General features: G+C 39.6%; 6 protein-coding genes and 1 long non-coding RNA gene across 7 annotated transcripts; 5 read left to right on the top strand and 2 right to left on the bottom strand.

Moving 5' to 3' along the window:
- The first annotated feature begins 29,138 nt into the window (after nt 1-29,138).
- Nucleotides 29,139-30,668, top strand: LOC102718030 (F-box/kelch-repeat protein At5g43190-like). Its single transcript, XM_006644170.3, has one exon. The coding sequence runs from the start codon at nt 29,226-29,228 to the stop codon at nt 30,237-30,239; it is 1,014 nt and encodes a 337-aa protein (XP_006644233.1). The 5' UTR covers nt 29,139-29,225; the 3' UTR covers nt 30,240-30,668.
- Nucleotides 30,669-34,878: 4,210 nt separating this feature from the next.
- On the top strand, nt 34,879-49,323 carry LOC102717841. Its single transcript, XM_015833344.1, has 5 exons — nt 34,879-35,223; nt 35,293-35,364; nt 35,570-35,669; nt 45,658-48,728; nt 48,940-49,323. Exons 3-5 carry the CDS (start codon nt 35,658-35,660, stop codon nt 48,941-48,943), a joined length of 3,087 nt encoding a protein of 1,028 aa, XP_015688830.1. The 5' UTR covers nt 34,879-35,223; nt 35,293-35,364; nt 35,570-35,657; the 3' UTR covers nt 48,944-49,323.
- Nucleotides 49,324-49,961: 638 nt separating this feature from the next.
- On the top strand, nt 49,962-58,472 carry LOC102705398. Its single transcript, XM_006645883.2, has 14 exons — nt 49,962-50,130; nt 51,406-51,553; nt 51,661-51,918; nt 52,702-52,876; nt 53,033-53,094; nt 53,170-53,333; nt 53,458-53,555; nt 54,413-54,471; nt 54,558-54,692; nt 54,767-55,020; nt 55,535-55,694; nt 56,456-56,534; nt 56,620-56,670; nt 57,972-58,472. Exons 1-14 carry the CDS (start codon nt 50,057-50,059, stop codon nt 58,187-58,189), a joined length of 1,935 nt encoding a protein of 644 aa, XP_006645946.1. The 5' UTR covers nt 49,962-50,056; the 3' UTR covers nt 58,190-58,472.
- A 135-nt stretch (nt 58,473-58,607) lies between these two features.
- Nucleotides 58,608-61,676, bottom strand: LOC107304850 (zinc finger BED domain-containing protein RICESLEEPER 4-like). Its single transcript, XM_015840646.2, has 2 exons — nt 61,604-61,676; nt 58,608-60,850 (listed from the first exon to the last, which is right to left on the bottom strand). The coding sequence occupies exon 2, from the start codon at nt 60,838-60,840 to the stop codon at nt 58,807-58,809; it is 2,034 nt and encodes a 677-aa protein (XP_015696132.2). The 5' UTR covers nt 60,841-60,850; nt 61,604-61,676; the 3' UTR covers nt 58,608-58,806.
- Nucleotides 61,677-65,523: 3,847 nt separating this feature from the next.
- LOC107305014 lies at nt 65,524-67,254 on the bottom strand. The gene is made up of 3 exons (XR_001551118.1): nt 67,002-67,254; nt 66,183-66,434; nt 65,524-65,952 (listed from the first exon to the last, which is right to left on the bottom strand). It is a non-coding gene; the product is annotated as an uncharacterized LOC107305014 (long non-coding RNA).
- A 447-nt stretch (nt 67,255-67,701) lies between these two features.
- LOC102704857 lies at nt 67,702-68,468 on the top strand. The gene is made up of 2 exons (XM_006645882.1): nt 67,702-68,131; nt 68,437-68,468. Exons 1-2 carry the CDS (start codon nt 67,702-67,704, stop codon nt 68,466-68,468), a joined length of 462 nt encoding a protein of 153 aa, XP_006645945.1.
- An 869-nt stretch (nt 68,469-69,337) lies between these two features.
- LOC121053305 lies at nt 69,338-70,159 on the top strand. The gene is made up of 2 exons (XM_040520087.1): nt 69,338-69,511; nt 69,610-70,159. The coding sequence occupies exons 1-2, from the start codon at nt 69,338-69,340 to the stop codon at nt 69,943-69,945; spliced, it is 510 nt and encodes a 169-aa protein (XP_040376021.1). The 3' UTR covers nt 69,946-70,159.
- Nucleotides 70,160-72,089: the final 1,930 nt, after the last annotated feature.

Raw genomic sequence — 72,089 nt, 5'->3', positions numbered from 1 at the left:
CACCACGCTGGACATCAGTTCTCCTTGCAATATATTTACCCCTAATTTTCTTATCGTGAAAACTATATTACTCTAGTGGAGGTCTTCATAGCCCCGGTACAATGGTTTCCAATTCGATTCAGGGGAGGAGTTGCTCGCGTGCTTATGCTGGGGTAGACACCGGAGGGGCAACCGGTGACCGGGTTCAGTGAGAGGACATTGTGATGGCAGGGGCCACCGGTGCTATGCATGTGTGCCCTGCGATGATGGAGAGCGCCCATCGTGGTATTCTCGAGCTAGCTTTGGGTATTGCCTCATGGTAAGTTAGAGCAAGTTCTCAACTATTAGCTCTAAATCAACTATAGTCAATCTAATATCTAATTCATACAGTAGCTATGTACAAAACATATACTACAATGTCTCATATGTTATATTCATATTATGTTTTGAAGTCTATGTTACAGCTGGCTATAAATCTATACCTCGTTTCTCCTCTCTCCTCTCTTATCTTCTTAAAATATGTTTATAGTTGGATTAGAGCAGTCCCAATGGTATATTAATGGTGGTTTCTATCGTCGTTAAATAGTTTGCCACATAAGCAAAATGATGACATGACAATGTAATTAATGAATAAAGAGAGTGAAAAACATATAAATGATTTCCTTACGAAGAAATCAAATATTCTCTTCACCCAATACATCAAGAAATCATGAATTCACTATTGGGGAAAAACTACTAATTTCTAGGAAAAATGTGTCACGCTCAACATTGGTGAAATAATATAGAGTTAGGAGAGAGAAAGAGAAAACAATTATTATTCGAAGACACCTTCATTATGAAAAATGATTTCAATAGATGGTTTGCTATACTATGGTAACCGTGCCAGTTTCATCCATTGAGATTGCCCTTATAGCCTGCTATTGTACTTGACTGCGGCCATATTCGTTACTCCTCACTAATAACTCAGATTCCCTTTTTTTTACGGGTACACATCCTGAGCTACTAAACGGCGTATTTTTTATAAAAATTTTCTATATGAAAGTTGTTTTAAAATTTCAGATTAATCTATTTTTTTAATTTTTATACTTAATAATTAATTAATTAATTAAGTATTAATCTATTACCGTGCTTTCCACACGCCGGTTAACAAACCGGCGAGCCGAACGCACCCTGCCTACCACTACTCTCAGATTTGATTTTCCGCTACGATCCCCTCTGTAGTCTGGAAGCAGGCCATACGAAGTACCGCATGTGATGGGCTCGACTCTCTGCAACCTATGGTTTCTCTCTCCAAAACAGGGTGGGAGGTTCAAAACTCAAATCTTTGGTTGAAAATGTTATACAAGGGTAGAAACATGTATTCATCATCAATATGTATCCTTTTTCTTAACACAATTTCTTGTGTATCTCTAAAAGTTTACTTAATTCCTTAGATGCACCTAAGTTTTCTTTAACCCGTTATATACTTCTAAATTTTAGTTTGGAATCCATCCATACCCTTTCTATAAGTCAATAGTTACTTGCCCGATAAATTCATATAAAAAAGTCCATTCTGCGTTTTTAGTATGGATAAATATATAAATATATCTCACAGAACAAACTCAAATAAAATAGTTTCATATAATAAATTTCTACACCTCATGCATTTATATGTTTGTTCATATCAAAGGGAAAAATGGACCTTTTGAGAAGAATTGAATGGTCAATTGACAATTGACTAATGGATATGTAAGGGATCTCCGAACTATAATTCAGGGAACAATATAATATAAAATAATTAGCAAAACTTAGGGGCATAGAATTGATTCGGTAAATTTTCTGATGTACGTAATAAAATTTATATTTTCTCAATTTCATGGGTCCGATTTGGAGAATTTAGTTGTGTTAATAGTGTAGGCGTATGAGATTTTTTTTTTATATTCCGGTAAGTATTTGGGGTTAAATATGCAGGCCCTCCGATTAACACAGGCGGTGGATGTGGGGAACAGCAAGATACGTTTTATCTGCCAAAAGCAGAGCACACGGCTCCATGGTTATTATATATAGTAGCTAATTACTCCTAACCAAATATAGAAATCAATAAATCAGTAAAACGCTTCACAAAATCCGGGAGGATAAACCACCAATTTGGACGAAGATAACTACCTGCGAAAAAATAAATGACAAATGTTAATTGTGAAAATCCGGGAGGATATTGTGTGCCATTACTTTCCACCAAGCAAGGATCATTAAGCTGCAGCTGTACGGTTGCTACATATCGAAACGATTCTGTGAAAAAGCACGAACAATTCCAACGAATATAATGGCGAAACACATACCGGTGGAAAACAAGGTGGTCCTGCTGGCCATGGTTCTCCTTGGATCTTTCGTGATTCCTTCCGATTGTAAGCGCTTCGATTACGATTAATCCTTTGTTGCTTAACCTATTGGACTAATTCTCTAACTTTTTTTGTTACTCTAAACTTTTTGCTTGCTGAATTTACACGCAGCTCGAATGATTGACCAGATGGATGACAGCAGGATCCTAGTGTGTATCTGCGCGCGGAGTGAAAACTGCAACAGCAAGTGCTACTGCTGTACGGAGAGGCCTGCTACGACACACACGAGCAATGTAAACAGTCCTGCTGCTATAGCCTTCCTCCTCTGGCGTCTGCGTTGCCATGAGAACCATTTGCACTTCATCTACGACGGAAGTAATAAAACGACGAATTATTACGAGTAGTATTGACAAAATCCTTCAGAGTTCAGATGCCACCAATATTTGTCACAATCTCTTGTGTGAGAATACAATCTCCCGTGTTTCTTCTAGCAGGTTTATAGATTCTTCTACTTCGACTCCTGCTATTTCATGTTATGTCTAAAACGTAATAGGTACTGCTTGGTAAGGGGATGCTGATTTTGTAACAACACCCTGCATGAGACACTAATGTCTATTTTCATGGGCGCTGGTTGACTGACACCTAAACTATTTACATATAAGGTGATGTCACAACCGACACCTATAAGTGCTATAGGTGTCAGGCATTATGAACTAGCATCTTATTAATGGTGGAATTTTCATATATTCGGGAGATAGGTAGAAAACGGATGCTGATGTGTTTTCAACAAGGTTTCTATAAAGCGAAACTGATAGCTCTCTAACGTATTAGGTGAAAGTTTGGAAGCCTATTCATGTGAGCTCTCTAACATATTAGGTGAAAGTTTGGAAGCCTATTCATGTGAGCTCTCTAACGTATTAGGTGAAAGTTTGGAAGCCTATTCATGTGCAGGAAGTTATTGATGGAAACTGGATGTCCGATCTTCCATTGGGAGAAGACAACTAGCGATTTGGCGGAAACTTGATACACAATCTGGCTTTCGATCAACATGATCTGAACTATGCAATCATAGCACTCGATTGACCTCACAGAGAGGGATAATCCCTATATGCAAATCAAAGAATACAACCAAGAACAGAAAGACAATAACTCAATTGTAGATGAATGATTAATGAGGAACACAAAGTTAGGGTTTCACAAACCAATCTATCAGCGAAACTGTAATGGCAGGCTAATGCAAGCAAAACTCAAAAACCCAACATGAGGGATGTCAACTAAATATAGTGTTTGGTACACGGTGCCATCTAGACGCACCCTCTAATGAGCTCTAAGACATTACACGGGCCAATGGCCCAAAAGACGGCGTCGTCGCAACACTTTGGCAGATTCTAAACGCTGAATTGTTTCAACGATTCCCATTGACTCCAACGTGATTATATTTCAAACTAAATCTATAGCATATATTATAAAATTATCTTTCCGTACATATATGGATCATCAAAAACAGAGTCCATAGGTATCCTAGGCATCCATTTAGCGCATGCTGGTCCTGGGGCCCAAGAACAACTTGAAGTCGAGTTGGATTAGGCCTATTGCTTTACTTGCATGTCCTTGATAGTCTTCTCCAACTATAGATCTCTCTCCAAGTACTTAATGGTACTCTCCAATCTTTCTAAGCATGATAACATTATTAGGTAGCAATATATTCTCAACATTATGAAAAGAAGTACTTTGAAACGAGCTCACATGTAAACCTGTAAATTCAATTGGTGGGTGTGAGCTTTAGTGATTGGACATTGCATAATAACCCAAAGATTATTGCGTATTTCCAAAGTAGTGATGTCCTTATCATCCTCTCCCTCTTGAAGAGGAGTCGTCCTCGACTCAAGCTCATCATCTTCTCCCAAATATGACTTCAAATCTGAAATATTAAATGTGGAACTAATAATCAAGTAGAACATGAGGCAGTGCTCAAAGGATTGGAACTATTCAACGAGATTGGAGCTAGAGCCACTAAGATCATTGTTGATTCATTCTTGATAATCAAACAATTGTCGACTGAATATGATTGCCGAGATGATGTGTTGAGAATATATCATGAAGATTGCCAACAATCATTTTATGATTCTATAAGCGTGTTAATAAAATAAGTTCCTAGAAGACAAAATATGTAGGCCAATAACTTAGCTCAAAATGCTTCTGGTTATCTGCTAACAAATCAATGTGTGGAAGTTGAAATATTGGTTGGTGAAGTTAATGATCGGAGGACATCAATTATTGATTGTTCAAAGAATCCTTTGCAACCCGTATCTAGAAAATTACATTTTAAAGCTATCAAATATGTACTATTAGACGACTAATAGGGGTTTTATTAAAATGCCTAAATTGGATGAAGCAAAATTGTAATGTGTGAAGTTCATGAGGCCATAGTGGAACTTCTCTTTTGGCCCATAAGATGAGATGTTTGTTGAAAAGAGTTGGGTATGGCCGTATATGCTGGAGGATAGGATTGGCAATTTCCCCCGCGGGATTTTGGACTCGTCAGGATTTGGGGCTGGGCCCTAGTCTAGGTCGGGGGCGGGGGTAAAGGATAGTGTATAACTGTGGGTCACCCACGGAACCTGGGAGTTATATTAGACTTTAGAACTATAGTATATTTTTGGCCCAAAAGCATAAATCTAACCCTAGCCGTAGGCCCATATATAAGTGGAGCTTACTCCTTCTAGCCTCATTGTGGCAGATTGCTACGGGGCGGCGCCGGGCGATGGCACGGCGCTAGGCGGTGGGACCAAACGACGGTAGGGCAGCGGTGCACTGGCTCCACTCCACTCTACAGTTCTTCGAGGTTGTGGTCGGCGGTCGGGGCCCTGGCGGGGACGGGGAGATGGGATGATTCCCCCTCGTTCTCTGCTTCGGGGTTGGGGCTGCGGCTGTTGTGGTCCAACTTAGACCTCGACCTACCCCGTTGACAACCCTACTGGAGGATTGTTTTCGCTATTATAATGGTAGCCAAGATTGGCAAAAATTTGGGACTATTCAGTGAGCTCTAGCATCGGCTATAAATCCTATTATTAAGCCTTAGTTGTCGAGGGGATGGGACATTGATATGATTGGCCAAATTAATCCACCATCTAGCAAGGGGCATAAATTCATATTGGTTATGATAGATTATTTCACTAAGTGGGTGGAAGTTATTCCGCTGGAGAAAGTTACATCCCAGTATGCTATTAATTTTGTCATGGAGCATATAGTTTGTAAAAAAGAATTGCATGTAACTAGACATGTAAAGGGCTAGAACTGTTAACTTTCAATCATATGTCAAGGGAAAAATTAAAAATACCTGAAAGATGTAACGAAACATTGGTTTTCATTATTTACCAATGGGATGACAAATGGAGATACTGCAGCACTGATCTGCAAATATCCAAATGCTTTAATTAATAACTGAATCATATAAACTAGTAGCTTAGTAATGTGTAGAGATCATATATATATATATATATATATATATATATATATATACACACCTATATAGGAAAATTAGATACTAATACCATGTGTAGTTACTCTCCTCCACTAAACATGATTGATCAACACTGAAATTTCAAATTTTGTATTCCTCCGGCTAGAAAACAGAAAAAATTATTGTTGTTCTTCCGGATTAGAAACAGAAATTAGTATTACCTTTCGAAATTTGTATTCCTCCGGCTAGAAAACAGAAAATGTTGCTGCTCATCCGGATTAAAAACCGAAATTAGAAAACGGAAAATATTGTTCCTGCTCTTCCGGATTAAAAATAGAAATTAGTAAACCATATTTCAAATCGTTTCTGCTTCTCCGGGGAGGAAACCGAAAAGATCGTAGTTGTATTCCTCCAGCTAGAAACAGAAAACACCGTTGCTGCTTATCCGGATTAAAAACAGAAATCAGAAAACATGATGCTCACCCGGATTAAAAAGAGAAATTAGTAAACCTTATTTCAGATCGTTTCTGCTTTCTGTTTTTAAAAAAGAAAGGATCGTAGATCGTTTCTGCTTTCCGTTTTTAGAAAAGAGAAAATATTGTTGTTGCTTATTCGGATTAAAAACAGAAATTAGAAAACAAAAAATATTGTTGCTGCTTATCCGGATTAAACACAGAAATTAGAAAACAGAAATTAAGATCGTAGATCGTTTCTGCTTTCTGTTTTTAGAAAACAGAAAATATTGTTGTTGCTTATCCGGATTAAAAACAGAAATCAGAACGTTTTTGCTTCTCCGGCTAGGAAAGAGAAAAGATCGTTGTTGTATTCCTCCAGCTAGAAAACAGAAAAGGTCGATGCTGCTCTTTCGGATTAAAAACAGAAATTAGTATTACGTTGCTGCTTCTCCGCCCAAAAAGATCAGTATGTTATTTTTCCACTCCTTAGATGTTTAGTGTAGAAGTAGTTACTCCTGGTAGTAGTATATAGGCTTATATATATATATATATATAAACACGGAGTGCAATATGTAAGAAGAGCAGTCCTCACCGCAATGATAAAAGGATCATATGCTCCATGGGCAAGGTACGCTAATGTCCGGAGGACGGAACGAGAAACTTTTGTCCATTTACATTAATGCTCTCTAGATTCAAGGTGTAACCATACCTGTAAATCATTTGAAATTTTAAGATAACTACACTTGTTACCTGCAATGGTTTCTTCATAATCAAGAACTACCATGTGAGCTGTCACAACTTATAGTTAGACTACTATATGGAAACCAGAACAAATAGAATGACATAGTATATTGAAGGGAAAGAATGCACTTTTAGGTTAATCATAATATCTGAACGAAAAGTTTCAATCGGTACGTGGTACGTGTAATTCTTGCTTACAATGTAAATAATCAATAGTACCCTTCCCCACTAATGTTTCATGGCAAATACTCAAACAACAAGGAGCAAGAAAGGTATATCGGGAGAAACAGAATAGCTCATGTGAAGTGTATACATTGGGCTGGAATAAAGGTATCTGGACATAAGATAGATGTGGGTAAAATGGCATGTAGAATTGGCAAAGCTTCTTCAAAGAGAAGATGGTGGTCATCTTCCGGAAATGACAGCAGAATGCCAAATTCGAGAGTTTTTGTATCTGATCAACAAGTGAATGCAGAACATTTTAGGAGGTTGTCAATTGGTGGGGAAAGTAAATATGATATGCCAATTTGTGCAATGGATTTTATACATGATTAACTATTATTCCTCATATAGGGAGTCCAAAGTTCACAATACACGAATACAGCTTCGTTAAAGTAAATCTATGTTTTAAATAAAATTACTTTAATGGAAGAAGCGGAGCATAAACTAATTCCGACTCCACAATTTCTCCTAGAACAAGAATACCATCACCTTTGTCTCAACTCTTTAGGCAGTGAGAGAGTACTTTAGGAGTTAAACCACAAAAACTTAACTGTGAGTAAACAGAAATCCAGTAAGGTCCCAGCCCAAAGATACCATCGATCACCAGTGGCGGATCTAAAAAAATATTAGCAAGGGCTGGACGAAAGAGAACTAACGACCCGTGAACGTTGATGTCTACTTCTAGCTCTTCCTTCTCTCTAATCGGGTTATTTTTGAGGGGGGGCTGAAGCCCCCCAGCTCCGGTGGTAAGTCCGTCTTCATTAGGGCCCCTGACATTTCATTGGTACATCTGTTCCAAAAGAATTAGTATATCCATAAGCTCAATGGAAAATTATTACTAACATGTGAGCATCAATTGATGGTAACAAACAATCACAGCAATATGGACATGACATTAACAATTAGTTACTATTATATCAAGGAATTGTACTAACACAACCAATAAAAAGATTGAAAACAATTCATCCAATTGTGAACATATGAATGGTTGATATTATTAATGAGTTAGTAAATACTTGGGCCTCTCTACGAAAATAAGTTATTATGTAGCAGGAAATTTAAAAGAAAAATATGGGAACTCACCCAAAAATAACAGTGGTTGAAAAGGTAGATCTTCTCTTACTTTTGTTCAGACTTCCTATATAACTGTCTAAATATATTTTGTTTGAAACATAATATCCTATTGCTCCAGAAGATCCACTGCCGTATGATTCATTATAACTACATGATTCACTTGGCTTGTCCACATTATCACAAGATGCAAGTTCATTTTCTATCAAAGAATTGCACCACTCATCTATGCATTTTACACTTGATGATAAATGGGGACCAAAAAACCTCAATGGGAGCTGGAAAACGAATATTTTTCCACTAATTAATTATTCTAAATAGAAAGTAACTATTTTATTCAAAATATAAACATTAACTCACATCAAGTCCACTTGAGGTTGGGCACCTAGAGCAAGGGCTACACGCTACCCACAAAATTTCGCTTCCGGTATCAACAAGGTCCGTAGATTCTTGCGGTGGGTTTCTTAATTTTATACGAGTCAAACATGGCCTGCAAATTCATAGTAAACAAGGCCGTGTTCGGTAGTTGGTGGTGGTGGGTTAGTTATCCGGCACAGAAAATATAGTAATAGATTAGTACATGATTAATTAATTATTAATTATTAAAAATTATATAATAGATTAATATGATTTTTTTGAAGTAACTTTCCTATAGTTCACAAAAAATACATCGTTTAGCAGTTCGAGAAGCGTGCGCGCGGAAACGAGGGGTGTTAGATAACTAGTCGGGGGTGCCGAATGCGGCCTGAGATACTTCCTCTACTACAAACATGATGCATATTAGGTATGTTCCTAGTTATTGCATTACAAGCTGCATAAATGCATTTTTAAGTGATAGTTAGTTCCCTATAGAATATCAAATTAAATTAAAAATAGTCTGCTTCACGGAGCAGTTTAAGATTTTTGAGTTAAATGCCAAAAGTGTGCTAAGTGATATACTCACTTTATTTTTTTTATTTGACGTCATTGACTTTTAAATCTATATTTCATCGTTCGTCTTATTCTAAATTTTTGTGCGATTATGAAAAATTATAAGTCATCTTAATATATTACTTTTGAATATGTTGAATAGTCAAACATAGACAAAAAGACATATATGGGTTTTACACATCTACGGTTTAATAGGGTCAATCCATGCTAAGCTCATTATGTGGATAGGTTATGCATGGATAACAAATGTGTAACTCAGGAAGAGAAAAGACATATGCAAGTCTCACACGTAGAAAATGGATCAAAATTTATACAAAGTTGCTTTTCTACATAATAAACCATCAAATCAAATTTGATAAATTTTTGTAGCATGATTGCGAGATTAAAAAAAATTGTTCTAAATTTGTACATACTAAATGGGTATAAACAAAGTTAGTAAAATGGGTACAACAACAAGAAGGATGGATCCATGAATCCTACATTCCTAAGGTTAGAACCACTTGATCTATTTAAATTCTAGGGACAACACACATACTACGGATAGATTTAAGTGGATAAATGGATTGAACAACACACATACTATGGATAGATTTAAGTGGATAAATGGATTGAACGTAAACATTCCCACCCTAACACGCCGCAGCCTAACACACCGCACCTAACCGGTCTGTTGCCCTGGGCCATGCCACGCCTCCCTCGCTGCTGCCGCTCACCTGCCATCGCGCGCCGCCGCAGCCACGCCCGTCACCCTTGGCAAGGCATACACCCCTCTCTGTTATATCTCTCCTTTATCTTCCCTTTTATTTTTCAACCACTCTATGACATCTGGGCCCCTACAGTTGACTTTAGTCAAAATCAATTTTGATTATAAGAAAAATTATTTTTAAAAGTTTAAGGGTGTGTATTAGTCCCTAATTATTACAAAAAAATGTTTAAACATGTTGGAGCACATTATCATGAATTGGATCGTAGAGGGAACCGAAATTCACTGTGTATCTGGCATTGTTGTATTGAGCCTTAGAGGCTAAATAATAATTGGCTTAATTAACTCAGAAAAAATCTCTCTAAAGAAAGTAATTTAATTAAATCGAAGTTTGCAAATCGATTAACTGGATTTAAACTCGAATTGAAGAAGTATAAAATTTTACCAAACAAATTAATTTAAAATTCGGCAAAATTGGGCTTTCCTTTTTCCCTCATTTTTCTTTCTTTTTTCCCTCCTTCCTAAATTGGGCCGAAGTCCAATTTTCCTCCCCTCTCCCTTTTTCTTCTTTTTTCTTTTTCCTTTTTCCTCTCCTCCTCCTCGGGGTGGCCCAGCCAGCCAGCTACCCCAGCCGAGCCGACACGCTTCCCCCTTCCTCCCCGCGCGCCCTCCGCTCCCCGCCTGGGCCGCCATGGCCAGCGCGCCTCGCCCGTCCGCGCCGCGCCTGAAATCCGGCCTTCCTCCCTTCCCCGGGCGGACCCACGTCGCCACCGTGTCCGAGCCGGACACCGCTGCCGCCGCAACCGCCGCTGCGCCTGCGTGCGCGACCCGGTCTCAATGACCGTCCCGCCCTAGCCAGCGCCACCTCCCCCTATAAATTCCCCTCTCGCGCGCCGCCTCGCCGCCTTTCGCCCGTTGCCCAAGTCACCGCCGCACCCGATCTCCTCCGCCGCCGCACGCGTGCGCGCCTTGGACCTCGCCGTCGCCCTTCCCCTCGCCGTCACCATCGCCTCGCCGTCGCCGAAGTGGCCCCGCCGTCGCCGCCTTGTCCTCGAGCCGGCGCCGTCCTCTGCCGCACTCCTCTTGGTGTGGCCGCCATCTTCGTCATCGTCACCACCCGTCGTGCCGTCGCTGCCGTGCCCGTCGTGTCGTCGCCGCCACTTGGCCATGCCGTCGCCGCCTTCCGCCGGTCACCGCCCTCCGTGCCTGAGCACCGCCGCCTTCCTTCGCCTGGACGAGGCAGCCTCCCTCTCCTCCTCTGCTCTGGGCCGCTAACGAGCGGGTCCCACTCGTCAGCCGATGCCACCCCGTCCTCTCTCTCCCTGACCGACGGGCCCCACTTCGGCCTCCCACCCCTTTTCCCCCTCTCTCTCTGTCACGTGGGTCCCGTGCGTCAGCCGGCCCCCTTCCTCTCTCCTCCCGGGCCCGCCTCTCAGCCCCTCATCCTCCCCTCTCTCCCCGACAAGTGGCCCCCACCTATCAGCGCGCCTCCTCTCTCCTCGCTGACGTCAGCAGCCCTGTTAATTGCGCAATAATTAATTTAGGACTTTTCTGTTTAGCTAAAAAACCCAGAGATCTTCTAAAATTCATATCTAATTCATCTAGTCTCCGTTTAGTTCCATTCAAATTTAATTAAATTCATAAAATTGTCAAGAATCCATTAAAATACTTTCTTTTACTGTTTCAGTAGAGTTTGTGCCTGTTTTATTTATTTTTGTGATTTGTCGCTTAGATTCAGACCTCACCGAAGAGCCAGTTTATTTCGAGATTGTCGTTCAAGTTCCCCAAGGAGCAGAGCAAGGCAAGTGGCACTCATCTTTGATCATATTGAACCTATTATTGCAAATTCTCCGCTTTATTTATTCAAATATGCATTGTTTTAATTAAAGTATTTACTGTATTTCGAGTAATCCTTATTATTGTGCCGTTGTTTATCCAACTTTATTCATGTTGTACCAGGGGTAACTTGATTAGAGTTAGGCCTAGGTTAATGCTTAGAACAAGTAGCTCATGGGATCACACTTAATCATTACTAGTTCTGAATAGCTGTTAATTATGATTCATCACCGGTTCGGGTTAATGTCAACTAAAATATTGATAATGGTAGGTTGTGGGTGCATGGTTTTGAGAGTCGCACACATGAAAATTAAGGACCGGTTGACAGGAAACCCTAGAAGTAATTTAGTGCTAACCACATGCCGAAATGGGTAAGGTGGGATCTGGAGCATGACTTCGAACTGTTTGACGTACCAAGGCAAGGGTAGTCGTGATGGAGTATGGACGGGCAATCGTGGTGTAACGAAAGCCTCTGCTGCTTCCGGATCTACCAAGGCACAAGAGGGGACTGTCCGACTTGGTGTAAAGGAGGGGGGAAACCTGAAGTGCAGTGCGATTGAATAGGGAGGGTTATCTAATGGGTCCTATCACAGTCTCCTTTCCGATATGCCATGGTGGTATGTCGGCGCACATTCAAGTGTAGTGGAGTCGTGTCTTGTGGGTACAGTAGTGCACCTCTGATCAGAGTATAATCTATTCGAATAGCCGTGCCCACAGTTACGGCGGACTCCCAGGTTCAGTGTGATTAGTGAACCTTTAATGACTTGAGTAAACTGGTTTTCACTTAGGACTACTGCAACATGGTGTAACGATGAGTAGTGGTTGGGCCTGTCACAACATGGTGTAACGTTGGACAGTGTTGTGGTATTTTACAACTGTTATTTACTTATCTTTAATTTATTTAATTACCTTTATTCAATTCAATCCCTGTTATTTATTTAAATGCTACTTTATTGCAACTAACCTTACCATGCCCTTGATGAACCTTATGCATCATGTACTGTCGTCTTTTTCGTGCTGCTTGTTGAGTACGGTGGTTTGTACTCAGCCTTGCCCTATTTCCCCCTCAAGAGTTAGAAGTGGAATCCGATGGAGGTGACTCTCAGGAGTGAGCTGGTCCGTCGTCGAAGTTTTGCCTGTGGATTGGAGCCGTATCCGCTGGAGCTAGTCTATCCTATCTTTCCGCTGCATTTTCGTTAGAATAAGTGTTATTTTTAGTTGTTTCTAAAAACGATGGTCATGTAATCAACATTGTCTATTTATGTACCCTGGCTGGTCCTGGACAGGGATTTTAATACACAATTAAGTTCAGAAATTCGTGTGAGGAATTTCTGAGCGTGACATGGGCCAATATTTATAAGTAGAGGTGGATCCAGACCAGCAAAGGAGGGGGGCTAATTTTCCATGGGGATCCAACGGGTATGGGGGCTTGAGCCCCCCACCCCCACCCCCCCCCCCCCGCACCCATGTTGGATGCACGCCTGTATATAGGAGTGCATGGGAAACAGTCCATATAAATCAATCTTATCTTAATATATCTCTCATATCCCCCCGCAGTCTTAGTGTGAGCATCGACAGTTAGACTAGAGAAGAAAATGATAAGCAAAGTCAATAATGATAGCCCGTTATACCGTAGACGATAGAGCTAAAGCAAAGGGCGTGAAGTAGTCGTGTTCGATGTAGCTGAAGTTGATGTCGATGTTAACCAAACCAAGCATAGGACTTGCAAGAGTCTCCATGGAGTGGTTGCGCGTGTGCAGGCTAGCGATGCAAACAAAGGTGTGAGTGAATGCACTGAAGAGGATGACACCGAAGAGCTAGTGAAATCGAACCATGGAGAATGAGGTGTCACACCGAATTTGCTAGGCCTAAGAACAACTCGGGACAAATGCACAATGTTGTTGCCAATACCATGCAGGTGAGATAGAAAACCACCATGAACCATGCGCCATGTTGGAGGGAACCGGTAGAGCAGACCTCAAAGATGATAGTAGTGTACTAAGCAGTGTAGAGGAGGTAGTGTCGTTGCAACCCGCTGTTGTTGGAGAAGGGCAAAGTGTAGTCAAGGATGAAAACAACATCGGCAATAAGACGTAGCGATAAACGAAGGAGAAGAAGCAAGACCAATGGCTAGAACTGCAATGTTGATAACTGATGTAGGGGTAACTAGACCATTAACATGGAGCAGTGATAGTGGCAGCTTGGGTAGCTGGACCACTTGCCTTGACTGGTGATAAAGGTGACTTCAGGAAGCGGAGATAATGCTCAGTGTAGGCCAAGAACTCAATGACTGATAATGACCAGTGTGGATGATGAGGATATCGATATGTTAATGATAGTGAAGAAGACAATCCACAATGCTACAATCCAAGGGGACACAGTTGCAGCTCCAAGTCAATAACGCGAGATATGACCATGAGCAATGGTGTTGCGGTCGTAGGGGGCCAACAAAACTGCAGCCCAATCATGATGGCATAGAGCACAAACTCAAAGATGATCAATTGCAGGATGTTGTCATTGCAATTTCCAAGAACTATATTGGTTGAGTTAGTATCGATGTCAAAGACACACGTAGATCAAAGAGGCGGTAGGCGATGCAAACCCGATCTTTCATCGATAAGAAAATGATACAACAACATTCACAACACATGTACACCTTGTGAAGCCAATGGTCCATCATAGACCAAATCCACCAATCTAGAAGTTTTCGTCTTGGTCGACGGCTAGTGGTGGAGTGCCCGTCCCCCCCCCCCATCAGGCATGAAAGGTCATTGTCGCATAGGTCTCGTTAACAAGCAGATACTAGTGGCCGGTAGTGATGGTCACGGGGGTGGCCCGATCTTTCGGTGAGTTATGATAACTAAGATTTGGGAGAAACGTTGACGATCCGACTACAACCGTATAAGACATTGTGTTGCGCCTTAGTGATCGATACACCTCTCCTTAGATTATTGATCTTGCCGGTGCAAGTCAACCTTATTCCTGCAAGCAAATCGAAGAAACAAGCAAGAACAAGATAAAAGCAATCTGATATTGCAAATAGGAATTGAATACAAATGATAAGTTAGGGTTCCGAAGAACAATCAGACGGGCGGTCTAGCTGACAGGCGCGCTGCAAGCAAGTAGCAAAGGCTAAACTTTAATCTAACAAAACCCACCAAACCCTAAAGGGGTACTCAGCTATTTATAGGGGTGGGAGGACGACCAAGGGTGCCCTAGGGTCGTGCTCCACCAGATTGGGGCGCACTCCAGTTGGGCCCCTCTTGGACCGGGGTCTCAAACGAACTTACAAGCCCATTGGCCCAATATAGGTGACGCAATATCTTGTTTCTGTGGTTGCTGCCAAACGAGATGGAATTTGATGATGAGGCTAGATCCATTGGAAAGAGTACACTAAGATCTTTCCATCAAGTACTAACGTGTCTAGAATGGAACTCGTATGCATATTTGGCGGCCATTTGAAGTCAGCAATGCAGCGGGTGGCCGAATCGAATTCCAGTGCTTGTGCATCTTGATCTTGATGTGAGCAATGGTTGTATCAATTGGAGGCTTGGTCACATCATCCCCCCTTCTTCACGGAAAACCGTCCTCGGTTTTTCCATATGGTGCTCTTCGCATAGTCCATTTAAAACAACCTGTGTCTTCGAATCAAAACAAGGCGAACTCGAGATAATATGATTAGCAATAACATGCATCTCTAGTTTGCATATTTTATCCACATCGACAGGAGGTTCTAAATCTGAACAGATGTAAACTCTATGCACCAAATATATTCCTTTATCATCATATTCGGCAAATATATGAAATATAGCACTAGTTGGACATGGCAAATCAGACTTAGCAAATAATTTCTTATTCAAATTATCGAGCTCACAAAAATCTTTAAACTGAACATAGCCCAATGTATTTTAAGAAGATAGCAATTTGCATTCCTCTACCTCATTAGCAATGTGAATAACATGCTTAAAATCATTGTAGTAAGAATTACCAGGAGGAATAACATGTTCATTCACTAGTTGTGGCATGGATATAAGTAAAGCATTATCACACAACTCTTCTTTATCACAAGGAACATCAATTAAGTCAACTTGTGAAAAAGGATTCTCCACTAATGGTTGCTCTACGATAGCATGAAAAGTGGACAAATTCAGTTCATTAACAATACACTCATCTTGATTAGTTTCAACCCCATTAAGTTTACCTTTGATGATCCCTTCAGATGATGGAGGTGCATTGGATTGGAGTGTCAACAACGGGATTGACAGCTCACTCATGTCTCTCTCATCTTTTACATCATTATGCACTTCCTACAAATAGTTAGTAATAGGAGGCAAAAGCATAGCGTGTTTCTTTTTCATATCCTTCTCTATTTTACTTTTAGCATTGCAAGCAAGTTGTAACAAACGAGAAAGAGATCCGTGTCTTTCAGAAGCAAGCATGTCCTGAATTTCTTTGTTAAGCCCACGTAAAAAACTCAATTCTATAGCTTCTTTGCATTTATCTAAACCACAACGTAATAAACAAGCATGCATATCATGATAGTATGAAGTAATAGTTCTATTATCTTGTTTTAAACAGTGTAGTTTGTTGAGCAGAATGTCAGCATAATACATGGGCACATAAACATCTCTCATATATCGTTTTTGGTCTTTCCAAGATTGAGCTATTTTATTGTGCCTACAAAGGTGTTTCCAATCAGAAAACACATTTTTAATTAGAACACTAGAGGCACACATAACCATATGTTTACCAAACAATTCGTGCTTCTTAAATTCTCTATCAACCGCTAGCTCCCAATCAATGTAAGCACGAGGATCATAATTTTCTTCAAAAAAAGGTAGTGCAGATTTGATCTTAGTTAGAACGTCATCACATACCTCATTAGCACCATGTTGATCACTCCTCGTGTCTCGACGAAGATGTCAATGTCGAGCAATGTCATCTCCAACAGTCTTGAGTATCACTGTCATTATTAGTAGAAAACAAGAAACATACACAAAAATATGCACGTTCCTATTAACTACTAGGTAGTGGAGGCTTAAATATCACACACACATTGAAGCTTTAAACCAAGCTCTTACAAGTTCTTACCAAAGCAAGCGGAAGGATGACATACACCGACTCAACCAAACACCCCTATGGAGGTTCAATGTATCGATGCCTTGGCAAACACTTGCTATACGACTGTAATAAATATGTGGAGCTCTGGGTAGGCTTAAATATGTAGCAAAGGGATAGCAAATGCTCAAATCAGATAATGCAAAGTTGAATAGTCGTTTAAAGTGAAGTACCGTGCTGGTCCTAGGCTACAACGTACTAGAGACACAAGCCTAGACACAAACGATACCACTACAAATAACTCAATCACACTCTGATATGTGAAAGAAAGCGTAAACATACAACTGATTTCATTCATTCTTTCCCTTTTTTATTCTTCTTTTTTTTCTTTCTCTCTTTTTTTGATGCAACTTTTCTTTTCTTTTTTAATGCACCCGTCTTCCTTTTTTTTCTCTTTTTTTATTTTTTGACAAAAAACTGACTAAGGACCTAAACGCAAGATTACAGGGACTAAAAAGTAAATATCAAAATTACAGGGATCTAAATGTAAATTTGTCATCAAAAACTATGATCTACACAAAAATAGAATCCTGACGACACCACGATTCTGTTTTTGCAAACGGATCTCAATTCCGACACCAAATAATTTTTTTCTATATTTGTTTGACACGACTCAAAACTACTTGAATAGGAAGAGGAGTGATTCAATTCATGGAGGGGGGAGATCGGCAAGGGAAGGAAGGACGACAAAACCAAAGGAAGGAAAGGAGATGGCCAAACCAAAAGAAAGAAATAGATTGTGTAGATGGAAACCAAGAGGGAGGAAGTCGGACCTAGAGGGAATCACGTGGGAGTGGGGGCTATAGATGGAAACAAGGCTATAGATGGAAACAAACCAACTGATTGATCATAATCTGCAAAATAGGAAGACAGCTGACCCATAGGAAGAAAGCAATCAAGTTTCCTTTCTTGCGTACAAAGTAAGGAAACAAATCAATCTATTAACTCCACAAAAAAGGAAAGAAACTAATAGCGAGCTGGTTCCGTTTTCGTAGGTCCCGATGACAACAGAGACACGGTAGCAGTGACAAATGTGGCACAAAACATATCCAAAACTCAAAACTCTAAACGAACTAGACGCTAAGACCAGCAACACGACTCAACCATGTAACGCAAAACTCAACAAAGCAAAAAAGACAATGCAATGGCACAAATATGGCTAGGTAAAGGATGTATTTTTTTTGTTTTGGCTATTTTCTGGTTATGGGTAGATAAAAACTCACCGAGCAACGAAAGCTCTTATACCACTTGATGGTCACGGGGGTGGCCCTATCTTTCGGTGAGTTATAATAACTACGATTTGGGAGACACGTTGACAGTCCGACTACAACCGTACAAGACATTGTGTTGTGCCTTAACGATCGATACACATCTCCTTGGGTTGTTGATCTTGCCGGTGCAAGTCAACCTTATTCCTGCAAGCAAATCAAAGAAACAAGCAAGAACAAGATAAAAGCAATCTGATATTGCAAATAGAAATTGAATACAAATGATAAATTGTTGTTCCGAAGAACAAGAAGACGGGCGGTCTAGCCGACACGCACACTGCTTGCATGTAGCAAAGGCTAAACTTTCATCTAACAAAACCCATCAAACCCTGAAGGGGTACCTAGCTATTTATAGGGGTGGGAGGACGACCAAGGGTGCCCTAGGGTCGTGCTCCACCAGATTGGGGCGCACTCCAGTTGGGCCCTTTTAGGCCGGGGTCCCAAACGAAGTTACAAGCCCATTGGCCCAATATAGGTGATGCATCACCTTGTTTTTGTGATTTCTACCAAACGAGATGGAATTTGATGATGAGGCTGGATCCATTGGAAAGAGGACTCCAGAACCGGAGCTCGTATGCATATTTGGCGGCCATTTGAAGTCAGCAATGCAGCGGGTGGCCGACTCGAATTCCAGTGCTTGTGCATCTTGATCTTGATGTGAGCAATGGTTGTATCAATCGGAGGCTTGGTCACATCAGGTAGAGAAAGGGGGGTGTCGTGGGGAGGAGCGGGAGCCATAAGCGAGGCTAGTGCTTGATGAGGGTAGAGGGACACCAGCGTGGATAGAGCAATATACTCGTGCTAACGTTACGTTCCAATTTAATAATATAAATAAGATATTATAAATTCTTTTTAATTCAATCATATATAAACCAAACATTCAAACTTGTTTGTCTATCAAGCATTTGTTAATTTGATTATTTAAACAAGCTCTAACAAAATAACATCAAACCACCCATTAATAGTGACTATATAGCTTTTGCACAATTAATTATACATTTGACCATATTATAATAAATTAAGAGTTTTTGAGTTTAAATAGTAACTGCACAACTTATAAGGCCATGTTCATATGCTAATTTCAGAAATATTGCAACAACAAGTTGATATACTAATTTCAGAATCACTACAATATCAAGTACACATATTGCAATAATAATTTTAATTAAATAATTTATTCACATTATCCAATATTAACACAAAATTTATACTCTATAAAGCAAAATTTAATAAAAACCTCTTTATACAAATAAGTTGTATCACATACAACTTTTAGTCTTTCTATAATAAATGAAATTTTGTTGACGTCATATATATCAAAAGTACAAAACAACGGTGCAACTCTTAAGTCTAAATTTATTATGAGTTTAAAAGTAAATTTCTTTGTTTCTTCTTATATTACGTCAAAAGATATTTAAATCAAATATTAAGTGATCACATAATTCATAGCAAATATTCATCATACGAGTTCTTTGTAGTTTTAAAAAATATATGACATTTTTTAACAAAATAAAATTACTAAGGGTATTTTCCATTAGTTGTGTTTCTAGTTAATTATTATCAGGAGGTGCACATTGTACCATGATGTGTATTTGACAGATCAAAAAATTTACTTATTTCACATAATAACATGGTGATAACAAAATATTTCTAGAATACTAGATAGACATTCCTATTTTATCAGATATTTATATTCGATATTATTGTTACTTATTTGACTATTTAGGCATCCAGTAATAGTGTTCTAGAGTCTTAATCGATCTTATGTTTAGCTCAACTATGGTATGACATTGATCACGAACTTTATTGTCTTAGTATTATTGTCATTGTTCTAATGGTGTGATTAGAAATTATGATTGAACTTTGATTCTAAAGATATACATTGCCTATTTATAGATATTTATGATTAAAAATTATATATTTATCTTTATATAAAGTCTAATATATAGAAAGCGTTTCTAATGTGAAATTTTATTTTCTAACATATGGAAACTCTATAATTTTTAAGATACTTTCTAATTTAAATTCACTGATATATGGAAAGTCTATGTAAAGAGAAGTGGAGTCTGTTCTAGCCGTCCAATCAAGGCTCTAGACCACTATTGTAGACCACTATTGTTAGATGCTCAAACAATCAAATCAATAATAATAACATCATACATAAATTCATGCTAAATATGAATGAGTATTTGGGGTTAAACAAATATTTTGTTAGAGCATCTCCAACAGACTACTAATCTCACTTGTCATACTAAATTGTAACAATTTTGTACAAAAATTGTTCTCCAATTTACATGTCTAAACATGGCTCTTCAATGGCTAAATTGTAACTACTTATTCGACTTTCCATACCATTTAAATGTCTAAACATGGCTCTTCAATGGCTAAATATTGTAAGTCATTCTTCCACTAGAAAGATTGCTAGATGAGACCCACCAGTCATGCTCCCCCTTGCCAATTTTGGACAGTGAGGACGAAAAGTTTGTTGGAGTGCACATCAGATTTGGAGTTTCCAAACCTGACATGAATTGCTAAATTTAGATTTGGAGAAACAAAATTTAGCAATTCTCTTGGACATGCTCTTAGCACCATCTTTATATATGAAATAAGTAAATTTCTTGATCTATTAAATGAAACATCACTGCATAATAATTTTTCAATCATTGAAAGATATGTGCATCTCCTGATAATAACGAAGAGGAAACACAACTAATGAAACATCATTACTAATTTTACTTTAATAAACAGTGTTATATATTTTTTAGAACTACAAAGAACTAGTGCGATAAATATTTGCTAGGTACTATATGATCACTTAATATTTCATTTAAATATATTTTTATGTAATATGAGAAGACACAACCAAATTTGTTTTAATACTCATATAAAATTTAGACTTTCAATTACGTGTTATTTGAGAATAGTTGTTTTGTTGATTTGATATATACAGCTGTCAAAAAATTTCGTTTAATATAAGAGGACGGAAAGTTGTGTGGGTAGCTTTCATTAAATTTATTTACGTAGGGTTTAAATTTTATGTTAGTATTGCATAATGTAATAAATTGTTTAATTACAATTATCGTTGCAATGTGTGAACTTGATATTGTAGTGATTATGAAAATAGTGTATTAATTTGTTGTTATAATATTTCTAAAATTAGTCTATTAGCTTTGTCTTGTAAGTTCTAGAATTATCATCCAAACTTGAGAACTTGTAATTACAATGTGTGTCAATCTATAGTTAATTATGCAAAGCTACAGTAGTCATTGTTAACTAGTCGTTTGTTGTTATCTTGTCAGAATTTTTGATAGACAAACATCTTCGAATGGTTGGTGTGTATCATTATATTTGAAAGAATTTATGATATCTTATTTGCATTAACAAATTAAATCATAGCGTTAGCACATTACAATATTAGTTACACTCAATTGGGCATGATTCTCACATCATGACAGTTTCAATGCATTTAACATCATTTAGCAAGGAGATGTATGGCACCTGCATAATTGCACAACTTTGTCTCTTTCTTGTGCAAGGAGACATTTGCTAGGAATGGATGTTTGATGTATCAAGAACTGGACCTTCAGCTGGAGTTTTGGACATCGAGGGCACATTAATTTGAGAGAGATGGGAAAAAAAAAAAACCCTGGGAAACATTCCCCAAAGAGGTTTTTTGGGGAGACATGCACTCTCCCTGTATTTCCTTGGGGGAGAATTCCCAGCCAGGTTTGGTTTCCACGCTATTGTTTGGAAACGAGAGGAAAATGTGCAGTAGGAACTAAAAAATCTAAAATAAATATGTAAAATTCAGAAGTGTAATAAATGCATATATGTATATATATATATATACACAAATATGACATCCAGTGAAACACACAGAACTATAGAAATGAATTTATCGAGAAACTGACTTCATTATGTCACCTGAGTTAAACTTTACAATCATCCATGCATCGACAAATCTAGAACTATAAACCAAATTGATACATGCATGGTTACAATGTCTGGATCAAGAATGAGACACGAGTCCACTGAATTATTTCCCATAGTTGGTACTATTTCATCTCTTCATATCTCCATCCATCCATAGTACAAACTGCATCTCTTCTAATCAATCTACCAAGATGAAAAATAGAATCTCAAATTTGTGTAACAAATAAAAAAATAGTGATACTTCAGCAATTGGCCAGTAATACAAGCTGATAGGGCTGAGTTTGCAAAAAAAAAAAAACACATGCTCGCAAATCGAGAGGTATGTGCAGTCAGGATCAAGTTTTGATTTGGATTAGATTATGAATGACTGAAGTACTAAACAGATATGCTTAGCTAGCTTTCAGAATTAACATATAGGTTCTTAGGCCAGTCTCGGGATTTTATGGGGATTTCAATCTCATTAAATGACATGTTACATAGACAAAAACAGTGATGTGTCATAAAATTTAGGACAAGATAGAAGAGTTAGTTTCATGGGGATAAATCTTGTGTATACAGTTATCAAGACCATAAAATTGGATTGAAACCTCGTATGAGAATAATTTGTTTTATCTCTGCACACTTAATTCAACTCCTATTAGTCACTTGGATGCAACGTTTAAGGAAAAATTTGCTACAAGAAATCGAAAACACGCGTGATTAGCCGGTGGACACCGTAAGATCATGAATTTGCTGCAGGGCACCACAAAAGTGTGGTAATTAGCTATATGGCACTCTGGCCAATTTGTTATTATTTTTGGACTTAAAAATTCTAAAAAGACGAGATTGCCCTCGGTGGCCAAACTGTTATGTTGACTGGAACCAGTCGAACCAGACCCAGTTGGTCTCGGCGCCACTGTACACCTGAACCCTAGCCTACAGGGCGAGTGAGCAGGCGGCGATGACGACGACCCAGCGGCGACAAGGGCACATAACGAGTTGGCTACCGAGGGTAATCTCGTTATTTTTAAAATTTGGGACTCCAAAATAATAAAAAAAAATTAGCCGGAGTGTCTGGTAGCTAATTACCATATTTTTTTGGTGCCCTGCAATAAATTCGTGATCTTATAGTGTCCACCAGCTAACTACGTGTTTTTTCGATGTCCTGTAGCAAATTTTGCCAACATTTAAATGATATCTTAGCCTATAAACTGTGAATTGAAATTTTGCATTCAGAGTTTGTTTTTCATTCATCCATTCAAATATGTTTTAATGATATGATACTATTGAAACCGCACAAGCATGGCCCTAACAATTAATCTTTCCAATAACTAAATACATTTAAAGCATCTAACCGAATCTACGGTAAAACTTTCCATCTAGTTCTTGTGTGTGACGGATGCAGGAAACCATCAAGCACTAAGGGCACATATAATGCTAATTATTAGTTGACACTCTCGTTTGCTACGTAAGCAAATATAAGAAAATGGAGGAAAGAGAAAACCGGTTATGTATGGCAGCAACCTAGAGTTGACTCTTAGCATTTATTTAAGAAAATTTTGTTTCATGTGATAGATAAAAAGGAAATAATACTAATAAAAATATTATGTTGTATTAATGAAAAATCATCCTAGACTGTATCTTTGTATATATGCTTATAAAATAAGTTAGTGTTGCTGATATAGATGGGGGAAGAGTCAAATCCTAGACTCTACCTTTGAACATGTCCTAGTACACCACTCATGGGAAGGAAAGGTGTCTAATGGTTGCAAATGATAAGGATAAAAATTGAATTAACTAAAGAGGAATATAATCTGGTTTTTTGGGTAAGTTTCAGCACTAACTGGATAAAAAGGTTTGTAACAATAGCAGTGGTAGGTAGCCTCAACATTTGCTCAAATGCTTCCACCAAGATATGAGTTGCAAATATGAATTAAATTCAAGATAAGTTGAAACACTTATTAGGTGGGGTCAAACAACTAACTGGGCGGTCTAGCTGACATGTGCATTTACAAGCAAGGTAGCAATGGCTAATCATTCAATTAATCAAAATCCAACTAACCCTAAAGGATAACTAGTTATTTAAGGAGTGGACGAGGTCATAGGGGTGTCCTGCCCATGTTTTGGCACAACTCCCATTAGGCTCCTCTTGGGCCGGTGTCCTACACGAAGTTACAAGCCCATAGTTTCATAAAAGATGATACAACACCTTGTTTTAGTGATTATAGACAACTCAGAAGGAATTTTGCAATGAGACTTTGAAACCTTTCTATCAAGTACTCATGGGCCTAAAATTGATCTCGCATGTCGATTTGGCGTCCCTTTAAAAGTTAGCAATGTCTAGGGAATCTGACGTAGAATTCAGAATTAGGATAACTTGATCTCATTATCTTTTTGTTGGCATATGATGTGACCAATGGTTGTATCTATAGTTGCCATGGTCATATCAGAGGAGGAGCTAGTGTTTTCTCACGCCAAACCTGTCTCCTCACCCCTTATATACAAAACCAGACACCAAGACTCCAAGGCCTCTACGAGTCCTATTCAAATCCCTATCCACCTGAGCCCATATTGGATAGACTCCCATATTCTAGCATATTAAGTGTGTGACCTCATGAATACTCAGTTGCAACACAAAAACTCATTTTTGGTCCACGTGGCAACAATAGGTCCTAGCAGAACATTATCCACTGAGCATCCGTAATGATCATATCGGTAAGGATAGATATGTGTCATCATTTCAATAGCTCAATGATTCTATCAATCCTGTAATAGGTTACATAACTTGTGATTGACTACTCAATCACCTTTGGCATGGTCATACACTTTCATAATCTATAACATCAAGGGGCTCAGAGATATCTCTCCATACACTTTCACATCTCACTGCATGTTTTATGGTATACTCGAAGACTACTTTTATAACTACCTAGTCGCGATGTACCATTCAATAGTCTCTAAGCAATCCATTACACATGTTGAAAACGATAATAATCTCAACTCAAAGGATTATACATCAATACATGTGTTGATGATCTCCACATCTATTCCGTATGTGATATTTAATAAGGAAACATTTGATGAAATAGTAACTTACAAAATAAGGAGTCTCATAAATAAATCACACATTCATTAATCAATATAAGTTACATATCTCAAAAAACAATGCATGATAAATATAAGAACATAGTATAAGAACATAGTATGTGATATATCTATCTGTATGATTGTCTATAGGACATATCACTAATAGACGTTGTTCTGAACATTTATTGGCAGGTTGCTGCATGAACAACTGCCACAAACCAATGATAAACTCAGCCACACAAAGTTGGGTTTTGCTAGAATGCGGATGACACCTACTGTAATCACTGGATTGAAAGTTTGAAACAAGTGAAGCAAATTAAGCACATAACCATAAGTTCGTATAAGATGGCTAATTCTAAATTAACATCATGCGATATATAGAGCCACCGACAAATTAGCATTAAGAAATTCGCTGCAGCTAGCATATACTCCTTCCATCTCAATATAAATCCATATCTTGCACTATAGAGACAAATTAGTTATAAGAAAAAAATGACTTGAATCTAATAAGGATACAGTATGTAATAATAGGTAGGTACGAATAAAATGGATAGGGATTTAAATATGAGGTAATTTATAGGATAATTAGTACTCCATAAATACACTCTTTATAGGAAAATTTTAAATTTTAGGAATGCACTTGTTAGGGCAGAGGTAATACATGGTATCATCCGACACCAGTCTGAAGTTATTCCCAGATCTGACCAAACACAAACTTGGTGGCACTAGGCCACACGAACTTTGTCATCTCATATTTCTAACTAATTAAAACAAGACAAACATAAGAACCGAACGAACTAAGGCTCTGCGAATCTTGACCCATTATATCAAATTTTCTAGAAACAAAAGGCAGAATTAATTTCTTCTTCAGGCATGCATCAAATTCAGATATACATTAACATTCCTGTTTATCAGCTGCGTACGGTCCACTGCCAGTACTTCTTACACAGTTAAACAGTTATTCCAGAACAAAGGCATGTACCAACTACCAAATCAAGAAGTACAACATGCCTGCCAAACAAGGCCCGGAGCAAGTTCCATACTATAGCCAACTACTAGCTCCAATTCATCTATAGTCAATCTAATAGTCAATTCATACAATAGTCACCTACAAAACATCAATACATAGTCCCACATGTCACACACATATTTTGTCTTGGAGCCCGTGTGCTCTCCCCTCTTATCTCTTTAAAATATGCTTAGCTGGCTTATAGCCTGCTATTGGACCTGCTCTGAGAAGCAAACTCCTCCAAACCCTCCATGCGCTATGCTCTGCCTTAATTAGGTCATGTTCGCCGGGCGTTAAGTTAACTTAACCCTCTCGTTTTTCGCGCGTACGTTTCCCAAACTGCTAAAGTCTGTATTTTTTTACAAAAAATTTTTATAGAAAAGTTGTTTTGAAAATAATATTAATCTATTTTATATTTTTTAATAATTAATAATTAATTAATTATATACTAGTCTATTCCTACGTTTTCCGTGTCGGGTGAGTTAATTTATCCACCCTCTCCACCAACGCGGCCTTAGTGGATCTAGTTATTCAAGTACAAACAGTCACTTTGATTATGAATCCATTCATTCCAGCCTTTGCTTTTGAAAAAACAATAACTATACCTAGTTAACTCAGAATTAAAGTGCATTTGCAAATGTCCCATGTTCAAACATAGTATGTACAAATAATTCCTATTTATTCCTTCATTTGCTTGGAACAAACCAAGTAAAAGTACATAAAAGTTGTTTCAGGAGCAGCAGGGAAAAGGACAAATGCGAGGATGGATTTCATCGGTGCCAAACCTAAAAAGTCTACAAACTGACGAGCAAAAAAAAAAAAGCACAGAACCAAGAATTAACTCTGGATGAGTGTCACCTTTTATAGTGAATAATAAACGTGGCTAAACTCTCGATGCTAGACGATGTCAATTTCTTGCAATCACGTCTCCACCATCCAGAATTTACGAGAGAAAAAAGGGGAAGAATGCTAAGACGATCTCGGTATGTCGTTGTTACAATCATGCCTCCGCCACCGGCAATTGTTTGGGTGTTTTACATAAAAAAAAACCAAACAATGTATGTGTAAAGAAAAAATAATTCATGAATAAAAATTTTACATATGTATTTTCAGCGATGTAAAAGTCAAGACTGAAAAATAAATTTTGGTAAAAAAAGCCCAAAATAAACTCTAAATTTAAGGTTAAAAATTTATATTTTAGCTTGTAAGCATAAGCGAAAAGATGGGAAATAAAAATTCGTCGAGTGGGAGGAGAAGAATACTCTGAGATTACCATCAATCAGCCACATGGCGATGAGATTGGGTCACTTTTGAGGTTAAAAGCATGCTCATCTAAATTTGGTTATCTAGAAGATTCCTCCTCCATATATGTTTGTACTCTAGCAAATTATCCCTATTACATCGTCTATATCAAATGCAGCTATACTTTATTAATATATATCAGCTGCATTTTTCTCTTAAGCATATTCTACTAAAGAAATAGTCTTGCAACCCTATTTGATTAAGCTCTCTTAATATGGATTATGGCTAAAAATAGAGAATATGTTGGATGAACTGTTGGACCATATTTCTTATCATTCATTATCTATTTTGTAGATTCAATATGAGATAGATAAGCCATTGGACATCCCGTAAAATTTTTCAAGAAGCTTATCAAACATAGACTTAAAAAATCAATGAAGTCAAATAAAAAACAAGGATGATGTCCATGGTAATTATCTTAAAAAACTCTTACAAACACTTATGTGATGTCTTATTGTTTGGTTAAAATAAAAATAGGAAACATCCTATTATTAAAAAAATTCCTCAGTAGTCTCTTTTAATAATTTTGGAAAAAATAATTTGTAAATTGTTTCAACTGACTGTCCCCTCCTCGTTTCCTAATTATAAGGTCATCTAGGCTAAGCCAAACGATTGTTGTTTGTTTAGCTCATGCATACAATAAATAAGACATATTGTATAACTATCGAAACAACTACCGTCTATTTAGCTGTCTGCTCATAGGGATAGCAATTTCCCTTGCGTAGTGGAGACCGGGGGCATTTTGTCCCCATGGGGAGTCGGGGCCAGGTCCCCGAGTTTGGTCGGGTCTAGGGCCGTGGGAGACTTCGTAAACGCGGGTTACTCCCGGGGACCCAGAGATGTATATTAGACTTTGAAATAAAAGCCCAATAATACAAAACACACTTAACCCTAGCTCACTCTCTCCTCAGTCACTCTAAGTATATTCGGGCACCCTCTGCCTCATCTCTCTCTCGCTCTCACAACCCTTGGTTGGCGGCGTGGAGGAGTGGCGTGAAGGCGACTCGGCGGGGAGGGGGGGCGGCGGTGACCCGACGGCGTGGTAGCCAACTGCCGGTGTCCTCATCTCCAGCAACGGTGAGTCTACCCTCTTCTCTCAGTTCACTGTTTTTGCGGGGGCATCGGGGGCCCGATCAGAGACGGGGACCCGCCGGGGTCGGGGACGGGGATGAATTTAGCCCCGTTTCTGATTTCGGGGCCGAGGCTGGGGAATGAGTTCGAGGGTCGAGGCCGGCGTCATTCTTGCCCAACCTGACCTTAACCCACCCCTATCTGCTAACTATTTGGTGCATATATGCATCCATGACGGAGCACATTTAAGACATTTTGGGCGCGTTCGCAATTGACCACGGAGGGAAATTTTTTCATCTTTTTCCGTGCGCACGTTTCCTGATCTGGTAGATGGTTCGTTTTTTATAAAAAAAATTATATGAAAATTGTTTAAAAAATAGATTAATTCATTTTTCAAGTTCATAAAAAGCGATACTCAATTAATCATGTGCTAATGACTCTTATTTCGTTTTATGTGCACTGATTAGAGGGTGGCACCATCAGGTAACTGCACACCTGCACATCTTCTCGGCAATTTTGATTAATCACGTGCTAGGCTTTCCAATTTTGTTTGGCAACCCTGATGACACCCATCTTCTCAGCTTAAACATGCATTTTGTTCAAAAGAAAAACCAAGCAAAAAAAAAGAAAAAAAACGTTTAGCAGATGTTCGTTTCCCCTATTTCTGTCTCTTGCGGTGGGCCGTTCCGTATTCTCCGTTACCAATTTCTTCCTTCCCTTTGCTCGCCGCCGGCCGGGCCATGGCCGCCGCCTGCGCTTGGGACGCCCTCCCGGAGCACCTCCAGGAGCGCATCCTCTCGCTCCTCCCGCTCACCGCGCTGCTCCCCGTCGCCGCCGTCTCCCGCGGGCTCCGCCGCCTCCTCCGCTCCCCGGCCTTCCACGCCCTCCTCACCCCGCACCGCCTCGACGCCTTCTTCCTCCTCTCCCCGCGCCTCGCCTTCCACCCTCTATCCCGCCGCCTCCTCCCCGTGCCACCGCCCGCCGCCGCTCCGGTGCTCTCCTCCGCCTCCCCGTCCCGTCTCGTCACCGCGGACTCGCTCCTCCGCCTCCCGCCGCTCCCCGCCAGCTCCTACCTCCTCGCCGTCGTCGTCCCGATCTCCTCCTGCCGCTGCCGTGAGTATACCCTCGTCGCGGTCACCACGGGCCCCGGCGTCCGGTCCTACACCCTCGACTCCGCCGATCCCTCCCCGCTCTGGGTGCCTCGTGGGGATCTCCCTCTTCCATTCGCGCTTCTCGGCAACGCCGCGGTGTCTTCCGATCGCCGCCGGCTCTTCGTTCTCGCCCGCGGCCCCGACGCGCTTCTCGTGTTCGATCTGTTGACAGGGCAGTGGGGGTTGCTGCCCGTTGTGATGCCACACGGTCTCACGACAGCACACCTGTTCGTTTTTGGTGGGCGGCTGTTCTTGGTAGGCGGGGTGGAGAGGTTTGGGATGGTGGAGAGGGTGTTGGTGTGGCGGCTGGAGGACAGCGAGGCGGCAGCAGAGTGGGCAGAGGTGGGAGCAATGCCGGAGGAGGTGTTTGAGGAGCTGGTGGCTGGTCGTCATGGCAGCTTCTGGCATTTTCAGGCTGCAGATAGGATGGGGATTGTTTGCCTGTACAATGCTGTAGAAGGGAGGCTCGTGATGTTTGATGCGGCTGATGGTGAGTGGACTAGGCTGTCACGAGTGTCTGGTTTGGATGCAGAGGAGAGCCACCAGTGGTTTGGGCATGTCATGGAGCCGCGCATGGAACTACTGTTGGGACAGCCCTTCTAGGGCTGAAGAGGTTGTTTCTTGTCTTTGTATGTTTCTGTGTAATTCCAAACGGGTGCACCATCTTTACCTTAATCTTGATTCTTGATGCTGTGTAAATAGGCACAACTAAATCCTCTAGTTGTTTCTTATAAAGAAAGCAATCTTTTTATGTGGAATTACTGTGTAATGCTTCAGTTTAGTCATCCCAAGTTGTAAAATTTGACAATATCCATCAATTATATGATCATGGTAGCATTCAGTTTAGTTATCCCACTGTTTTTTTTTTTAATATTAAGAATCGGCTAGAGATATGCATGGTAGCATTCAATTGTAAAGACACACTAGCACAGTTTTCTAATCATGTTTCTTCCCTGGATTAATTGAGACAGAACACCTTGATAAACTGCAAAACACCTCATGTTTATTAGAGTGCTTCTGATTATTGTCCAGTTTGTTATATGATTTATTAAAATGCTGGTACATGGATCTAATCCGTGCTATTTCCGTCATCCCATCATTCAATTCAAAGTTCCAAAAGTATGACCACAATATGTCATTTAACCAGTATCACTTTCTTTCACAACAAGCAGTCCACAAGGTTTTGTTTCAAATTTCAGTGGCCAGTGAACTGATGTTTATCTTCTCTTTTGATTCGTTTATCCGCTACAACTTTCTCCCTTGTTTAAATTTGATCTGCTATTAGTAGAGAAACTAATACTTCTTTAGAAATTTTAATAGATATAATGTTGATGCAATTGATGGCCAAAATCCACCATATAGCAAAGCATCTATTGGGAAGACTTGTATTTTGTTGAATTGAAACAAAAATGTATAGGAAGAAGCCACCTTTTGAATATTTATTTCAAATATACAGATAAGGCACCAGAAATATTTTATTAGTAATTGTGAGATTTGTTTCAATTATGCATTTTAACATCTACTTTTTGGCGGTAAAATCACACATCATACCATATATAAATGAATAGGATATAACTTTTTGCAAATTAAGATATACAGTTGTTTGTGAATTTAATGCTGATAGATGTGCTGTTAGTCAGTTACAGTTATTCTAGTTTGCTCCAAACATTCCCATTGAACAGCACTCGTCTTGATGGACACCACTCCAACTTTGACCAAAAAGAGGATATCCATTAACTGAGCACAACACACACTAAAAACTGCTTGTCTGAAATTTATAATCTTGGCTCAAAAATATGATGAACTATGTGCTTGTTCCATTCAACATTTAATCATCATGAATGTGATCCTGGACTCACTTTTTCTTTAATGCTGGTTCTAAATGTCAGCATTATATTGTTTATGGTGTTGTGTATGCATTTGTTTTTTTTTTTCCTTTTTGTAGAATAGGAGTCTATCTTAACAAGATCGTAATGAAGTTTTCTTGTATTTTTTCTACAAAAAGTGTTTTCTTGTATTCCAGGTAATTTTGTTTCTACTAAACATTGTATATGACATTGTTGTGTGCATGATAACTATTACATATAGATATACATATGACTATGACTATGTTATCTATTTTTTTACTGAACTTGTTATTCACAAATACTGAACAATGAATTAAATATTAACAATGTTGATCATATGGTAACATTTCCTCATTTTATTAATGTTGAGCTTTCAATGGCTGAGAACTAAAATAAGTAGAAGCAAAACTCATGTTTTTCTTGGACTGCTCTTGTTCTTCTATGTGTTGAAGATCATATTTGTTTAGCTATGCAAATTCATGTGTTGTTGTCTGTGTTGGTGTTCTGGGGTTGGTGGCAGGCAGCTTCGTGGTTCCCTACGTAATCTTCGATGTAACTTTGACATCAGTATTTTTATGGCATCACGCGTTGTAACAGTATGCATATAGACTCCCTAATCCTTAGCTGCACACCATCTGGATGCTCCTTTTTGGCAGTGCATCAATATATATATATAGATATATATATATAGAGAGAGAGTCTAGCTACGGTGAGTTGTAACTCACGAAATGAATCGGGGTCAAAAACATATCAAATCACCTTTAAATTTTGATTTATATGGCTCACTAGATTCTTTATATCAAAATCTTGGAACACGCAAAAGTTTTTCATTTTTGGAGATATTTAAGTATTTTTTTGAGATTTTTAAAAGTGACTGTACTATATTAATAAAATAATCAATGTGTTATGTATCACTTTTAAAAATCTAAAAAAAATACTTAAAAATCTCTAAAATGAAAAAAAATTACGTGCTACAAGATTTTGATACAAAGAATCTAGTGAACCATATAAATCGAAATTTAGAGGTGATTTGATATATTTTTGGACCCCGACCACTCACAGAGCAACCCGTGAGTTGCAACTCACCGTAGCTTCTATATATATATATATATATATATATATATATATATATATATATTTATTTATTTATTTATTTTGTGACCAGATCTCCTGTGTTATTTTCAGAGAGCATCTCTATTCTGTTTAGTCAGATGTGTTACCAGAACACATTCAGAATATTTTCATGTTCAAGAAGTTGCAAAATGACAAATTGATAATAATAATTCTTTAATTAGGACTTTTTTTTCTTTCAAATGCAAGAAGTATGCGTTTCATTTCATTAAGGGGAAGGAAAATAATGGAAAAACAACACAGTACAAAGAAGAAGATCTGGAGGTCCCAACCCAGACACAAACACAACACACGCACTCGCCAGCCTACCCAGCTGGCCCAGTTGAACGGGTTCACATGCCCCCAAGGAAGCTTAAGAAGTGCAGAAGCGCTGGCTAAACCCCAAAGTCTCTACTCCTGCTCAGCCATTCGCAAGACCACTTGATGTTTAGGAGTGATGCCATTGAAGGCACAATCATTGTGATACTTCCATATTTCCCAAGTCACTAGAACTACCGAAGAATTAATTAGGGCGTTAGCAGTCCACTTTGGGATAATGGAAATACTGAGGAAAAAAAGGCTGTTTCATAACATTCCTCGATAGTTAGTTAATAACTAGCGCATGTCAAGTTGTAATGCTTAAAATCAAGAGTTAATGGTGCAGTTGATGCTCTTACTAGATGGATTGGTTGATTGAAGGGGTGGGCATAGATTTAATTTGCTTGTTGAAAACTTTGTGAATTATAGAGGCCATGTATACTCATCATCTGTATCATTTGTTTTTCTTTGGATGTACCTCCATCTGAATTATGTTACTCACTCTGGATGTTTTTTGCTCTTTGAATCGGTCAATCTGCCCTAGTTTAGGATATTTGGAGACTTAGTATAGTGGCCTGTCCTTATCTTTAAGGCTGTTATTTTAGATCATTACTAGATATTTTGGACTTACAGTTCTAATTCTCTTACATATCCTACAAGGGGTTTCTAAAACTACTGTTCTAATGTTTCAAATTCAGTCAGATGCATGCTCTTAGAAAATTCCTTTAGTAGATAATGAAACTAGGATTCACTATCCACCAGTATAAAAGTCTATTATTTGCATATCTGTTGCTTACGAAGTTAACACTCTTAACAGGTATTTACTTTTAATTTATAGGCTATGCCTACGGAATGATCTTATGACACTTGCAATGAGGATCTCTTTGCTTATGCTTATAAACGCTTATGCTTATGTTTATAAGCCAAAATTTTGTTTGGCATCTTTTCATCGTAGTTTATTTTTCAGCCTTTGTTTTTTGTTCTCTAAGAACATGTATATAAAAAAATTAACAATTATTTTCCATTTGCAAATAGACTGTTTTGAAAAGAAAAGGTGAAATTATGAAGGCCTATGTTCTCTTGTTTGCTCATTCTACTCAGTTATGTGGACCAAATATCAGGATTATTCTGTTCCCAGTTTTGTCGGATACCAAATTTATTGAGTTTTCATGCATGCAACAGCGATTATATTGTCAGCTGTAAATTCTGGGGACAATGGCAGAATTTTCTACGCCCGATTGTCAATCATGCTGGAATGTTTTTGTTTCTTTTACTTTCAAATGACACGTCTAAAAGATAATTTCCTTTTGGTGCATGGATCGTCACCATTTTTGCAGCTCTTGGTAGTTGGTACGTAATCATAATGTATGCCATGAACTGACTGACCTCGCATTTGATGCATCCTGGCACTTATTTATTAGACTGCAGGACAAACATATTAATTTCCAAAGGAAAAAAAGTCCATTTTACTCCAAACTAATTGATTGGACCACTTAACCTCATAAATTATTTCTTGGCTTATTTTACACCCTAAACTATTGAAAATAGTTCACTTTACTACTTCGTAACATTTCTCTTTGTTGTTATTGTTAATACAAGTTGTATTTTAAGCTGAACTTTTTTTTAACTTTTTTAAAGCCATAGATGATGATACCGTTATCAAAGTTTATTTTTTTTTATTTTTTCATGACTATTTGCTTGAGCTTTAAATATTGATGTTTAAATCAATCTAAGGTGCTTCCAACCTATTCTAAAAGATTGGTTATCAGAAAAAGAAAAAGAGCAGGATTTGATATTTTTTTGCCGTGTCAACTTATTATTACTTCTCTAAATCGCCAGATAGTTAACTGTCTAGTACACGGATGTTGCTAAAGGTTCGTGGACCAAAGAGTTCATTGATTTGTGAAAATTGCTCCATGCTTGCATTATAAGCTGTTGCTTTTTCTCATGCACAAAGGCCACGTACATCACCCAGTCTTCTGCAATGCACTGCGCTGCTTCTTCATTACGATTCAATTAGTCTTTTGTCCCAGGAACTGGTAAAGAAATATGTCATAATCCAACTGGCAATACTTTATCTTTACTGTACTATGTCCTTGTGACTCCACAGACACGCAAAGAATATGACCAAGCAACATGACCAAGCAAAGGGCTAAAGCCAGCATAGGGGCATCACTAAGGCATCCAGAGGCAAAAGATATCAGTTTCATTTGCAGTCCTGTTTGTTGGTTTCTATACATTGTTAGTTCATTGTTCTCCATCTTCTGCCATCCAGGAAACTCTGCCTGCTTTCTGTGCTGCTATTTGCAGAGGTACGACAAACATTTGATTTATTTTGATCTTCAGTGTCAGAGAACTAATGTCTGGGTTATGCTGCCCAGGGGTTTTACTGAACTTCTTGGCATGGGTTAGTCTCGCTGCTCAGGTGTTGTCTGGTTTTCTGTAGAGACAAGGTACGATGCGCTGTGTCTTAACTCTCATTATTATATTCTAGTTGTGCAACTAGAATAGTTGTTTCCTTATAATTCTTTTTTTTTACGATGCTTCAATCTGGTTTCCCATGAATTTTCTTCGATCTGCATCTTTCAATTGGAAATATTTTTGAATATAATGTTGCGTCAGTGTCAAACAAATATTAATATATTATGATGTCACCAGGAACTCGAATCTTCGCGTGGAATATATCATGGGCTAAGCTTTCTTCGTATACATTGGCAATGCTTTGTGATCTCTGAAAATATACAACATGATTACTGCGGTACTATTCTCTATGTTAATAGTTCCTTTCGACAAGAAAAAAAGTACTAAGGTGGTGTGGTGTTTAGTAGCCAAAATTTTTGGTAAAAACATCATATCGAACGTTTGACCGGATGTTGGAAGGGGTTTTTGGGCACAAATAAAAAAACAAATTTCATGGCTAGCTTAGAAACCACTAGACGAATCTGTTGAGCCTAATTAATCCATCATTAGCACATGTTAGTTACTGTAGCACTTATGGCTAATTATGGACTAATTAGGCTCAAAAGATTCGTCTCAAGATTTCTTTCATAATTGTGCAATTAGTTTTTTTCATCTATGTTTAATATTTTATTTAGGTGTCTAAAAATTCGATGTAATGTTTTTGAAAAAAAAATTTAGGAACTAAACAAGGCGTAAGATTTAGGGAAACTACCTGTGGTTGGCAAGTTTTTGGACATTCAAAGATTGCAGTTTTCGGGACGTGGGTTCCAAAGCTATCACAAAAATTTAGAGCCTATTTTTTCGCTTATAGTATATTTATAAGCTAAATTTTAAATTTGAAACTTAAATTTAAAGATGACTTTGAGATTTTTCATCATAGTTTATTTTTCAGCATTTTTTTTAGTCTTTTAGATCGATAAGAATACATGTATAAAAGTTTCTCACAAGTTATTTTTGAAACGTTAATAAACCGTTTCGATTATACTTAATATATGCCAAAAGATAAGGCCATTATTCTTTAAAGAGAGTGTTGTATATTATAACAAGCGGGCTAAATAGACATTCATGTTTATACATATTTTGTTGTGTCACTAGTAAAACTTGTAATATCTTATTCTCCTGATAACAGATAATCTCAAAAACTTTGCAAGTCGTTTACTGGTAAATTCACACATTTTCACTGATATCCATAATAGGGAAAGTTTAGGTATACAAAATTTTTTTCATTCAAACATATTACTGACGATGATGTCGCAACCTGTTGCTGAATATTGGTTGAAGTTCGTAGTCAATGGATCTGAATATATCATTTATCGCGGTGCTGTCATGCAGATCCTCGTGTCAGTGAAACGTCATCTCCAAACTAATTTTAGACTGTACACATTGAATATTAATTACTCTTTGACAAATATTATATAACTTTTTTAGTCCAGTTAAATTCTTTAACGAACTAAGCAACATGTCTTTTCGCTTCTAAGCCAAAATTTAAATTCAGCCTTAAGTTGATTTTGGGTATTTTCACCGAAGTTTATTTTTCAGGCTTAGCTTTTAAATCACTAAGAATATATATATAAAAGTTTTATTCTCAAATTATTTTTTATTTGAAAATATTCCGTTTGGGTTTTTCTATAAAAAAGTCAAACAATCAGCCCCTAAGATTTGAGTAAGTATTGCCACACAACACGTGTACAACCTTTTTCATACATTTTTTTAGAAAAGGGTGTTTTTATCGGGCCTCTATATCCAACCGGATATATGCAGCTATTTTTTATTTTTCTTTAATTTGAGAGCTTAGCCCAAGTAGGAGACTTAGTCCCTTAAATACCCAATCTGAAATTTATGCTCCTATAAAGATTTAAACCCAGAATATTGGATGCTATTTAGGTCACTGTAACCACAGGCTACGTGCCCTTTCACCTTTGTCATACATAATAGATATACTATTAAGCACGCATATGGAACACATGTTGCTAAAAAAAGAGAGACCAAGTTCTGAAAAACTGTCAGGGCTATAATCAATAGGATTCAAATAAAATTGTGAACATATTAAATTGCACTTGGGAACCCCTTTCATTCCTCGATTTCACTTTAAACCGCTTTAAACCTAAATTTGCACTTTGAACCTGGTAAATTTACCTTATTGCAGTTTTGACCACCCTAAACAATTATTTCAATACACATCAATGACATTAATTATACACATCGGATTCAGTACAACAACAAACTTAAGTTTGTATATTTGCCAGATAGAAGGCTAGATATTTCTATAAAATATAGTTGGGTGGTCCAATTGAAAAAATGGTATTACCCCCGTTCAAAGAACAAAATTGATGGTAGTTCCACAGCTACCTTATGATGTAAGTATTTCACTTATTGTTCTATATGGCAATATGCGAGACGTGCTCACTAGAGAATAGGACAAGTTGCATCCAAAATTCTGAGCCTTGATAGTCTCTTCTCAAGCAATATGCTCAAAATACCACGACAAGAACAATTCAGAGCATAATAACTTGTCCAATTCACAACGTTTAACATCATTATCCAAACATCTATACTTGCTAGTAATGGTCTAGTATAACCGAACAAAGATCAAATATATATATATATATATATATATATATATATATATATATATATATATAACCACTTATTAGTATTGCTTGAGTTAGGCATTGACACCATGCGCCTGAATCACAACCATGCGCTTGAATTGAGACCATAAAGGCCGTCTATTTCATAGCCAATGCACGAAATTACACAATGTCCAAGGCAACAGAGGCACCACTAAGATCAAGGTTTACATGATTGGTAGCAGCCATCTCTAACTTTGTATACATCATCTACTCATTGATTTTTAGAAGGTAGCATATACAACACATTGCCTCTAGTACGCATCCTCCAATCCACCATAATAATTTCACTTTATTTGCTTGCTATTAACTCATTGGTATATTTATTTCATCTCTCTTGGAGTTTGGGTAGAGGCTGACAAAGGTGACTCATCCTCCCTTTCTTCTCCTCACCTCCAACTATCATTTGAGCTTACATGATATCATGCCTGTAAGTGCTTAAGAAGCCTAGGGCAAGTTCTATAGTAGAGGTGATCGTTACCTCTAATTCAATACAGGTATAGCTACTCCCTTCACGTCTACGATGAAAAACACTTTTATAACTGTTTTAGCTCCTATCCAACAGAAAGTATAGACACTGTTAAATGTCATATGAATGATACAACTATATGTATAAAGTTTGTACTTTGTGTTGAAAGAGAGCAGAAATAATGTATGGAGGTGTTTTTGCACCTTAGACGTAAACGGAGTAGCTACAACTGGTTTAAAGGCCAGTCAAAGGGTTAACCCCGTGGATCAACCCTTTATGAGCTTCCCCTCATGTCTATCTAAACTCACCCCTCGTCTCACGGGAATTGTGCAGTAACACGACGACAAAAATACAGTAACACGATGACTAATTTGCAGTAACAACGTCGAAACATACCTATGAGGGATCTATTTTTTAAAATATTTTTTTCAAATAATATGGTACAAAAATTCTTAAAAAATAATATATAAGATAAGAGATAAAAGTTGTTTAATGTTCGAAATCTTAAGAAATATCTATAAGGCTGCGTTCTTTAGGTAGAGGGGTAAGTTAACTCATCCGACACGAAAAACGTAGCAATAGATTAGTACATGATTAATTAATTATTAATTATTAAAAAAATATAAAATAGACTAATATGATTTTTTTAAAACAACTTTCATATAGATTTTTTTGTAAAAAATACACCATTTAGCAGTTTGGGAAGCGTGCGCGCGGAAAACGAGAGGGATAAGATAACTTATCCTGACTAGCGAATGCGTCTTAAGTGCAATAAGGATGCGTCTTCTATGTAGTAATAACGCTATGTTGCTATAAAATATGTGTATTGTTACTGCACAATAGCAGTAACATCATGATAGAAGTGCAGTAATATGTGTGTTGCACAATTACGGTAACGTCGTGATAGAAATACATTAACTTCACTATAGAAGTATAGTAATGTCATGACTGTATATTGTTGCTATAGTACAATCAATGCATACGAGAGAGCTAAAATATTATATTTCCAATCTTTAGAGAGCAACTCGTGTGTTTTATATTATTTTTCAACCGTTTTCATCATATTGGTTAAAAAATATGATTTAAAAAACTAGATCTGTCATGACTATATTTTGACATTGTTACTGTATTTTATAAGGCATGTTACTGTATTTTTGCCTTCGTGTTACTACACCTTTTAGATATACGAGAGTTGACAAAAGTGAGGCGTGGAGGAAGGTCAAAGGATGGGTTTGACCGACGGGAGAGAGTTTTGACCAGGCTAGAAAAGGGGTTTTAGGCCTTTGGAAGGAGGTGAGAGAGGAGAGGGTTTGGGCCTTATGAGGGAGTGGGGCATAGAATAGCTTATTCTAAGAGAGTGCACATATTAGTTTTGCTATATATATATACACACACTAATGCACTATCTCTAATACAGTAGCCCCAATATACTATAATATTTGTTTTATTCATTTGTAACCAATTAACTATCCTCTTTATTTATAATTTGTTGGAGTTATCGTAGAGGTTGCCTCTTGCGTGAGAAGTGGCTCAACCCCTCCTCATTTCTTTCCTCCACCTTACCATCTAATCCCACGTAGCATCTTATGGCTTGTGTCAAAGTGTTTATACTACTAGCTATTATAGTACTTGCTCCAAGGAAATAAATTGTAGTACAATACTACTCAGTTATGAACAAGAATAAAGAAATGATGCATCTCATACCCGGGAAAGGTGTGCCTCATAAGAACTATGAGTTTTTAGTCATAACAACCATAAGCTGCTCCTTGTATGCTTCTCACCCCTGCTCAAGTGGCAAGAGCAAGGATGCAATCTTGTTGCTTTGTGGCATCAAGACGCAGCTTTTCGCCTTCCCTAGATCAAGGAAAAAGAGAGAGAATAGGTGCAATTGGTCTTTACCTTTACTGCTAGGGAGAACCTAGAGTGCTGAGGTGGATCTGAAGGGGAGCAGGATGGCAGTTAGTCCTTTTGAAGATTGCAGATGTTATCATGAGTAAAGTAGGTTGAGGCAGAGTTGTAGTGTTCTAGGGTACGGGGATAGGAGGCTAGGAGGGGCAGCTCAACGGGCCATTCGAAATGGCGTTGAGGGAGGATTCTTGTCAAGGCCAAGACGTAATTGGGAGGAGCTCGATGGATGAATGGAAGGTGAGGTGTAGGTGAACTTTGACTGCGGAGTTAAAGCGAATAGGAATTAAAAGATGTGGACTTAGGCCTTGTTTCGTTCCCAAAATTTTTTTCTAAAAACATCACATCGAATTTTTGGACACTTAAATAAAACATTAAACATAGATGAACCAAAAAAACTAATTGCACGGTTATGGCAGAAATCTTGAGACGAATCTTTTGAGCTTAATTAGCTCATGATTAGCCATAAGTGCTACAGTAACCAACATGTGCTAATGACAGATTAATTATGCTCAAAAGATTCGTCTCGTGGTTTCTAGGCTAGCCGTGAAAGTCGTTTTTTCATTCCTGTCCAAAAGCCCCAACCGACATCCGGTCAAACATTTGACGTAACACTTCTTCCAAAAATTTTCTCAATCTAAGCACCACCTTAGTGACAGGGCACTGGAATTTTTAACATGGCGAATTGTCTATTCTTAGACAACCAAGTGATTTTATAAAATATCGAATGAAATTCAAGAACCAAAATTTGCATTTGGGTGCTTATTTTGAGCGAGCCAAGAATAAAAATTGTGAGATTTTCATCGAAAACCACTAAATCTATTTAAAAACTAATAGGAGTAATACTGGAAAAACTGCATATTTTTGTTGAAAACTGATTAGTTTCATGAAATATAAAAAACAAAATAAACGTGTGGGAATTTTGGAAAAAGGAAGAGAAATTTTTGGCCACATATAATTGACAATTATACATAGAACAACTAAACGAAGCACAGCATGTTGTTTAGACTACAGAGTGTGTTTCATATTCGACAATCATATCAGATATCCTACCATAACTTACCATTCCCACCCCTAAGGCTTTATTCAGCAACTAGGGATTGATTCACACAAGGAAGTCCATCAAAGCGGGGATAGGATTGATCCCTGCACCCTCACCCCCACCCCCCAATGTGTTTCCATCCTATGCATGTTCGGCTAAACACAAATCAGCGGCAATCAAGTTAATGATGATGTAAAGGCTGTAAGGCCATTGAAAATTTGTTTGAAACCATAAAAAATGAAATATTTTTTTTAGAAATAACAAAGCGGACAAATGAAATGGCACTAGGAATTTAAGGAACATTATGAACATATGGCCCAAAAATCCAAAACAACGATCCTCAATAGAGTGTACAAGTCTCACACCAATGGTATCACCTTGTTCATAAAAGTACGACTCAAGGTTACAATCACATATCTTTACTATTTTTAAAAGGGGAAGATGCGTCCTAGAAAGAATGTTATCAACCAGATAAGCACACTTGCGCACATGAAAAAAAATAAACCACCAATCCCCAAATCACCCAGACTTCCCTCAAGCTTGCACGCACGACTGCTCCAATGCAATCGCCTACTGCCGCTACATCGCTGGCCCCTCTTCCTCGTGTTTTTGCTCGCCTTCTCCCTCTCCGTCTTCTCGCCATGGCCTCGGTGCCACAGCCTCACCGCCTGGAGCTTTGGGATGATCCCAGCCATGCCATGGTTGCCGACGGTGTCCGTGCTATCAAAAATCCCAGACAAACGATTACGGCAATGGTTTGGGAGAATCAGTACTTTACTAGACTAACTTCAGCTGAAAGATGAATAAAGAGGGATGCCGGCATGCGGCTGGGTGTAGGAGCTCCGGCGATCGTCGACCGTGACGGGCCGCTGCTTACAGTGCATGGTGTTGGAGCGTTAGGTAAGATTGACCAGAATGAGGTGACAGAGAGAGAGAGAGAGAGAGAGAGAGAGAAGGAGCAAACCAACTCTAATGGTTCACAACCATCCTCCTCTGCAAACTGCCAGCAACTCTAGTCCATCTGATCGAGCTATATATAGGTTTGTTGCTGAGCTCCTCAGTTTGATGGCCCATCAAAGTTATTTGCTGTTATATCACACGGGTTCAAATAGGTAAAGTACAATGCAAACGCTAAGTTGTTCCAATCTCTGTACTTAAGCTTAACAAGCCTTTTTTTTCATACTTTTCCCGGCGGTTTGGAGAAAGCAGCAATCAGTAGCAAATAAACATCCTTATCTTCAAATCTAACTCATAAAAAAATAGGTTGCCATCGACTTATGTATGCAAATATTATAGCACTTTCCACCCTCCTTTCATTGGCCTCTGTGAGTCCCTATGGACATGGCTGAATTGTCGGTGTCCTGCACTTGCAAATATCAATCTGAATATCTGATGATCAAAAGTTTTCATAGTCTTTTATCGTCCTCGTTCATTCTCTTCTTGTTATATTTGTCTGCTTCCCATTGACGACATGGAGATACATAAATCTTCTGAGGTAATTCAAAAATTCAGAATAGTTAAGGTGTCTGGAGGGTGTATGATCTTTAGTCTTGTTGGCCTTTACCGTGAGTGTGCCGCACCTTAGTACACACTAAAAAAACGAGGGAGGTTAGCGATAAATATGTTAAATTTCTATTAAAAACACACTCACATATACATAGTATTCATGAGCAATTGGATTTGAATCTTAATAGGTAGAATCATACATACCACACCATCCATCCTTCCCTTTATCTCATTGAATTCTAATATAGTCTTTAAAAAAAGAGATGCTATATTGTATGTCATCGATGAAGCATAAATTCTGCAATATGCCATTGACAAAGTTCAATTTTATGATATACTATCAAACAACTAATTTTCTTCCGTATATACCATTGGCGTTAGTCCACCATTAGTCAAACTCCACCAAGGAGGAGAAAATGTCCATTTTGCCTCTAGGATACCATGTGAACTCATGGAATTTATTGGTCATGACAGGCCTTTTTTCTCATGGATAAAAAATAAAATTGTTTTTGTCATCCGAGATTATTTTATCATAGGGGTAATATGGTCATTCCGTGCTTAACGGTGTTTCACCGACGGTTGACTAATGGCGATAGAGTATAAGAAAGAAAACAAAAATTATATTATTGAGCCTGCACGTTGTCGATGGTGTAGAACGGATTCTCTCTTAAAAACAGACTCAAACACACTCAATCCATACGCAAAATTATATTAAGGCACAGTTTTCAATTTAGCTTATAGGCTTTCGTAACAACATTCTAGATAAAAGTTTCTTTAAACAGTAAGAAAATCAATTTTCAAGTTCATAATTAATCAATTATGCAGTAATGACATATCATGTGGCGCGTGCATCTAATAAGCTCACCATATAAGCATGATCCAACATAGGCTTACAGAGCTTACGACCATTTTGAATATAAACCTAGATATGCCATACTGTGCCGCGTAAAAAACCAGAGGACGTGATGAATGTGCTCAAAAACCCTCGTAAACTTTGTCATTTCGTTGCTGCTCTCACATATATCCTATTACTGGAGATATTAATGGCCCCGTTACCCGTTTACTAGGGGATTTTTAACTTTTTGTCAATCTTATGGATTTTCATAACAGATTTGCTACAACCGGCTAAAAATTCTCCATTTAGGGATTAGGGGTAGATTTAATTGGTTCTCCACGAGATATTAAATGGGGAAAACATGTCCCCTCGGATCCCACAGGGACCAGTATGGTCTTCCATCCTCTATCCCTATTCCCTGTGGAGACCCAATTAATAGAATATATATGAGTTTTAAGTTTACTTTGTTTTCATGCCTTGTAATTATATTCATTGTTATGTTTAAATAATAATTTTTTACTTCTGTCATGTGACTACTGAATATATGTTAATTTATTGATATAAAATATAGATTATATATATATATATATATATATTATTTGAGATGTATACTATGTTGTTTAAGCGGGTACGGGAAATCCACATGGATTAATTCCCCATGGGGGCGGGTATAAGGAAATTTTTCCCCGTTCCAATTAGCAAGGACGGAGAAAATTCTAGCTCGCAGGGACGGGTATAGGTATGTAAAACATGAAGGGAAATTCCCGGTTAACACCTCTACCTATTGCAATAAAACTATTTCTGAAAACACACCAGGTATTTTATACTTTTGTATAATAAATTCCTCAATTGCATAATATCATTAACGGATTTTTCTCATATATCATGACAGGATGGTCGCGCTAATACGCGACTTTCGTACACTAGCAAATTTGAAATCAGCACAACATGTACACATTGGTGTCTCCCATTTGTGGCCACGCATGCTACCGCCTATATATAGTTCATTAACCTAGAGGCAGGGAGAGCACACACTACATAGGCCAAGTTCATCCACCCCCATAAGATAACTAAACTCATTCATTTTCCGTGCGCACGCTTTTCGAACTGCTAAACGGTGTATTTTTTATAAAAAATTAGTATAGGAAAGTTATTTTAAAAAATCATATTAATCTATTTTTTAATAATTAATAATTAACTAAATATATATTAATCTATTACTACGTACCGAACGCGACGTAGGAGTTGGCCCCATAAGGGCATTCTGCAACTGTGAGACGACGGCCAAGGCTAGGCTCCAACGTGGACATCTAAATTTGCTAACGCTTTTTTATGAGTTTGTGTAAATTTAACACAAAATAAATATACTAAAAAATATATATGCAATTGTGCATTTAATGAACATGTTGGCGTATTTTTTAGCTGAACTTAAATAAATGTCTTGTAGTAAAGGGGTGATTGTTTAGCCTTTTTTTCAAGCCAAATAATATATTTATAAACAAAAAATAATTTATGAATAAAAATTTTATATACGTGTTCTTAGTAATGTAAAAGCCAGAAAAATCAACTTTAAATTTAAGGTTTAAAAATTTAATAGTTGGCTTATAATCATAAACAGAATCCAAAAGATGAGATGTATAATTGTGAAAACCATATCCCGTAACGCAAAGTTAGAAGGGCTCAGAAGCTGACATGTGGCCCATAGACGTGTAGGCCCACGTATCAGCGACATCGTTCATCTGTCGTTACGTGAAAGGGACTGCAACCATGATCGTGGCATGTGTCTTAAGTGGGTTGAATTGGGTGGGCCTTGAGTTGTTTGTGGTCATGCAGCAAGTAATTAATCAATTCAATTTAACAAGCGGCATGCACTGAACCGTGTTAATGAATTTGCTGCAGACATTCTATGCCGATAGCGTTACTGGGGCTGCGGAGATGATACTTGAGGAATATCTGAGGAACACCGATAGACCGTATAATCAGGGTGGGCAAAACATTTACTTGGACGGCTGGGAAGGGGTCGGCGCGTCCGCAGTCCTTGCGGCCGTAGCGGAGTCAGCCAGAGCCAGGCGCAAGAAATCTACGTATGACATAGTGATCCACGTGGATTGCTCCCAGTGGGAAAGCAGGAGAGCGCTGCAGAAGAAGATCGCCGAGGAGCTCAAGCTCGGTGGTTCCGCAATGGCCCTGTTTGGCTGGCAGGATGAGGACGATGATTTCAGCGGCATAGCCAAGAGCTCCCGAGCGGAGTTAGCTGACGCTGCAGAGCTCATCTTTAAGGCACTGAAGGACCGTAGCTTTTTGCTGATTTTTCACAACGGAAGTGACGAAGAGGTTGATTTTCTTGAACTTGGTGTTCCTGTGCTTGAGCGGAGAAACTCGGTATTGTGGACGTTCCGGGGGAGGTTTCGGCTTGATCCTGCAATCAGAGACAGAGTGAAAAATGCTCATGTTTTTGTTCGTGTATGGCCTGAATCTTGGGCCTTCGCCGAATTACTATGTCAAGAGGAGGCTGCTCATGTTAGCAGTGGGATCAGCGCAGCTCTAATTACAGAATGTTGGCTGTACTTGTCCCTTCTGTATTATAACAACTACACCTTCATTTCCGATGATCAGGATGTCCATGCCTGTAACTACTGGGTGTGCGATGGGATAATAGCAGGAGATAGTGCACGGGAGATTGGTGACAGACTTTATCAAGGGATGCAACTGAAATATCTTCCTGCAAAACGGAACCATTACATGACGTTCAATGAGTATCTTGATAGCAAAGCAACAAGGCATCGTCGATGGGTTTCAGTAATGCCCAAGAATTCAGATGAGGTGGAAAATATACAAACCATACCATTGGAAGCAACATCCTATTTTTTGATGTTCCAAAGATCTGATCCTCCGAAGGTATTGCCAAACCACTTGTTCAGCCAAGACAACAATCTTCGTGTGCTAAGACTTTCTTGGTGTACATTCATTTTTTCATCCCCTCCTTTTACCTGCTGTAAGCATCTCAAATTTATTCTAATAGACAGCTGCAGAGACAAAGATGTCAGTTTAACTAGTGATGGATATTATGAGAAGAAAGGAAATAAATGGGCTTTTCTACAAAATTTATGGGTTTTGGACATACGTAATACAAACTGGGACTGGATCTTATCCTCATCAAAGATGGTGCTGATGGTTGAACTCAGGGAGCTTTATCTCAAGGCCACGGGAACAAGATTGCACGATCAGATATTGCTTGATATGAGTTGTCACTCTAATCTTCGAATGTTCAGAGTGATTGATTCATCTACTTACCTGAAGGTGGCAGTACATGATTCACTCCAGCATATCAAGAATCTAGAGCTCCTTGACTTATCAGGCAACACCACCCTGCATGTTCTGCCAAATTTATCAGGGGCAAGTAAACTGAAGGTGCTCATTCTTGATGGTTGTATTGGCTTGGAAGTAGTGGAACCTAGCACTCTTCCCATATCGTTGGAGTCATTCAGTTTTGATGGATTTGGACCAGCCTCCAGGTGGAAGCACTCTCTACGGATGCCAGACAATGAGACCCGGCCAAATTCAGACAACAATCAAGGGCATCCTAGTGCAATCTCCAAGATATCACTAGAGGGATGTGAGCAACTGAAGAATGTATTCTTACGTGGACTGCCAAACCTCGAAGAGCTGAACCTGTCGGAGACAGGAATTGAAGCACTTGACCTAGAAGCTATGCTGGTCAAACGGCTTGAAAGGCTCTTCCTACTGGGCTGTGAGAAGCTTGTCAGGGTGAAATGGCGTGATGCAAGAGACCCTCCACTAAAGTTGCTCTGCATAGACACCAGAGGAAAAGCAGAGAGATCCATGGATGGTTGCTGTCAGAGATCTCATTTGCACTCCCAACAAGATGATGCAGCCCATCCGTCTGTACATGTCGTAGCTACAGATGCTAGGTTGCTTCGTGGCTTCAATACTAGAAATTCTAGCACTGTGTTTGGCAGTGAAGTTTCATCCCAGCATCTCCATTTGCATCTCTCTGCTACTGTCAACGAATCACCAGTTCTTCCAAGAGGTAAGGAGGAGGAAGCCAGTTGTAGAGATGGATTGGTTCATGCATTCCCCTACCTTGACGTCATTGACAAGGCTCTTAACAAGGATGGTGAAGATGGCTGCTCAGTGCCATCTTGCAATCATCTTGTGCCTCAGGATCTCCATGTAGAAATTGGCAAAGGAGGAAGCAATTTGGGACTCGAACAGGATCTCGATGGTATATGTTCCTTAATCTATAATACTCAATCATTGCATATTCATGACAACTCCTCCATCAGAATTGGTAACCTTGGAGACAAAACTGATGATCAATTCAGAAATCTCAGATGGTGTCATGTCACAAGGTGTCTCAAGATGCACACGGTCTTCCTCTCTAATGGTTGTACACTGGACTCCTTTATGAGCCTGGAGACGCTCTGGGTATCTCACCTGCTAGCAGCCCAGTACATCTGGGGTAGAGATTTATGTTTTGACGAAGGGGACAGAGCTGCTGCCTTTTCCCGGTTACGGTGCATACACCTGCACTCGTGCCCCAGGCTAAGAATCGTCCTCCCCTGGTCCTTCCCCACCATGGATAGCTTGGAAACCATCCACATCACGTATTGCAGTGAGCTCAGGCAGATTTTCCCAAAGGAACAAGGTGACTGGGGACGAGATCGTGTTGCTAGGACTGAGAGAATAGAATTCCCAAGGCTGAGGCGCATCCATCTCCACGAGCTCCCCATGCTGCAGGACGTGTGTGAAACACCCATGTCAGCGCCCGTGTTGGAGACCATCGAGCTCCGAGGCTGCTGGAGTCTCAAACGGCTGCCAGTGCAAGCCATCCATGCGGTGGTGGACTGCGAGAAGGAACTGTGGGACAAGCTGGACCTCGATCATCGCTTCACCCGGCGGCACCCGCGCTACAGCAAGAACAAGTTGCCCCGGGGATCGCTCCTCAGGTTTTGTGCTGTTTCTTTCCATGCATTTATCATGATTAATTAATACTACTATGGATTGCTACTTATTAGTGTGACCATACTACTCCTAGCTATCTCCTCTCCTAAATCTGGAATATTAATTAGTGAATAATTAATAATTAGTGGAATATACATAGTACTAGTCTTGGTGTCTTAACTTTTCGTACTGCATTTGTACTACTCGGTAATTCAGGTGATTTTCCTCCAATGTTGAAGCCTGCCTGCCTAGTGTTGCTGAGGCGAAGTGGTCAGTCTCCATGTTTGCAACAAGAGATGTGTTTGCTGTCGTTAACTACGTACTCTTCCGTCGTCGTATTTGTTTGTGTGGCCTGCGAGTTTCTCGTCAGACAAAAATAAAACGCTGGACACGTACGGGTACTGTGTGCAGCTTGCTTGCACATCCTTGTGTGCACGACCAGTTTGTCAGCTTTGTGATTTGGTTTGTTGGTTTGAATATGGTGTGTAATTTCAAATAAAACGTATGGTCATCAGCCTGCGTGCATTGGAATGACCTGGTTTTGTGTGTGATTTGGCTAAAGAACATAAGCTTTGTACTGCCGTGATTGATCTGATTGAATGGAACTCCTATCAGTCATTATGCGTGTGGTTTATTATATATATATATATATACACTATCATATCATCCCTGCATTGAATTTTATTAAAAAATATCATTAACATATTATTAAAGTAGAGTTAATAAAATTGGTTTGATATATATGTTTCAATTATTTTCTTCTTTTAGAAAAATAGAAAAGAGTTCGTGGTTGGATAGGTCGCCACCGTCCATCACCACTACTCATTTTTATAAAAGTATAGATATATGCTTCTTAACAAATTTGTTCATTCTTAATTTAACATGGAAAATATTTCATTCGTACCCTAACATCATAAATATCGGTGACTTTTGTTAAGGAGCAAATAATAAACTAATACTCCCTGTATCCCAATATAACTGTATTCATAGATTTTCGTGTTTAACTTTTAACTATTCGTTTTATTTAAAATAATTAAAAAATAAAAAATAGTCACATATAAAAGTATTATTTATATTTTATTATCTAATAATAATAAAATATTAGTTATATGTTTTTTAAATAAGGCGAATAATAAAATGTTAAACATCGAGAGCACAAAAATATACTGAGGGGAGGCATTAAGTACGAAGCCAAAGCCGATTACCAACCCTCTCGGGCTCAGCCGAAAAAAGGAATAAAAAAAAGCCGCACCGCCGCAACGTCGTCGGCACATCAGCTCTCACTCACGACAGGAAACGCAGAGCTTCACTCATCGCCTCCGGTCGGTCGCCCATGGGAGCTCCTCCTCTGCCGTCGTGGCGCCGCCTCCTCTGCTCCGCGCTCCTCGCCGCGTCCCTCCTCCCTTGGTCAGCGCCGCTCTCCACTTTGACCCCTCCTCCTCCTTCCCTCTCCGACTACAAGGATAGATAGGATGGGGACGCCTTTTCTGTTTGGAGTGGGGTGGATTGAGCACGTTAGTTTCACCTGCCTCAGCACTCCGTTCGCATCGATTAATTCGATTTGGGATTTCTCGCGTCTGCTCATGCGGAAGATTGAGCTGTTGTAAGAGTATGCCGCTTCTTTTTCGAGGAATATGGATTTATTTGGTAGACGCATTTGTTTCACATAAATACGGGTGAATATGGTATGCCGGACTTTTTTTTCATTGGAACCCATACGCTCCAAGTGGTGTAAAGAAAACCACGAAATACACATTTCCAGAACTTAAAATCTGATTCGATCTAACACTATAATTCTTTTCCTTTTTTTAACAAGATATGCAAAAGGATTTACCTAGTAGTAGTAGTTTATAAAATATTTACAGTGTGAAAGTATGCACTGGGAAACTTAATTTCTGAATCAACAACAGAAATGCCATGATTTGTTTATTGAATTCTCCCTTGATTACTTATGGAAGCAATGAAAATTGGATGTCTGGATATACTTAATTCTTTTTCCATCTATTCAGTCTCTATTCTCTAAATAAATACATAGGCCCTGTTCTTTACACAAGTGACCTAGATTCTCTCGTTTTTCGTGTGCACGCTTTCTAAACAGTGTGTTATTTTTAAAAAAAATTATATATAAAAGTAGATTTAAAAACATATCAATCTATTTTTCAAGTTTTATAGATGATAATTAATTGATCATATTAACATCTGTTGCTACGTTTTACGTGTCGGTTAACTAACCAACTAGAGAACACGGCCATAGTCAGGCTGTATTATTAAATACAACGGGTTGGCTGCATGTATGATTTATCAATGTCTTTTTTTTTTCTGGGACATGTATTTTGTACCCACTGCTCAATTGTCCTAGGTGATTACTAGTTTGGTTAGATTATCAAACATTACTCTTTGATTAGTTATAAGAAGTTAATTTCTGACACTGCTTGCAGAACAATCATTAATTCGGTGGACTTTGTCTTGTCACTATCTTCAAACATATTACTCTGTTGTTCACTTTCCATTTCTGTTCATGATAAAAGTATAATTGCACCTACACATATAAAATGTGCAATATGTGCTCTGACAAGTAAACAACTCCAGCTTGAGTCTTCCTGTCCCATCCTTCGACAACGGAGCTAATTTTTGAAGCAAAAGGAGGAATGTCTTATGTTTACTCATGCTTTTACATTTCAGGGGCACTTCTGAGGCTAATGAAAAATTTTCTGAGTTTTCACCAAGAGGCTGGAATTCCTATGATTCCTTTTCATGGATAGTTGATGAAAATACATACATGCAAAATGCAGAGATCTTGGCAGAAAAATTGCTCCCTCATGGATACGAGGTAACCGTTAAAGTTGCTGATCTGTTTCTTATTTGATAGCAGAATGAACATGAAACATATAATTTTTATCAGGTCCAGTTTAATTATTTTATCATATTGATGGGTAGTATGCAGTTATTGATTACCTCTGGTATCGAAACTATGTGGATGGGGCATATACAGATTCTTATGGATTTGATAACATTGATGAGTGGGGTCGGCCATTTCCTGATCTTCAAAGATTTCCATCATCTATAAATGATAAAGGGTTCAGTCAACTTGCGAACAAGGTGCATGGAATGGGCTTGAAATTCGGGATCCATATAATGAAAGGCATAAGTGTACAGGCTGTGAATGGAAACACACCCATCCTGGACATTAAAACGGTAATGTTTTCCTTCTTTCAAATGCAGTTCAATGAAAATTACAGTTGTTTTGGAGTTATGTTCTCATTAACATGTTTACACTCAGAATGGTTATGCTTTTGTTCTGTTTTTTGAGACTACCTAATTTTTTTAATGTGTAATGTATGTACAGCAGCCAATTTGTAAACTCCAACACAATTTTAAGATCAAACTGTAAAATACCATAACATGTGGGTTCTGGTAGTTTCTGGTATAACCATTTTGGATTTCAAGACAAACCTTTCATCATTGTAGGACATCATTAATTTTCTCCATTATGCAATGGGTGTAAACAATGCTATGCTATTATTTATCCATGTTAACATTATGATGTCTAAAGTATATAAATTGGCCAATGTTTATCCTCCAATGCCTTTTTAGACCATACTGTTGTGTGTTCTGGTAGTTTTTGGGATAATCATTTTGTATTTCAATCATTCAGTGTTCTGTTTTAGCATTCCAAAAGATTATTTTATCATTAGAGGAAATTACTAATTTGCTCCATTATGCATTATGGGTGCAAACAATTCTATGCTAATTTGATGATTCAAATAATTTAGCTGTTTGTTTTCCCTGAAAATGGAACTTCTCTTCATTGCCAAAAAAAAAAACAGAGAGAGAAGAAAGAAAGAAACTTCTCTAAGATTCTTCAAATGAATTGTAAGAAAATGGAGTTGAAATACCACAGCAAGAAAAGGACTGCAAATGTATGTCATTGAACTTCAGTTTATTGTTCTAAGTGTGTGTTTTGTTGGCCCTTTTCAGGGAAAACCCTACATAGAGGACGCCCGACAATGGACAGCTCGTGATATAGGTCTTACAGATAGAACATGTGCATGGATGCCACATGGATTTATGAGTGTAAATATTGATATTGGAGCTGGAAAGGCCTTCTTAAGATCCCTTTATCGACAGTATGCTGATTGGGGTGTTGATTTTGGTATGCTTATTGTAGCATGATTCTTCAATTTAGTTATATGATTGTGAGGATAGTGAAGAAAGCTCTCATGTTAGGAAGTAGATGATCCTTTATATGTCAAACCAAAACTGAAATTTGCCGGATGGTTTCATTTGTACCATTCTGTTTTGTTCACAGTAAAGGTTGATTGTATCTTTGGTACGGATTATGACCGAAAAGAAATCATCACTATTTCAGAGGTAAGTAGCCCCATGCCCTGTCGCTGTCCTTTCAAATTACTTCACTGTTTGAATAAGCTAATTTCTACATTTCAGCTCCTGCAAGAGCTTGACCGCCCCATCATCCTGTCCATCTCACCAGGAACTGAAGTGACTCCGGCATTAGCCAAAAACATCAGTCAATATGTAAACATGTATAGGATAACAGGGGATGATTGGGACAACTGGAAAGATGTTAGTTCACATTTTGATGTGTCCAGGTAAATTGAGCTAATATCCTTTGTTTGCAGTTACTGACTGCATGACCTACATCCATTCCTTAGAACTTGATTAGTTTGTAGTAAATAAAACATGTCTTCTTACCCCGTTACATATTGTACACAGTTCCTTTGCTGCTGCAAATAAAATTGGGGCCACAGGATTACGAGGAAGATCTTGGCCAGATTTAGACATGCTCCCATTTGGCTGGCTTACAAATGCAGGTAATGATCTGTATTTTTTCTTTAATAAGTGCTTTTCTTGAGATGCCCTACTAGCTTTGGTCCTGTTCTTTTCTGATTCTGGATTTTTATTTTTCATATGCACACTCCCAAACTCCTGAAGGGTGTGTTTTGTACAAAAAATTTCTATATAAAATTATCTTGGAATACTTTTTAATAACAACTTTTCAACTTTGTAATAGTTAATTTATTTGTTTATACTCTCAAATATCTATCACACGAAACAGATAATCCATCAAACGATCAATTTCAGCTATCTCAAACTATCAATTTATTCATTTATGGAACCTGGGTGTGCACAATATTATCTTGCAGTAACATGCTGGGAGTCATCTAGTTTATCTTTATGCTTGTTCAATTTTCTTACTTTTATTCGTTTCATATAAATTGAGTGTTTTATGCCATTACTCTTTTTTTGTGAGGATTTATGCAGTTAGATTTTTCTCAACAGAATATAATTAATTTAAACTCAATACATAAATCATATCCCTAACTTCCTAACACTGTATCCCTAACTTCATAGCACTGTAACTGGAGGATGACATCTTCATTATAATTAAAGAAAATTATCATTAACCCGTTCTTAACATCATTTTATTCATATATCATCTCTTAATTGCTGTGACATGTGGGTTCTTTCGCCGCATGGTCCTTCTTTCTTCCCACATAAAGTTGATAGTTGGCGGTGTAATTTGACCATATCATGATTTTACTTCAAATGTTAGGGAAGTGGGGCATATTTATATGTATTACTAAGTATTGCTTTATAAAGGAAAGAACTTTAGATTCCTTGAAGCACATGTATTTATAACAGGAACAACATTTTTTCTCTAATATAGGTGTCAATCAGGGTCCACATAGGAAATGTGAACTTACATCTGATGAACAGAGAACACAGGTTTGCACTTGTGGAAATCGATATCTGATATTCAATATGCCATATACATTATACACTAAACCATTTGTGTTCATATGGCCTTGCAGATGGCACTTTGGTCAATGGCCAAGTCGCCTCTAATGTATGGAGGAGATTTGAGGCATCTTGATAATGACACGTTAAGCATGATAACAAATCCTGCATTACTGAAAATAAACCATTACAGCATAAATAACATGGAGGTACCTGCATTTTACACAGTCACTAAAATATTCTGTAGGGACAAATAAAACACTAAGCTTGTACAAAATTCCAGTTCCATCATGTGTACAGTGAAAGGATTTCCAAAGAAGATGAGCATTCTAGTCGTTTCAAGCCACAAGATGCTGTACACCTACCAAAGATTGATGGTGTAGCTCTTGGTCTCACTGCCTGCAGTGATGACAAAGCAAATGGATGGTATATGTTTTCACAACATGGTAAATCAGATCATATATGCAGGAACTATGGGATGCAGGATGACAAAAATATCTCATTTTGCCTGGGCAAAACGAAGCCTCTCCTAACATCGTAAGCACTGTCCAATCTATAAATTTGGAGCAACTTAACAATTTCGTGATAAGTGTGGGCACAAGTGTTCATGAAGCTAGGGATCCCAGACGCAACACCTCAGCCTTCAATCAATAGTTTTTTGAGATGGTGGAACCAAGCCACCAAACACCGACCAAAAGAAGTAAAAAAGGGGCTCAACTCCCTAGTAATCTTAGTAGCTTGGGAGATTTGGAAACACGACTGCGTTTTCAATAATGTTAGTCCAAGTGTTTCTTCGGTCTTGCAGGTAGTAGGGTTAGAGGGTAATCTCTGGTGTCAAGCAGGAGCATCTTGCCTTCAAAAGATGCTGAGTGGGGTGACAAACCTTGGCAGCTAGTGTGCCAGGGGCTGAGTGTCTTACAGTAGGAGAGTTTTGTGTCTCTCCATGTATCCGTTTTTTCCTTTATTTTCTTCCCCTTAATGAAATGAAACTCAATTATATTGCGTTTTCGAGAAAAAAAACAATTTTGGGATCATATTGTCTACATTTCAGGGATGATATAATCATACAAAATGAAGAATACCAGACAAAGTTTCACCTGGCAATTGTGGATAGTGAGGATGCTTGCCTAGATGCATCTGTCAGTCAACGGAGAAGATCCTCAGATATCAAGTTACCCATGTTTTCAAGGTGTAGGTGGCATGCTATGCAGGTAAATGACGAAAAAAAAAATCCTCATAGATAGTATTGGAATTACTGCTACCTGAGTAATTGGATATGAAAATCCCCACTGTGTATTCTGATTTTAAAATATTTGCATTAAACCGTCATGCCATGTGGGGGCATATGTATGTCTGTTGTCGCCATTCGACCACTGTCCCACGATTGGACGAGTACACTGAAGTTTAGGCTATGTTATCCGTAAGTTTGGTTATTTGGATCAGCACATGTTTGTTAATTAGTTTTGTGTGTTAGGCTAATTAGTCCTTGTATTTAGTCTTTTGTTATGGAGTTCGCCCCCAATAAATGTACTTGGTGACAGATAAATAATATAACCAACAGAAAACCCAGAACTTGTTTCTTTCTTGCTATCACGGCGACAGGGCGGCGATGTCCTGGTTGCCCTTGTCCTTCCGTTGGTCACAGATACTCGCTCTGGTCGACACCCCAAAATCTGTTGAGGCCCGTGACACCTTCATTAGCATTTCTTAATTTCCTATTCGATTCTAGGAAGCTCTTTATACAGCATCAGATTAACCTACCAAACAAAATAAATTTTCTGTTGTCAGGTCAAATTTGTAATTCTGTTCTATTTTTGATAAAATTTTCTAGGCTCCTATTTGCTAAACCTCTTTGTGCAACCTAAGTGGCACATTTCCGCTTCTGAGTTATACTGTAGCAAGTTTGTCAAAATGGTCATTTTTGCTAGTTGGGGATTGAACTAATGCCATCACTCACGAATAATTCCTTTAGATGTGGGAGCTGAATGAGAAAGGAAACCTTATTAGCAGTTATTCAAGATTATGTGCCACAGTGGAATCCAAGAATAAAGGTGATACAGGCTACAACATTTTATTTAGAAATTGTGGTGATTTTGTTTCAACATTATTACATAAGCAACTCATTTCTGTATGCAGTAGTAACTACTGGAGCAGTAGCACGTGCATGGATAGCAACTGGGAGCAAAGGTAACTGATATTTCATAAAATCCCATACTGAATATTGTTTTAACATGGATTATGAGGAATAAAAAACTAATAGTAAATTAGTAATAATAAACTTACCTGTTCCTGAAATTCTTTTAATTCTCATAACAAGGCCTGTTTAGACAATCTATTTTTAATCTATCATGTGGCCCAAAATCCTATTTTCATATTTGAATGTGGTCTGGTTCCATAATCCGTACTCTGTGAGAAGAGTTTACTGATGAGGAATTGTTGCAGTGAAACCCGTATTTTTGCCAGCAGCAGCTATGGCAGTCTATTGATATTGTTGTTCATACCCTTCAATCCATGCACTTAACTTGAGCCCATGTTGCTCCATTTTGATCAAGGAAATGTTTTATACAGAAAAAAAAAGTTTCCCTAATGAAGAACATGGCATTGGCCCACACATGCTAAGCAGCGACAAACAGATGAATAGGTCACTCTAGTTTTTTATTTGGTTAGCCCTCAGTTGCTCCAGTAATCTTTATTAGACAGTACGAATTTCCCCTTAGCTAACTAACCTTGACTTGCTTTCTGAGCTGTAATAAACACTTTGCATAGAGTAGTCAAGCAAGATCCGATTTCAGTAATTTTATTTATTCTATCATTAGTGTTACCTCTCATTCCTATCCACTTCTCATATATATATATAGGAAAATTAAATCCTACTACCATATGTAATTACTCCCTTCACGTCTAAAGATATTGATAGATACATACATATATATACACACACACATATATACATACATATACATATATACACACATATATATGTTTCTGGCAGCTTAAAGACAAAAGAGAACTCAAAACTAAGCATGAATCTGCAAACTGAGGACTTGACTTTGAAACATCAATTAATCTATTAAGTCCACAATTCTGGTTTAAGATTTACTCAATTCACTTAAAAGCATAATTCAATAAATTTTAGGGAAGAGGTAGAACAAAGTTTTATTATTATGGGATCAGAAAAAAACAATTGATCACACATGCGCTCAAGAAAACTGTATATTCTCTATATCTTCCTTCTTTTCCTGGAGCTGTTCCATCATTGATTGCATTGCTACTTTGTGAATTCACATTAATTCAGAATATTTGAGACTATGAAAGAAGAATGCAAGAAATTAGCACCTGTAGATACTTATAGACTATTTGTCATGTACATTTATTCCAGCTTCTCAGAGTTGGTGGGGTGGCATTTTTCATTCTTTTGGCAATATAATTTACGTTTATTGTTACTATTTTTATTATTATTGGCTAACGTCGTTTCCTCCATGACGTAGGAGAAATATATCTGGCGTTCTTCAACACAGACTCCATGAGCAGGAATATAACTGCGAGAATCTCAGACCTGAGAAAGGTTCTCGGTAAAAAGTTCATAAGAAAAGACACCTGCAGCTGCACTGAAGTTTGGAGCGGCAGGAATTTTAGTTTCGTGAAGGACGAGATTTCAGCGGTTGTCAATTCCCATGGTTCCATGGTGTTTGAAATCACATGTTGAGGTCTCCCACCCACAGACGTCACAGTAGCATAATTAACACAGTTTTATGCTGTTCATGGCTGGATGAAAGTATGTAGATCAAACATCCTTTGAATATGTGCTGAGGTTTTCCTGGAGCTTCCAATTGAAGGCCTTATCTGGGAGCCCATAATCACTGGCCCATCCACCTGCAGTGTGGGCTTCCAAACAAGGCAGAAATCAAGTTCTATTTCGGAGATCCTTGGCCGCGTTCGGGCATAGGGTAGGGGCATAACTTATGTTGTCACGGAACGGAAAACATGTACATGATTAATTAATTATTAATTATTAAAAAAATATAAAATAGATCAATATGATTTTTAAAACAACTTTTCTATAATTTTTTTTAAAAAATACACCGTTTATTAGTTTGGGAAGCGTGCATGTGAAAAATGAGTGGCTTGGTTGGTGCAGAACGTCGGCCCTATTGGAAAATCAAGTTGTATTTTTCAAAATTTCCGACCTCCCAATAGAACAATCAAACTCGAACGAACAGCTCTAGACGGACTACACTGTTGATTTCACAAAGCTCTACATAAATAAATACTTGTATAATAATGATGTGGCGTGCCTGGCTGGCTTCACATGACGAATTGATTTCACGGCGAATACAGGAGCCAGTCCTTGGCGCAGAAAAGAGCCTCCACGAGCTGAGGCTGCAGCGAGCTCCGGTAGTCGTCAAGCGTCCTGCCGCCGCCGCCGTTCCCGGCTAAGAAAACCGAGCTGCCGACGCCGGCCGTGGACATCGGGATGGCCAACACGTCCCGTGCCATCCTCGACAGCGTCGGGTACCTGCCCGTGTTGCCCTGCCACCATCTCACGACGTCGAATCCCGGGGTGCGCTGGACGAGCGCCTCCTCCAGGTAGAGCTCCAGGTCGTGCTTCGAGGGCGGCTGGACCATCGCGGTGACCTCCGACAGGTACATGTCGAAATCCTCGAGTCCGGCGTCGGCCGTCGACGACGGGGCTAAGGTCTCGACGGCAGGCAGGCCGTCGTCGGCCGCTGGCACTGGATCGATGTAGACCGGCGAGAGCGGGAGCGGCTGCGCGACGTACTCCCTGTAGAGCTCCAGGACAGCGTCGTGTACGACCTTGACATACTTTGCTGCATCTGTTGGGCCGTAGATTTTGGAATAGGTGAACTCGACTATCTTCATCTTGAAGCGGGGGTCCATGGCGACGGCGATGGCCAGGACGACGTTGCAGTCCTTCCAGTACCGGTCGAATCTCTCGTGGGCGCCGATGGCCATGCCACGGACAACGGCATCTTCGTGGGCTGTGCCATCCTGGAGCTCTTGCTGAAGAAGACATGCTTCGTGGAAGAAGATGTTTGCAGTTGGGTTTCCTTCCTCCGTTATGATCTTAACTGCAGACGTGTACATCGTCTTCAAGAAACCGCAGGCAGCCTTGGCTTTCTCCCAGTCCTCCGTCGAAGGCGCTGTACTGTAGCTGTCGTAGCAGGACTCCATCAGGGTGAACACCTGCCTGTACTCCAGAGCAGCCAGCAGCATCAGATAAGTGGTGTTCCACTCGGTTGTAACATCCAGGCACAGGATATTGTCACCAGAGATCTTTAGTTGATGGGCAATCTCAACAAACCTCCTCTCGTGGGCACTGTCAGCTTTTATGAACTTCATGCTTTCACGGATGAGGTAGACGACGTTGTGAGCCGAAGCAAGGACATCGTGTGCAACTGCATTCAGAATGTTGGCATAGCACCGCACAACAAACAGCTGGCCCTTAAGCATGAGAACGTTGTCACCTGAGAGATGGTTTATCAGGTTTGCGCTATAGATATCGTGCGACGAGCAATCGTGCTCCAAGGTGATGGTGAATAGTTTGTCCTCCATGTTCCACCCAGAAAGGCCTTTGGTGATGACTTTGCTAACTGCGTCCTCTGAGTTAGGCCATGGTGCCATCATGAAGTTGAGCATTCTTCTGTGCAGCCTCCACTCTGAATCAAAGAACTGGGCAGCAACCGAGATGTACCCAAGAGTTTGGCTTGTAGTCACTGACCCTACAGTGAGGCCGATCCTTCCAGGAATATTTCCAAGCGCCTGCTGCAGGTTATCCCTTTCCCTGTGATAAATAGCATACACCTCTGCCTCCATTGTATCAATATTGACCATCTTGAAACTGGGCTGGATGCTGTCAACGAAAGATAGGAAGGCTGGCTGCTGAACAATGTGAAGTGGGTAGTCATTCAGAATGATCATCTTCGCCAGCTGTGAGTAACTACGTTCTTGGTCAAATGGAGCATTAGCATTACTAATGCTATATCTGTAGCGCCTGCTCTTCTGCTGATCTTTCAACCCACGACACCATTCCGCGATGTGCCTCGTGAGATGGCTAGTGCCTGAATTTTTTGATCCCGAGCTGTACGCTAAGGATTGATCGCAGTGAATGCAGCTTGCTCGTTTGCACCCCTCGGAGACATCTACAAGAGTGAAGTGTTCCCAGATTGCCGACTTTCTCTTCTGGCCTCTTGGACCCGCCGTTGGTTTCGTCTCGTCACGAACAACCAGCTCGTTAGCATGGGGCATCTCGTTGCTGTGGACCATATTGGTATAGCCATGGCCATTCATCATCACATTGTCGTTACTGATCAGGGGGTCTGGTACCATCTCATCCATGCGGAGAAGCCTGTCATTTAAAATGTTGGTGCAAACAAAACAGATGTCAGATATCAGTGCAGTCAAATAAGAACAGTAATCAGTTTTTGCCCTTGATGCCACAATAGTCACAAAAGGCACAATAGAAATCGTGACCAAATCTGACTGTTGTGCCGGATAATAAACAAAATCATCACAAACTTAATTTTTCAAATGCGGTTCAGAAAACATCAATTAGATCAGTGTCTCTAAAATTGAAAAGTGCTTGTCAGAACAATCAAACATATTAGGCACGCAAATGCAAGATCTTCTTTCCCATTGGGATCACAATGACAATTATACTGATAGATTATTACAGATCCAAAAAGCCACAGTGATCGCTCCGTTGCAGAAACTTCGATCCACACGTTTAAATCTTTTTCAGAAAATATAATGCACATACAAATGCATCGGCGCCGAGGCAAAATCTGCGCAATGTGCTACGAACTAACCGCGTTCAAGTGATAAAACGTACAATCGCAAACTCCCTCACACGAGGTAAATAACTCTGTTCAGATCTCGCAACTCCATCAAACTAGTGTGGCAGATGACAGAGCTACCGAACAAACCGATCTCATCTCACGCAGGAAAAAAAGATGGGAAAAAGAACAGTAAACTTGAAGAACATAACCAAAAAACCCAGCAATTTCCGCAGAAAAAATACGATGAAAAAAAAGCATCCAACCAAGAGCGGAGAACACTATCGAACAACAACAACAACAATGAAGCGCGGATGATCGCTTACCGGAGCAATATTCCGCCCTAGGGAAGCATGAGCACGAGTGCACGGCGACGCTATAAAATCAACCAATGCCACCCCCCACCCGCACAAACAGCGGCGGCGCCCACTATCCTTTAGGAAAGAAACGACGCTCCTCCTCCTCATCCTCCTCCCCACATCACGCGTTCTCACCATCGATCACACACGATCGACCAGCCAAGAAACCCAAACCCCTAAAGCACAAGCACACGGAAACGCCCCCACCACCACCAAAACCCCTCGACGCTAGAACTCGTCGACCAAGAGAAGAAGAAGAAGAAGACCAGAGGAGAGAGCCGCACGCACGCACGCACGAGCAAGGGGGGGGTGGGGTGGGAGGATCACCTCACCTGGGAGCAGCAGCGGCCGAGGTCGCGGGCTCGGCTGGACTCGGCCCAGCAAGGAAGAGAAAAGGCGTGGCCGGGACGGACGGGGCGCTCACAAAACCCTAGCGAGAACGATCCGCGTCCCGGATTTCTTTTGGTCCTCTTCGCGGTGGCGGTGGCGGTGGCGGGGTGGCGGCGCGCGGGCTTTAATGGGCTCGTCGGCACGGCCCGTGCCACCCCACGCGTCGATGCGTGCGGCTGCAGGTGGGGCCACCACCCCCCGTGTCTCTCTATACATGTCTATTTCGGTCGTGTTACGAGCGGATTGCTCCTTCTGGTATCGGTTTCTGTGTTGGATTAGGGCTCTTTGTTTGTCGTTCAAACATGTGCTATATACGTTTTACGGACGGTATGTTATTTAAGGATATAAGTAGAGTACAAATCTTGTATCGCCGATGTACTGTGGAAGTAGTGTTTCGTGTGTTTTGAAGGAAACTCGAGAATATGTTGTGCCATATATGTTGTTGGAAATCAATTCCGCGTGAAGCAGCCTGTTTATATAGTACAAATTGACGAAAATCTTTATGTTTTAAGTAGGCCATAGTCCCAGGTGCAAAATAAAATCTTTATGTTTTAACGAGACCATAGTCATATGTGAATAATACTAAGGGTACATATAAAAGGCTCTAATTGTTGTCTCTATCGCTATATGCTCATTGACGTAGAAGAGAGACGATAGGATAGAGAAAATTGGTTGTTTTGCATGAAGTCAGCAAAACATCGACTCTTGGCACATAAAAGAAGAAGATAACCATAAAATTTGCTTTATATGTGTGTTGACTCTAATTAGGGACGCTGGTTAAATGGAATGCAAACGAGTAATTAATTAGTATAGAGGCAGCTTGATAGGTTGTGCTTTATACGAAGAGTTTTTTCTACTGACGTGGTTTGAAATAAATCCCATAATAGGTTCTACTATTGAACATGCTCTAATGACAATGGTTTAAACCTCGGTGACTCGCGGCTATCTAACACGGCATCACCATACATTTAATTTAATATATTTTTATCACTCTACAATACAACAAACAAACAGCATGGTAACTATTGCAATGTCGTAAGAGGCGTAACTCCTTTTTAATATGAAAAAAACTAATTAGTGTAGTTGTGCTGGTAGCACATGCTTTCATTCCTCCACATGTTTTTCCTTTTCTTTTTCCATAGATAAGCATGCCCAATTCTGAACAACGGAACCCATGTGAGAAACTTTAGCAAGTGGGCCAAGTGGGTTTTTGAGGTGATTTTTTGTTTGGGCTCACATTATTTTGGAAATATGTATTCATTTTTTAAGACACAATTTTGAATAATTTTTAAAACTTTCTACTAAAAATTTTAAAACTTTCTCAGATTTCTGAAATTTTTAAATCAATATTTGAAACAATCAACTCTAATTTAAAACTTTAAAAGCCATGCTCTCAAATTTATAACTTTCAACACAAACGTCAACACTTTATACTGAAAATTTTAAAAATCTACCCACGATTTGAAACTTTCAGCTCTAATTTTAAAAATTTCTACTAAAAGACTGGAAAAACTCTACCAATATATTTTTTTGGGATTTCAACTGAATCTTTCAAACTCTAAGTTCAGATATTTATTTATTATTTGTTATTGAAAGTATCAGTTTTTCGATAGAACGTTATTTATTATGATATAAATCAACGATAGAAGTTGATTAACCGGAGAGACCGATGGCCTTCAATACTAATGCAACCTGAAATGGAATTGACAAAGGCCCACTATACTTGCGAGCGACTTAGTGGTTCCCTATTTACCTCAACACAGCCACTCCTTTCATGTGGAACTGTGGAAGTAGAGTAGTAGTTTTAGTTTTTAGGGAATTCAATCATCTTTGTAGCAATGGAAAATTATGTTTAACTAGTAGTCATGCCTATATTTTCTTAAATGCTTACTAGTAGTGTATTAGATATGTAATGCCTAATCACTTACCAATACTCGGAAAACTGCATACCAAATATAATATCAAAAAGTATCACCTAGTATATCGATACTTACGTAGAAATAGAAGGAATCCCGTTCAAATAAGAAAGGATTTCATAGTTCGATCTGAGTATGATATGACCTTGTTTACCCTTACCCATTCTAGGGTCTCCGAGTTTTGCTTAATCATTACTACGTTGTCCGTGCCAGATAACTAAACCTTATTCCCTCCACGCCGGATGTGGCCTAGATTAGTTTATAGGCCAGATAAATAAAGCTATCTATTGCCTATTTTATACTTAGCATGATACATTATCCATCAATACATATAAACATGAGTATAATTGTTACCTACCTGGGGTTTTAGACACATAAAAAAACCTTGCTCTTATTGCATTTCCATGTGTATCTTGATATCAACCGAAATCTATATCCAGTTATCCACGATACCTTGGGCATCTCTTCGGTACATTTTACTGATAGTATTATACTATCAGTAGAAAAATGTATCTTTGTACTTTATTAATTACGTGATTAGCAGTATTTTGTAATTATATTTTTTCAATAAAGATCACAATAAAATAACGATATTATCCCTTCATATTTCTACTGCCCCTAATATTATTGGTAGTATAATTTAATTATAATCGTCTGATAAAAATAGATCAACAGTATGGATTAAATTATACTACTAGTAAAATGCACCAGAGTCACCCCTGATACCTTAGTTAGGATCTTACCCATCGACACTTAGGCTTAACATTCAACACAAAGATTTGATTGAATCATGGATGCTCGGTATAAGCAACTTCTTTCAGTTTTCTCATTTACCTCTCCTACATAACCATCTTTTAACGTAATTTCTATTGTTGGGTATCCCTCGGCTGCAGTGGCGTATCCAGGATTTTTATTTGGGTGGTCCAACTTATATAACTTTGTAATTATCACAAATATAATATATATTATATATATAATAACAAAATAAATTGATCAAAAATATTTTTTACATATGTTAATAAATAATAATGTTCTTTTATATTTGCTACATATATAGATATATACACTTAAGATTTTTTTTGGGTGGTCCCGGGACTACCCTCTGTCTCCGCACTGCTCGGATGTTACTGTTTTAGGTAAGAATAAAATGTAAGTATCTTTTGTATATGCTTTATGCTTATAAGTTAATATTTGATTTTGTGGTTTTTCATCGTAGTTTGCTTTCTAGCATCGTTTTTGTTTTCAAATCGCTAAGAACATGCATACAGATGTTTACCCATAAATTATTTTTAATCGTTAATAAGTAGTTTTGCTTATACTTATAAAAAGCAAAATACAAAAAGATGCAGTAAATAAACTACATACGATGTTATATATCATCCTATAGATATATAGATGCCGAGGTGAATAACAATGGCTCAATATTCCAATCTTGAGGGGCCTTCAGCATTGCATTTAACATTGTTTGCTATCATGGGGTGCCTCAACAAGAGCAAACTTAATTATCCTTTTAATAATTTTTCATTTGTCGTCTATGAAATGACATGTGATACATAAATAACCCAACTTTTGCCTTGATGTCCACATGTCAGTCGTGAGGGAAAGCCTAGAATTTAATCCACTCAAAAGCCCTCGTAAGGTTATCTTTTGGTTCTCATACTCACTGATACAATCAGCCTTTATTGTATTTCTTGTGACAAACTTAAAACATGGATTTAAACTATCCACAAAACTTTTAAACTTGGGGTATTCAACAAAGATAAAGGGTAGCTCATGAGTGACAATTAGCTCCAAAAGCTTTTTCCAAGAAACTTCGTGATCAAATCTTCAATTTTTAAGGGAATCAACACATGTACCAAATAATTTTAGTTGAGAACACATTTGATCCAATCTAGCTTTACCCTCACAACTTGCTAAATGTCTACGACAACTACTAGTGCCAACATCTCATGTTGCCTTAAGCACTTTGCCACAATGAACACACTGAGCTTCCACAACCATCTCTCCCTCCTGTATGGGATCAAAATCATTCCATACAATTGATGTCAATTTTGTGTCTTTTTGTTCTAGATAAAGAACCTAATTATTTAAAATAAATATATATTAACACAACATAATAACTCAATGTATAATAAATGTGTCAATTACATGAATAAATACCAATTTTTTGTATAAACAAAAAATGTAGTAGAATCCTCTATTTTTGACCATTGAAGATTACTTTGGAAAGAAATACTTACGACGTCTAAGCCTCATCGCTTCATCAGAAGAAGACGAAGGGGACCTCTCTTGTGTTGCAGATGGGGGATAATGCCCTTGTGGTAGATGTTGACCTTAGGATAGGTGACATCATGATCTGAATACCTAGAGATCTCACAATTCTTATGACAGGTGATTTTAGCCGCTTTGTTGCTGATGACTTTTTTTTAACTTTTTTTGGCATTTGAGGTACTTGAGGACAATACCCCTCCTTGAGCTACCATAGACAATACCTACAGCAGTAAACAAAAATTGACATGGTCAATAAATTAACTAGGTAATTAGGCATGCCACCAACTCAAGCTACAATGATGGAGGATATAATCAGAATGGATCAAGATTTATAAATAAAATCACTAGTCTAGATTCTACAATAAATTGAATAAACATGTGTCTTTCCTCCTTCATTGAGAAAATAAGAACGTGCCTTCTTCCAAGATGCAACTGAGAATATATTACTATTGACAGTATTATGTATATACAGTCTCCACACTCAACAGGTAAAAAGTACCCCTTAATCTGCCTAATTAGAACCAAAGCATCTATATAAATATGCATCTCTACACATTAATTACATCGTCATAATTAATCTGCCTAATTAGTACGCACGGTTCTGCACCAAAACAATGTAATCTCCATGCCAGCAATGCGCGCACATTCTCAGGGGCAGGAACATTTTACTAAATGTAGCATTAGATTAGTATAAAGGCTCATGTATACTCTGAAGTATTGAACTCTAACTAAGAAAAACAGAGGCTGCTGCCACCAATAGTCAAGGGTAAAAGAAATCAAGAATTCACATGAGTAGAAGACGATGCGATTGATGCAAGCAGTGAAACAATAGGCAGAGTAGATGCAGAAATCACGGCCGGGTGCGGAGGTCTCTTAGAAGACATATGGATACAACGTTAGGAGGCATCGATGGAGGAAGTGTTTGGATCCAGCGATGGTGGCGGAGGGTTGCGAGACCACAGGGAGCGCAGGAGGAGGCGGCGTCGAATCCATGGCGACGACGGCCAAGGTTCATGTCGTCGATGTCAATGATACCGAACACATTCTCCTCGTCTCCTCTCTATCCGTGCCAATGCAATCTAGTGGGCTATTTTGGTGCCGCTGGGGAGATGTGGGCTGCCGCTTAAGCCCACTTCCTATTTAGTGGGGTTTGTGTAAATTTTCAAGTGGGCCAATAGTGTGCAAGATCAGCGGCCTTGTGGCGTGGCCTACCCCACTTACAGGCTTAGAGGTGATGGTGTATTCTACGAAATGTTGTATCTTTGAGGTATGAAGTGTTTATTCGCATTCAATGCATGGTATATCGAGCAGATATGCAAGTAATGAATGTGAGTATATATCTATCTAGCGTATTAAATAGTGGTGAATGTGAGTATATATCTATCTAGCGTATTAAATAGTGGTGTATCTCACAGATATACAATAGATGTAGATACCAATTTAATTAATGACTTACACACGGCAGCATTTAATTTCCACAATGCCACTATGGACGTACGTCGCCTACATAAACCCTGCAAGCATCCCAGTACTGATCACCACCACAAAAACAACTTGCATCACCAAGCAAGAAAGAAGCTAGGGAGAGAGGGGCATGGCGGCGAGGCGAGCCCTGGTCCTGGGTGCGTCGTTGTTGGTCGGCCTGGCCGTGGCGGCGGCGGCCGTGCGGGCCGATCCCGGGGCGGGCGCGAGCAGGACCGGCAGGACATGATCGGGGAGTGCAAGAAGTACGAGGGGTGGCCGGCGGAGCCCAAGGTGGAGCCGTCGGAGGCGTGCTGCGCCGTGTGGCAGAGGGCCAACATCCCCTGCCTCTGCGCCGGCGTCACCGAGGAGAAGGAGAAGGTGTGGTGCATGGAGAAGGTCGTCTACGTCGCCAAGTTCTGCAAGAAGCCCCTCCAGCCTGGCTACCAGTGCGGAAGTAAGTTTACTTTCTCAGATATTTTCTGATTGACGCACTTGACTTTTCAATTTATTTAGTTCATCATTTATCTTATTAAAATTTTATCGAAATATACAAAATTACAAATAATATTTAAAATTATTTTAGTAATAAATTAAATTATAAAAAATAATCAATAATTGTATATTTTTTAAAAAAACGAAGAGACAAGTATAGATTCAAAGATCACGGACGTCAATAAAAAAATAAGAGGGGAATAACACAGAGATATATACCTTGAGCGATGCATGATAATTCTATTGTTTTTTTTTATGGTTTTGCAGGCTACACCGTTCCTCCGGTCCTGGGGCAGTAAACGGCAGCTGCTAATGTTTTCCTTTTTGATGGTGATAGGACAAGTGCTCGGATTAGTTTCTCTGTCTCATGCATGCACAATTAATGTAACTTTTGTGGCTTGTTGTGAGCATGTGAAAACGCTCAGCATTAATAAAAATAAAACCTTTTTCTAGCACTGTTTGATTGCTTTATTACTTAACCTTTGTTTTGTTTATATATTACCGTGGAGCTCTTACCTGGAAGTTTTGGGTGGGACTATTCAAAATGAGGTCTTCTCTCCCCCTCTCTAATCCCTTCCAGCCTCCTCCTCTCTCCCCGACGATAGAGCTTGGGCGGCTATGGGTGGACCTCACCGTCGACGGATCGGCTCTGATATACACGGCGTATCGACCTCGGGCATTGGCAGAGCGAGCCTGACCAGTAGGGAATGGAGCTCCGGCTATGGCGGACCGACCTTTGGCAGCGGCGGGTTGACCTCACCGGCGACGAGCGACCTCAACGGCAGTGACAGGCCGACCTTGGCGTCTTTCTAACAAGGACATTTGTGGCCTCTCGAGGGCGCGCTTGTCCCTGCGTGTCTGTGCGGGGATACGGTGCATGGCGAGGTATCTAGACCAAGTCCATAATGGTGGGCCAGAGCCATACGACGTATCAGATCACTGTACATGCGCAGATGCGCTCAACAGAAAGGAGACTGACAACATCACAGACGGCTGCTGCTCCCGCGTTGTCCGTACTCCAACCAACCTGCACAAGGAGCAGAGACTTGTTCCCTCCCCGGAGAACAGCATCAACACCAGCGCACGCCACCGTCGAGCGGCGAGGCAGACTGGGCCGGCGTTCGGTGCTCCGTTCCTAGAACAAGCGGCAGCGCAGCGCGCGTCTCCCATGGCCGAGGAGGACACCCTGGCGCTATCTCTCGTCAGCCAGCGCTCGCCGGGGACGGCCGTGGAGGCGGAGTCCGAGCGGCCGGCGACGGGGGACGCCGAGCGCGCGCGCCGCCGGACCATGTCCAGGCTCTACGCCGAGCTGGGCGCGCTGCTCCCCAACCTCCCCCCGGGCGTGAGTTCGGTTCCCCTGCTCCTTGCCGGGTCTCCCTTTTGGTGTTCGCTCCACGCGACGGATGGTTCGGTCGTGCTCACGCCGCGCGAGATGTGCAGGCGTCGACGACGCAGATCGTGGAGGAGGCCACCGCGTGCGTGCGGGAGCTGCGGGAGAAGACGGCGGAGCTCGAGGCGTACAGCGCTGTGGCGGCCGCGCTCGACGGCGCCGACGTCGTCGCGTCCGGGCAGACGTGCTGCTTCGCCGTTCGGCTGCGGGCGGCCAGGCCGGGGGCGCTGACGCGCGTGCTCGAGGTGTTCCAGCGGCACGGCGTTCCCGTCCTCGCCGCCACCGTGGCACGCCACGGCGAGGAGACCGCGGTCACCGTCACCGCGGCGGCGGCGACGCATCGAGTCCTGGAGACGATCAAGGCGGAGATCATCTGCGCCGTTTGATGTGTTGATTTGCACCTTCGTTTTGGTCCCTCTTACAAAATTTTGGGTACATGAAAAGAATAGTAGATGAACACAACTGGATGTCTGAATCCTTACTTTACTTACTTGCACTGTCTGGTTAAGATTTTAGAATACATATATTTTTGGTTTGTTAATTTTTTTCACTTATGAGGAGCAAAGATATTCAAAATCATGTTTATGACAATAAATTACATACGTGCAAAAAAGATATGGTGAAGCATATATATACAATTATTTCAATAAATAAAAATATTTGTCCGGCGAAAAGCTATGAGTTCTTATGCATATCTGAAACTCCTTCCCAAATGCATAGTGAATGGGCAAAATGTTTTCCATTTCAACCCTTATCTTTTCTATATCTGCTCATACAATTAATTGCAATATGTACAGTGAAAGATTTTGTTCAATGCCGATTTATATGTAAACGTAGAAAATACGAGCAGTAAGCATGGGGAGGACCGGCAGCCATGGCCCTAGGTTGTGCAGTGAGCGAGCAGGCGGGCGCAGCTAGAGATGGCAACGGAGAATTTAATGTCAGGGATCACCACCGCGTCACCCTCCCTACGGTGATAAAATTTCCTCGTCCCCATTCCCGTCAACCACGATGGTTTCCTCAGGCCCATGCCGCACTAGCTGAGGGAGTGGGTGGTCGGCCGAGGGGCATAGGCCGGTAGTCAGGCACCAGTGGGCACGCACAGCGCACTGGTAGGCCGCGAGCAGGTGGTGAAGGCCGGAAGATCTAGGGCGGTGTCATCGGTGTCGGTGGGCGGTGGAGAGGGCGGCGCACGGAGGCCAACAGAGGAGGGCAACGGGCGGAGTTAGGTGGAGACATGGACTGGATAGGGTTCTTGAGTAGGGTTTTGCTTTATATATCATGGTTATTGGGCATTTTGGGACCAAACCATATATAAAGTCTATATTTGGTCCCTAAACAGTGTAAACGGGTCACCACATGGAACAAGGACGGGGAGATGTGCACATCCCGCCCCAGCTATCTCTGATGGGGATGAATTTCGGAGCATTTGTCCCCATGGATGATAGACATCAACCATCCCCTGTCTCCTAATGGGTGAATTCACCACGAAAAATTAGTGATTGAGTCCCATTGCCATCTCTAGGCACAACATACTAGGGAGGGGGTTGGCTAGGCTACGACGGATGTGTGAGCTATTTTGACCTCTCACGAGAAAGGAGGAGGCCTGCTGGACCGGTCAAGTTGGGCCCCACCGAGGTGGGCCAAGGAGATGACCTGCTCATGGGAGAGGAGAGGAGGCTGGGCTGGGATGGGTTGGCTCGGCTGGTGGGCTGGCCTAGTGGTTGGGGAGGAGAGAAAGACAATGAAAAAGATAGGGGAAAGGAAAAGAAGAAAAAAGAGAAGGAAAAGGGAAGGGAAAAATGATCCAGTAGTATATTATTTCACAAAACAAATTTACATCCCCATGTTTTACTTTTCGAAAGTCTAGTCTAGAAAAAAATAGGATGTTACACCCTTGGAGAGATTATGGTTGTACTGTTGTAGGATTCCATTGAATGCATCTTGTGTCTCTTGAGAAAGACATTAATTGGCTCGTCTCATTCCTGCTAATGGGACGGTGATGGGATTGCCAGCGCCGGAAGTGGGTGGGCAACCCACAGGGTCCTATTAACCGTGTATAAGCTGCACGTCAAAGGGGCAAACAAAGCCATCGACTGTCAATAAATCTTTGATCAGGCCCACCAACCAATGGTCGGTGATTGCACTAGGGATGATGATGGTTATAGGACTGATGGGACCAAGCAGATCGCCTCCCTATTTTTCACACCTGCTACGGGTATCTTCATGTCACAATTAATATTGCGACGTGGGGTACACGATGTCAAGCATCACTCTACCTAGCACTGCACGTTCCTAGCATTAACTGCAGTAGGTGAGGGAGGTCTGAGCGTCATAGGCCTCCTAAGCATAGTACACAAACCTGAACCGACGATCTACTCAAAGACCGTCCATGCAATCTAATCGATAAATAACCGCTAGTTTTGTTTTGATACCTGGCCGATTTATTGGTGAACCGTCGGTTTTCTAAAATCAAAATAGTTTTTAAATTTGTCCTCTGACAATATTTCATTGTGAATTTATTATAATT

This window comes from Oryza brachyantha, chromosome 1, assembly GCF_000231095.2.
Source record: "Oryza brachyantha chromosome 1, ObraRS2, whole genome shotgun sequence".
NCBI lineage: Eukaryota > Viridiplantae > Streptophyta > Magnoliopsida > Poales > Poaceae > Oryza > Oryza brachyantha.
The sequence above is the reverse complement of the archived record's forward strand: the minus strand, read 5'-3'. Positions and strand labels throughout refer to the sequence as shown.

Coding starts and splice junctions, on each gene's coding strand:
- LOC102718030 (XM_006644170.3), top strand. CDS start 29,226: ATGGCCGCCGCCTGCGCTTGGGACGCCCTCCCGGAGCACCTCCAGGAG.
- LOC102705398 (XM_006645883.2), top strand. CDS start 50,057: ATGGGAGCTCCTCCTCTGCCGTCGTGGCGCCGCCTCCTCTGCTCCGCG. Junction 51,554..51,660: donor TGCTCCCTCATGGATACGAG/GTAACCGTTAAA, acceptor ATTGATGGGTAG/TATGCAGTTATTGATTACCT. Junction 53,556..54,412: donor TGGCTGGCTTACAAATGCAG/GTAATGATCTGT, acceptor TCTCTAATATAG/GTGTCAATCAGGGTCCACAT.
- LOC107304850 (XM_015840646.2), bottom strand. CDS start 60,840: ATGGATGAGATGGTACCAGACCCCCTGATCAGTAACGACAATGTGATG.
- LOC102704857 (XM_006645882.1), top strand. CDS start 67,702: ATGGACGTACGTCGCCTACATAAACCCTGCAAGCATCCCAGTACTGAT. Junction 68,132..68,436: donor GCCTGGCTACCAGTGCGGAA/GTAAGTTTACTT, acceptor ATGGTTTTGCAG/GCTACACCGTTCCTCCGGTC.
- LOC121053305 (XM_040520087.1), top strand. CDS start 69,338: ATGGCCGAGGAGGACACCCTGGCGCTATCTCTCGTCAGCCAGCGCTCG. Junction 69,512..69,609: donor TCCCCAACCTCCCCCCGGGC/GTGAGTTCGGTT, acceptor CGAGATGTGCAG/GCGTCGACGACGCAGATCGT.